The sequence below is a fragment of the Panicum virgatum genome, chromosome 8N (assembly GCF_016808335.1).
Source record: "Panicum virgatum strain AP13 chromosome 8N, P.virgatum_v5, whole genome shotgun sequence".
Classification (NCBI taxonomy): domain Eukaryota; kingdom Viridiplantae; phylum Streptophyta; class Magnoliopsida; order Poales; family Poaceae; genus Panicum; species Panicum virgatum.
In genome coordinates, this window is record NC_053152.1 from 1,994,185 (window position 1) to 2,064,614 (window position 70,430).

Genomic DNA, 70,430 nt, shown 5'->3' on the forward strand with positions numbered 1-70,430 from the left:
TGAGGATTGCTTTAAATATTACAAGGGATGTCAGGCATGTCAGAGATTCGGCAAGATTTAGATGGTGCCGGCATCAGTAATGAATCCCATTATTAAGCCATGGCCGTTCAGGGGTTGGGACATGGATATGATTGGCCAGATCAACCCGCCATCCAGCAAAGATCACCAATGGGTGTTGGCTGTCACAGATTATTTCACGAAATGGGTGGAGGCGGTACCCATGAGGTCGGTGGCGTCAAAAGATGTGATCAGTTTCGTTAAAGAGCACATCATTCATAGGTTCGGGATTCCCCGGACCATTATGACCGATGGAGGATCGGTCTTTATATCGGAGGAATTTAGGATGTTCGCCAATGACACGGGGTTCAAGCTAATCAGATCATCCCCATATTATGCCTAGGCTAATGGACAGGCTGAAGCGTCCAACCAGAGCCTTATCAAGCTGATTAAAAGGAAGATTGATGAATATCCTAGACGCTGGCATGAGGTGTTATCAGAGGCTTTGTGGGCATATCGTATTTCATGTCACGGATCCATCAAGACGTCATCATACCATCTGGTCTACGGTCAAGACGCTGTGTTGCCATGGGAAATCACGACCGGATCGAGGCGTGTTGAGTTCCAGAATGATCTGTCGGTTGAGGAGTATGCAGCCTTGATGAGCGACAATGTGGAGGATCTCACGGAGCTAAGACTTTGGTCACTTGAGAAGATCAAGGAAAACAAGGCTAGAGTCGCTCGTGCATACAACAAAAGGTCAAGCCAAAAGATTTCCAGGTCGGAGACCTGGTTTGGGAGGCAATGCTACCATTGGGAACTAAAGATAGGAAGTATGGTAAGTGGTCTCCAACTTGGCATGGGTCGTACAAGGTTGATCAAGTCTTGCCTGGAAATACATACATACTTGAAGAATTGGACGGTGTCAAGTTTCCTGTAGCCGTCAATGGCCAACACCTCAAGAAATATTTCCCGAGCATGTGAGAAGGCGAATAACAAGAGCCGATGAAATCCATCTGGCTGTATTATAAAAGGCCAACAATTTGAGTTGAAATCCATCACCTCCAGGAACAGTGTGGGGAGTTGATATGTTGCCATCGCCTCAAGGGATAGTGAGGAAAGCCGATGCGTTGCCATCACCTCCAGGAACAGTAACATTAAGGAAAGCCAATACGTTGCAATCACCTCCAGCATATAAAAAAAGAGCAGGATCTATTCTATCGACCAATTGTTGAGAGCATTGGGAAGCTACAAGATATCACCAATAAATTGCCGATGCCGCCAACACTGCTGATACCGGTATGATGAGCAAACTTTATTTCTTACTGCAAAATACTTGGGAATTTTGAATTTAAATAGCTTAGCTCCTTAGTGATATGCTAAATTCCTACCAGAGCCATATATACACATTTAAAACCTTTATACATATGCTGCTTGTGTTTGCATTGAGCATTGTCAAATTCTTTGTGATCCTTGTGAGATTCGCTTCATATTTTTAAGATCAAGATCACGTACACTCCATGTACTCAACCACTCATATGCTGACTTCTACACTGGAAGTTACGCAAGTATATGCCTTCCATCCATAAAAATGCTCCATTCCTTTTTTGACAGAACTATTTATATTCATCATGTAGAAAGATTTGGGCTATGTAAAAAAAAGAAGAAAAAAATATAAATGTCTGTGCCCTAAAAAGCATGAGAAGGAAAAAAAGAATAAAGAAAAATGAAAGACAGCTCATATCTCAGCAAAAGATAAAAGGGAGAGTTCTGCAAAAGGGGGATGCGAGTTCCAGCCACAAAAATTCCACACACATGCACATCTTGATCTGATTGTATGACTTGCTTTCTCTATTGGATCTGGTCTTTGACTTTGCAACATGTGCGGCCCGAGTATGCTACCTCTTCATTCCCTACCCTGAACTCCACAAAAAGACATACTAGAGATAGGGAGAAAGGAGGCAATATAATGCTTTGGTGAGGAATCATACACATTGAGCGATTTGAGAGAATCATTTGAGGAGTGAAGTTATTTTCTGTTCAAAAGATCCAAGTTATTTAGCAGGAGGAGTAAAGTCGATTCGTTTCTTTGCATCGGCTATCAGTAAAGCATCAGCTATCAGAAGAGCCGAGGCGTTGAGTCCATCATGCAGATTGAGGCGTCGACTATACAAAGTTTCAAAGCATTCATACTTTGAAACTTGGGGGCATGTGTTATCGCCATAAATTAACAAAGTTAATTAATGGGCCGAGAGCAAGTTGGGCTTAGTGCGGAAATTAAAGAAGGCTTGTGAATCGGCTGTGTTACCACCAGAATTTGGTCGAGAAGGATATGGGCCAAAGCTGCCGATGGGCCTATACAGATTGTCCAGGGAAGAGGCGATTGTGGTCCATGCCAAGAGCCGATGGGCTCTTCTTATCTGTGTGCGTCGGGAGCCGATGGGCTCTCTTTATCTATAATCATTAGAGATAGATTAGTTTTCGTATTGGACTAGGTTTTGTTTAACTTGGTCGTCAAGTCTACAAGACTATAAATATGTACCCTATGACATTCGTAAAGAAAGAACGTCATCACGTTTCGCAAACAACAACTCTCGGCGCACCGCCACCCCTAATTCTAGGGTTTCGTCTAAGTAAGCGCCATGCTGCCCTGATCGCTTCTTGCGATTAGGGCAGCGTTGTTCTTGCTTTTACCTTGGTATTACTCGTACTGAAGCATTTTTATGGCGAGTAGTGCTAGTTATCCAATTTTTGTAGCATAATTTTTAGTAGATTCATCGTGCTTTTGTTGCTTATCATCTACGAACATCATATCATCTCTGCGCGATCATGTTTTAATCTTATACTAATTCTCGTTGCATGGAATTAGTCGCGTAGAGATGACACTCTGCTCTTTTTTTATCTAGTAGATCTAATCTGTTATGGTGAGTTCTTATACTTAAGAATTGGCGTAATATCTGCTAGTTTAGGCCTTGCAAACGGGTTGGACAATCCGGCAACGTATTAGATGCTTTGCCTTGATCTTAATAGGGATTGATCCGGGAATCGGCTTTCGGTTGTTCTTAGGCCTCTTTTCTGGTCAAGGTTCGGTTATCTTTTACGCTCGCTAGGCCTAACTACGTGTAGGATGTTCCGATCTAGCAGTGAAGCTTTTACCGTCGTGGATTAGATTAGCTAGATTTAATTGAAGCAATTTTTGCAGTTATTTGCTTTATCCATTACCATCTGGATATGCAGATCAAATCTGATACCGGGACTCGATCAGCTCTTTAAAGCCGATGCAAGAGTCATCCCGGGGAGCCGACCACGACTCGGACTAATGTTTACACGTGTCTGTGCTTGTAGGCAGATCGTCAAAGGCACGTTCGCACCCTCCTGATCGGCTATAGATCAGGTGGCATGCCCTGCATCTCCGGTAGCGACGGTGTGTGCCAGGATTTGGGCCGTTGATCGAGGGACCGGTGCCAGCCAGCGCCCCGGCAACCTCCCGGCTCCTCGTGTTGCCTGTCACTACTCACCGGTGGGTTTTGACCGATAACTGGGCCCCACGGGTCAGGCTCTTACCTCACCGGGCCAACGGCCCCGGACCCGCTCCCCGCTCTGGGACGGGTCCGGTGACGCCACGTGTCCCTGAGGAGGGGAAGCTCCGCGCCAACAGCCGAGGGCTGGACCCCCCATAGGGGTCCGGGACCTCCCCGCGTCCGTCCAGACCTCCCACGCGTGTAGAACCAATATACCGCCGGGGCGGGGTCCGGAGGCGCCACGTGTCCCACAGGCTCGCCCACCCACCGCATTCAATGCGGGTCGTTGAGGGGTGCTCTGCCGCCGCGGCACGCGGGGCAGCCTTTGTCAGGCCTCACTGTAGACCGCATATTACCGAGGTACACAGTGCAGCCGCATGCGCCGCATCCGCGCAGAGCCCGTCTGCTACATTAAATGGATACGACGGCACGACACCTTTTCATCATACCACCTATGCCGCAAGCTACACGGCTCGTTCAGCTACGCTGCAGGCAACACCGTAAACTACACACTGGCGTCGTTTCGACAAGACAGGGCATTGCTATGCCGGACGGAAGATTCCCACGGGCAGAGCAAGGAAATTCAGGAATAAGATCTCTGTCGCCTGCAATGTCATGATGTCTGTACAGTATGTTATTTTATACTACATTGTTGGGCCCACCTGTCGGGGACTCAACGGCCATGTACGCGCCTCCCTTGAGATATAAAAGGGATTCGCTCGCTGCACACTACAGACCAAGCCAGACTAAGCTCGAGACACAACACAAGCTCGGTTTCATTCCGAACAACCCTGCTTTCAACCTCTTGAGAGCGGAAGCAATACAACACACAGTGGACGTAGGGTATTACTCTCCGGCGGCCCGAACCACTATAAACCCTCTGTGTTCATCGTTTCTTCCCTTGAGATTGGACTAATCCTAGCTAACCCTCGAGTACTCACCCTCTGGGTTTAGGCGGGTGCACTACACCACCCGGCTGTGGGTTTGCACGCCACGACAGCCGAGGTCCACAGTGCCATGGACGTAGCGGAGGAGACGCTTCATGGCAGCAAGGTGTGACTCCCGGGGATCATGCATATGGAGACAGACCTGCTGGACAGCGTAGGTGAGGTCCAGCCTGGTGAAGGTAAGGTACTGCAAGACACCGGCCAGACTTCGATAGGCAGTAGGATCAGCCACAGGAGCACCCAGATCAGCAGACAGCTTCGCCTGGGTGTCGACAGAAGTAGAGCAGGGCTTGCAATCAGTCATCCCAGCCCGCTCCAGAATATCGAGTGCATACTGCCGCTGGTGAAGGAGAAGGCCAGACGGGCGAGGCTCAACAGTGAAACCCAAGAAGTGGTGGAGCTGACCAAGATCCTTCATAGCAAACTCTTGCTGCAGAGAGTAGATGACACGCTCAAGCAATTGCTGACTGGAGGCTGTGAGTATAATATCATCAACATAGAGCAGCAGGTAGGCAGTCTCATCCCCATGGCGGTAGATGAAGAGAGAAGTGTCAGCTTTGGTCTCGGTGAATCCCAAAGTCAGCAAGAACGTGGCAAACCGAGAATACCAAGCCCGAGGAGCCGGCTTCAGACCATAGAGAGACTTGTTGAGCCGGCAGACCATGTCCGGACGACTGGAGTCCACAAATCCCGCTAGCTGAGAGCAGTAGACTGTCTCTGACAGAGTGCCATGAAGAAACACATTCTTCACATCGAGCTGGTGCACAGGCCAAGAGCGAGAGTGCAAGCGAGAGGACTGTGCGCACAGTAGTAGGCTTCACCACTAGACTGAAGGTCTCATCATAGTCCACACCAGGCCGCTGGGTGAAATCCCAAAGAACCCAGCGAGCCTTGTAGCGCTCCAGTGAGCTGTCAGCCCAATGCTTATGCGTCCAGATCCACTTGCCTATGACCACATTGCCACCAGACGGACGCGGCACGAGATCCCATGTCTGGTTAGCTAGAAGAGTTGTGTACTCCTCTTCCATCGCGCGACGCCAGTGAGGATCCGCCAAGGCTTCACGGACAGAGGAGGGTACCGGAGAGACCCGCGGCTCTCCCTCGATGGCGGAGAGAGTCGCATCCTGAGACGCCATCCGCTGAGTCACCATGGGATGTATATGTCGAGGATCCCGATGGACGACTGGCGGGTGGTACACCGCTAGCTTGACTCGAGAGCGAGGCGGCGGAGGCGGCGGCGGCGACGGCTCCAGTGTAGGCATCGCAGGAGCCTCCAGAGCCGGAGGCGGCGCCGGTGTCGGTGCCGAACGACGCTGGTACACCTGCACCGGCTGAGCGTACCGCGGCGGCGTCGGTGCCGGCGCCGAATGACGCTGGTACACCTGCACCGGCTGAGCGTACCGCGCAGGTGCAGGGGAAGCCACCGGGGTCGTGCGTGGCACAGTAGGAGGCACCAAGTCCGCGTGTGGCATGACCGGAGGTCTGGGGGCCGCGCGTGGCACGACCGCGGGCACCGGGGCCGCGCTCGGCACAGCAGGGATCACCGGAAGTGGTGCCGGTGCACCGGGAGAACCTGCAGGGAAAGGACAGACAGGTAACGGTGGCTGAACCACCGGGTCAGTCAGAAACAGTGACTCCAGCTCAGGGTCAGGAGAAGGTGTGGAGGAGGTGGAGTAGGGGAAATCCGACTCGTCAAACATGACGTGTCGTGAGATCAGGACGCGGCGAGAGGTGAGGTCAAACATCGGTACCCCTTGTGGTAAGGGGAGTACCCAAGGAACACACAATGAGTTGAGCGGGGCACCAGCTTGTGAGAAGCGGTGGTGGAGGTGTTAGGGTAACACGCGCACCCGAAGACCCGAAGGTGGTCGTAGCGAGGAGGGGTGCCGAAAAGAGCGTGGTGTGGAGTGGGAGCAGAAGAAGCAGTGGATGGAAGACGGTTAAGCAAATATGTGGCGGTGTGGAGGCTCTCAGCCCAGAAGCGCGGGGGCAGAGAGGCCTGGATCAGAAGGGTGCGCACAACGTCGTTCATCGTGCGAATCATCTGCTCAGCCTTGCTGTTTTTAGGAGAGATATATGGACAAGACATACTAAGCTGAACACCGCGAGAGAGGAAGAAGGAACGGGAGGTGGAGTTATCGAACTCACGCCCATTGTCGCACTGGACGGCCTTAATGGTGATGCCGAAGTGAGTGGACACCCAGGCAAAGAAGTGGAGGAGGGTGGGGAAGGTCTCAGACTTGGCGCGCAAAGGAAAAGTCCAAGAGTAATGAGAAAAATCATCAACCACCACCAGATAGTATTTATAGCCAGACATGCTGAGTACAGGAGATGTCCACAGGTCACAATGAACAAGGTCAAAGGCATGCATAGCATGCGAAGAAGAAGAAGAAAAAGGAAGCCAAACATGACGACCTAACTGGCACGCATGATAGAGGTGCTCAGCAGGAGCCCTAGTACATGGAACATCGGTACTACGACTCAGCTGAGCCAAAACGTCGCGCCCGGGGTGACCAAGCCGGTGGTGCCAGGTAGTGGAAGACAGCGTCACGGCAAAAGCAGTAGACGAAGAAGAAGTCGAAGGCGGAGTAGCGGAAGCAGGAAGACGAAGAGTGTAAAGGGGTCCCGAGCTGTCACATCAGAGGAGCGGATGCTGGGAAGCCGAATCCTTCACAGTAAGACCAGAAGAGTCAAATTCAATGGAACAAGAATTGTCAGCAGTAAACTGGCGAATGGAAAGAAAGTTGTGAACCATCTGAGGAGCAACAAAGACATTGGGAAGACGAAAAGAACCAGGAGCAAAACCCACGGCGATGACAGGAAGGCAAGACCCATCACCAACTATTATGGACGAAGGACAAGAGGGGTGTGGGGGTCGGACAGAAGAGAGGATACCAGCATCTGGGGTGGTATGGAAGGAGGCACCCGAGTCGGCGATCCACTCAGTGCTGACCGGCGGCGTCAGCCCCATGGTGCTGAAGGACTGCGCCAGAGCGGCCTGGTCCTACCCCCCAGGCCAGGTCGACGGCTGGCTGGGCTGAGCGGGCGGGGTCCTGGATGGCGCGAAGAGGGGAGCAGCACCGGTGAACATGACCGCCGGCTGGAGCTGAGGACGAGCCCCCCTGGACCCTGGAAGGCCCACATCGAGATGCGCCCTGACCATGGGTTGCTGAAGGATGGCCAGGACGTACCTCCAGGGGCAGGGGCCGGAGCCGGAGGCGTCGCGCCCCGATGGCCCCCACCGGTACCGGTACCCCCAGAAGCAGGGCCACCAGTACCACCACCACCCTATCCCCCGCCGATGACGTCCACGGCCCCCCACAGCTCCGGCATGCCCGGTGGGAGCAGCACCAAGGAGGGAGGTGTAAGGAGCGACGGAGGAAGCCGGTGGAGCAGCAACGAGCGTGGTGGGGGTGGACGAGGATGATCCGGGTGCAAGACCCCTAGTGATCTCCTCAAGGGCAAGGTCGTCCCGGACCTGCAGGAAGGAGGGGAAGGGCCGCTGGCGGGTGATCCCTGTCTTTAGGTGGTCATAGGTGCTGCTCAGGCCGCGCGCGACATTGAGCACCAAGACCCGATCTGACACCGGACACCCGAGGTCGTGAACAGCATCAGCCATGCCCTTCATTCGCCGGCAGAACTCACCGACAGAGAGGTCCCCCTACTCGAAGGTGTGGAAGCTGGCGTCGAGCTGGAGAGCACGAAACTCGGCGTTGCCGAGGAACTACCCCTCGAGCGCCACCCAGGCCTGTCGAGCGGTGCCGCCGTGGGTCCTGACGAGGTCCTGAAGATCTAGGGAGATGATCCCAAAGATCCAGGACATGGCAACACTGTCGAGGCACAGCCACACCACATCTCGCGGCTCGATCGGTGTGTCGAGGAGGATATGGTCATCGAGGGCGTAGCGGCGGAGGGCGAGGAGGACCTGGTCCCGCCAACGTCCGTAGGAGGAGGACGTGGGGTCGAGGAGGACGGTGACCAAGGCCCTGATGTTCTGGACGCCGGCGGCCTAAAGGTGGAGCTGGGCGACCATGAAGTCGGTTAGGTCGTGCCGGGGTCCAGATCCAGAGGGCGGGGCCTGGTGGGAAGAGGAGGCGGCGTGCTCGACGGAGGGGACGGCGGGCCGCGGGCCGGGGAGGAGGATGTAGTGCTCCGCCTCAGCGACCCGGCGAGCGAGAGCGTCGGTCGTGGCGCGCTCGCGCTCCCAAGTGAGGGTGGCCACGCGGACCCGCTCCTAGGCCGCCGCAGCCTCCGACTTGGCGGTGAGGAGGGCCGCGGCGAGAGCGGCATCGGCCTGCTGCCCACGGAGTGCGGCGGCGGCGAGCGGCACATCCTCGGGCGGCATCCCGGGCCCAGGCCATGTGGGAGAAGCCTCAGGAAGAGCGGCGTCGGCGGCGGGCTGCTTGCCGTCGTGGCGCGATGGGCTGCGGCGGCAGCGGCGGCAGCTGCTGCGGCAGCGGCGGCGTCCCCTGCGCTCCCGCCCGCGGCCCTCGTGCCGGTAGCGGCGGCAGAGGCGGCGGCGGCGGCGGGCGCTAGCGGCCCATGCGGCGGCTGGGGCGGCACGAGCAGCACAGGCAGCTGCGGCAGCGGCTCGGGTGGCGCCTGAGGCGGGGGCCCAGGCGGCGGTGCCCCCCTCCCCGCGCCCTCCGCGTCCGCGGCCCCTGCGCCCGCACCGCCAGCAGCGGCAGCGGCGGCGGCAGCAGGGCCGGGTAGGGGCGCGAGGACCGCCAGGGCAGCGGCAGCCATGGCAGAGGCCCCGGCGGCGGCGGATCCGGGCCACACGGCCGGAGCAAGGGTCCCAGCGGCGGCGGATCGAGGCCAAACGGCGGATCCGGGCTGCATGGCCGGAACAGAGGACCCGGCGGTAGGCCAAGTGGCGGCAGGCCACACGGCCGGAGCAGGGGAGGAGGAGGGGAGGGGAGGGAAGGAGGAGAGAGGAGGGGGGCCGGCGGCCGGCCATGGCTGCCGGCGGCGGCGGCTAGGTAGGAGAGGGAGAGAGGAGACCTAACCCTAGGCTAATGATACTATGATGGAAATAATAATTGTCTCTATTCCTCCAAATCCTAGAAGGGTGGGATATATATTTCCTATACATGAGCCTCTATACATGGGCTCACATATACACCAATAATGCAAATATGAAATAATTGACATACTCTTAGAGTAAACCAGTCACTATTCAGTGCATATGTCAATTGGGGAGTAAGAATACCTGCAAGAATCAGTTGATTTTAGGGCTTAGGTAGTTGTACTGTTTATCCCTGATGAACCAGTTGATTTGAGAAAAGCAGCTGTTGGTCCCAAGACTCTGATCTGACAAATTACTGATTTGATGGCTGTCCTTTTCGTAACCTTATTGTTCAGGTCTTGTCAGAGGACGAAAATAGTGTGAAAGCACTGTTCAGGTGAGAAAGGTTAAATCTGAACTTGGCCAGATAGAATCAGCCAGGACGGATTTGCTGAAAGCAAAGAAGTACTCTCCAAGAGACACGGAGATCCTTTGGGAGCTTTGGTTGTTCGCAGAACAAAGCAAAGCTCTGTACCAAAAGCAGGAGGAGCTATACAATGGTCACTTTAGGCCAAGGCCCGAAGTGAAACCAAAAAAGGGAAACTAACTCGCTATTTTCTGGCAGTGGCTGTTGTTCTTGATTCGTTATCTGGTTCGAATGTACAGTAAGAATGAGTAAGGTAGTTTACCTGAAAATTGTTCAGAATAGGTGCTTGAGATTCCATTACCAACCTTGTACTGTAAGACTGGAATATCTGTGGAACTGTCGATCATTTTTTTGAAAGCTATCTGTCGATCATTTGATCATGCATTTGAGCAGTTGGGATCAAATATACTTTTTATGAACTCTTTACAATGTTGTGGATTGACCAACCTTGGAACCAAAGTTTATACATATTTAATCTGAAGTTCAAAAAAACATTTTATACCAGTGAATAGTACAGTTTTTCACATTTTAGATTATTGTAGCAATAATACTGTCACAGTTGAGCTCAAGATTTCATTCTCACGTTGATGCTGTTGCCATTGAAACTGCAGTTGCTTGCAGAGGAGCACAATGTCTTGCTGTGGCATTACAACCATTCTAAGTGCAAGCAAAAGACATGCCTGATCCCGAACACACGCTAAAGATGCTATCATGAAACTCTTTGAGTTCAGATGACCAGGAGACTTAGAAAAATTGATACTGTAAACAGACATACTAGGAACTTCCACTGCTCATGTACGGAGATGGAACTGCAACCCATGCAAGGAGTCAGGGACATCCATAAAGCACATAATACATAATATCCCAGAACTACAGGAAGGCACGACCTATGGAGTTTTGTCGAATACAGAAGTAAATACAAACAATATGTGCAATATATGGAGAGTACTGCAGCAATTTTTCAAGGTAATTCACCATGGACACCTCACTAGCAACCGGTGCAGGCATAGCCGCAGAAAACGAAAACCAAACAAACAAGCAAGGAAGTCGAAGCATCAGAAACATTAGTCAATATGTTAAACATGAAAACTGAACAAAGAAAGCATGGTTCGAAAATGGAGTTATTAAGGAAGGAGTGTGCCAACCTTTAAAGGTGTTACAGTTTCTGCAAGCTCCCAGCCTTTAAAGTGGCATCAATTATTCAACTTCATCCAAGTATGGAACATCCCAAACACGATATTCAACTGAAGTCACAACAAATAGTGCCAACAAGTAAAACATAGATGATGCACCTGAAGAAAGGTAAAACAGGTCAACAGCAAAGCTAACCAGAATAATCTGGACAGTGGTGGCTTTGTGAACTGATTATGCAATATCCATCAACAGCGAAATCTAAAGAATAAGTAACGTAGAAGATAATCGTGACAAAGTTGGTAAATCAAACAATTTATACAAAACAAATATTTTTTCTCGTTAGAGCCTGTTCCCAATCTCTTAATCCATAGGATGATAATACTGAATTTACCAGATCCGTGGATTTGCAAGCAGTAAACACTTTGGATTGATTTCATCCTCGGGAGTGCATGATTCCTTAACAAATTATGCAACAAAAAGCATCCAAACTTTGTTGTACTAAATATTTCCAGTTAGTGGCAAATGGGAAGCGTAGGAAAACTAGAATTCTCAGATTGGAGCAGGAGGAAGAGGTGATTGAGGGAGAAGAGAACTTAAAAAGCTACATCACGAACTATTACAGGAAACTCTTTGGCAAGTCAAAGCAAAGCAGTTTTTTGTTAGAGGAAACATTAATTTCAGATATCCCTCAAGTCTCCGAAGAAGAAAATAACGTCATGTTGGAGGAATTCACTGAAAAGGAGATCAGAGAAGCTATTTTTCAGATGAAGCATAATAAAGCTCCTGGACCTAATGGGTTCCCAGCAGAATTCTATCAAGTTTTCTGGAGTTTAATAAAGGATGACTTAATGGCTATGTTTAAGGACTTTCACAAAGGAAAATTGTATTTATTTAGCCTCAATTTTGGAGTAGTAACTCTATTACCAAAATTGCAAGAGGGTAAAATGATTCAACAATATAGACCTAGTTGCATGTTAAATGTTAGTTTCAAAATTTTTACCAAAGTTTTGGCTAACAGATTCACCTCAGTGGCAAATAGAATAATCAAACCAACACAAACTGCTTTCTTACCTGGAAGGTTCATAATGGAAGGAATAGTAATTCTTCATGAGTCGTTACATGAATTGCAAAGGAAAAACAGAGTGGGATTATTTTAAAACTGGATTTTGAGAAGGCTTATGATAAGGTAAACTGGGATTTTTTACAACAAACTCTAAGGATGAAAGGGTTTTCAAACCTGTGGTGCAAGTGGATAGATAGCACTGTCAGGGGAGGAAGTGTGGGGATTAAGGTGAATGATGACATAGGAAGCTTTTTCCATACAAAAAAAGGTTTGAGACAAGGTGATCCCTTATCACCAGTTCTGTTTAACATAGTAGCTGATATGTTGGCAGTTCTAGTATCCAGAGCAAGGGATAATGATCAAATAAAAGGAGTAGTTCCTCACTTGATTGATGAAGGGTTGTCAATCCTGCAGTATGCAGATGACACTATCATTTTCTTAGAAAATGATTTAGAACAAGCTAAGAATCTGAAGTTGCTCCTTTGTGCTTTTGAGGAACTATCTGGCCTTAGGATAAATTTTCATAAAAGTGAACTCTTCTGTTTGGGACAGGCTAAGGCTAATGCGACAGAATATATACATTTGTTTGGGTGTAGAGAAGGATCTTTCCCCTTCAAATATCTCGGGATTCCAATGAGTCATCAAAAGCTAACTAGCAAAGGGTGGAGTCAGATTGAAGAGAAATTTCAGAAAAAATTAAGTAGCTGGAAAGGTAAGCTTTTGTCTGTTGGAGGGAGACTAGTGCTCATAAACTCCATTCTTTCTAGTCTACCAATGTACATGCTCTCTTTTTTTAGAATTCCTAAGGGAGTTCTAAAAAAAACTTGATTACTACAGATCTAGGTTCTTTTGGCAGAGTGATGAACACAAAAAAAGTACAGATTAGCCAAATGGAGTGTTTTATGCACACCAAAAAGCATAGGAGGAATGGGGATCACCAATCTTGATGCTCAGAACATCTGTCTTCTGAGTAAATGGCTGGTTCGACTAATCAATGAGGATGGAACATGGCAACAATTGCTTAAAAGAAAGTACCTCAAGAATAAAACAATATCCCAGGTGGTCAAGCAACCTGGTGATTCTCAATTCTGGGCTGGTTTAATGGAAGTGAAAGAGCATCTTTTGGACAGGGGAAAGTTTCTTGTACAGAATGGAGAACAAGTAAGATTTTGGGAGGATTGGTGGATAGGACATGAACCTCTGATGAAACAATTCCCTGATCTCTATAACATAGTCAGGAAAAAAATCAAACTGTTCGTCGCATGATACTGTTCACGCGGTACAGTATCACGTGGGCCCTGGACCGGCTCCACTTGCCACAACACTACTCCACCCTTCCAAGACAGCTCGTCCTCGAGCTGTGGTGGGTGGTGGTAGCTGCAGCAGAGAAGGCTGATACCAAATTGATATGGTAGATCTAGGGATAGCACGAAGAACCTGTTCGTCGCCCTCCCTTGGAGGCTCTGACTACTTTTAGGGTTCTTCTTACTTGCCTCTAATTGATACATGATAGTCTCTTTTATAGAGACGACTGACTTGACCCCTAAATAATATCCTAACCGAATCAATCTAACTTATCTCTTTCCTAACAAACCCATCTAATCCTTATTCCCGGCACTGTTCACGTGGTACTATTCACACAGTACAGTACCGTGTGGGCCCTATACCGGCTCCACTTGCCATAACACTACTCCACCCTTCCAAGACAGCTCATCCTCGAGGTGTGGTGGGTGGTGGTAGCTGCAACAGAGAAGCAGAGGGGATGCCATGGCGAAGATGATGTCGAGGTTGCTGTTCAGGCCACCTGTGGCCCATGTTCTCCTTCGGGACATTCACCAGCATGTGCTCGAGCGCTTCATCGGCGCTAGACATCACCAAGGTGTCCAGGAAGCAGAGGACACCTTCGCGAACGCTGATGGCAAAGTCGTCATCGGCCTTGCCGTATATGCGGTAGGAGGTCGCCGTCGATGCCGATGTGGGCGACGAAGGGAGCAGGTGAGGCGGCACAGCCAACAACGAGGAGGCGCACCCGCCGAAGCTGAAGACAGGGCCGTGCCTGCCGCAGTGGGCACGGCCGTAGGCACTGGTGCGGACTGGGTCGCCGGGGCCACGGTAGGCGATGGAGATGCCGGAGCCGAGGCCGCACGTGGCGCTGGAGGGCCGCCGATGGGTGGCAGTAGGTGGACGGACGGCCGTGGACGGTTGGAGGCGCGCGCGGAAGCATGGGCGGCCGCGGATGGGCGGGGGCGCACGCGGACGGCGTGGACGGGTGCCGCACAACGGGCGCGGATGGGCGCAGACGGCACCGTGACGGATAGGGAAGCCCGATCCGTGTGGAGTGGAGACGTCGCCGACGAGGATCCACGCCGACGAGGAAGGCTTCGATAGACGGCGATGGGCTGGCGGCGACGGATCCATGACGGGTAGGGGCTGTTGCTCCCCGAGTGGATTGACGACACCGGCTGAGGTAGCTGGTGGCGCCGGTGGCAGCGGTGTCAGAGACGTCGGCAGAGCTCCTGGCGCCACCGGTGGAGCATCGGGGGTGGCGGTAACGGTGTCCGTGGTGCAGGGGTCGACGAAGACGAACCCGTGCGTGGCGCGGCGTAACCCGGAGGCGAGGCCGCGCGTGGCACAGGAGTGGGCGCCATGACCCCGCGGGGCACGGCGTGCAGCGTGGATGGTGGAGGCACTGGTGGCTGCGGTGGAGGGGAAGGCGCCGGCGGAGTCGCTGGTGTCGCCTGCGGCGGAGTAGATGGCGCCGGCGGGTCCACAGGCGGTACTGGTGTGGGAGGCGCCGGCATGGAGGCGTCGATGTCGGGGGTGATGCAGGGGCAGGCACCCTTGTCGTTGTGGCCGCAGTGGGTGCCGGTGAGGATGCGCACATGGAGTCGAGCTTGGCGAAGATCTCGGCGATGATGGAAGATGCAGTCGCAGGCCGCGCTGATGTTGGTTCAGCGGCCGGTGTAAACTTGCGGCTGATGGCGGCAACAAATCCTGCCCACGAAGGAATGCCAATGTTCCTCTCCACCCAGCAGTACCACTGATATGCGCTGCCCTTCAATTTAAAAGAAGCAATACATACCTTCTCATCTTCTACTGTCTCCCATGCGTCGAAGCACAGGTTGCAACGGTGCAACCACTGCAAGGGATCAGAACTCCCATCAAAGGCAAGGATGCGGAGTTTGTGGGCGATCGTGGGGGCTGCCATGGACGAACCGCTGTAGATGCAATCTGGACGTGGTGCTGGATTGGGTTTAGGGGTGGGAGTTGGGTGGGATTTATGGTGGTGGTGGCTGAAATGGATGGTGTCGCAAGATCGAAGGCTCTGAATACCAAATGGTATGGTAGATCTAGGGATAGCACGAAGAACCTATTCGTCGCCCTCCCTTGGAGGCTCTGACTACTTTTAGGGTTCTTCTTACTTGCCTCTAATTGATACATGATAGTCTCTTTTATAGAGACGACTGACTTGACCCCTAAACAATATCCTAACTGAATCAATCTAACTTATCTCTTTCCTAACAAACCCATCTAATCCTTATTCCCGGCACTGTTCATGCGGTACTGTTCACACGGTACAGTACCGCGTGGGCCCTGGACCGGCTCCACTTGCCATAACACAGTTTCTTCAGCTTTGTCTACTACACCATTGAATATTTCTTACAGAAGAGCCTTAGCGGGAGACAAGCTGAGAGAATGGTATAGATTGGTTTCTCTGGTGATTCATGTGAATTTAGTGGAAGCCGGGGATCTTTTTATTTGGAAAGCCAATCAAAGATCTACTTTTTCAGTAAAGGCAATGTACAGATGTCTAATGCAAGAAAACAGTATACCTGACAAGTGTACAGCGTGGAAGCTAAGGGTGCCATTGAAAATTAAAGTTTTCTTATGGTACCTCAAAAAAGGGGTAATCCTTACAAAAGATAACCTGATTAAGAGAAAATGGAAAGGAGAAAGGAAATGTTGTTTCTGCAATGCTGATGAAAGCATTCAACATTTATTTTTTGACTGTCATCTAGCAAAGTTTGTTTGGCGGGCTGTATACTTTACTTTTGGCATTAACCCACCTGCAAGCATTGCTAATATGTTGGGGTCTTGGCTCAATGGATATACTGCAAAACTTAAAAAACAAATGCTAGTTGGTGCTTCGGCTTTGTGCTGGGCCATTTGGCTTTGTCGAAATGATGTTGTATTTCATCGATCGATACCTAACTCTTATTTGCAGGTGATCTTCAGGGGGACATACTGGGCAAGGTTCTGGTCGCTGCTGTCTGAAGAGGAAGCGAGAAACAACATGAAAAACAATTGCCAACAACTGGAAGGACTGGTGATGGAGCTGTATACCAGTGGTGGTTGGAATTTTAGGAGCAGGATAGCTATCTAAGAGTTTCTTGCCTGCTGTTTTGCTGTAATGTCCTGGCTCAGTCCAGTAAACTCTTGTGGGTTTTTCTTTAAGTTAAGCTATGCTTTGTCAGCCTGCGTGCTGCCTTGACTCTTGTTGGCTGTAGTCATTCGCATGTGAATGATCAAGGCCGGAACTTTCCATATTCTAAAAAAAACTTTGTTGTACCATTGACTTGTAAATTGAATCATGCTCTAAAGATAACTGCAACTGAAAGAAAGATAATTTTCACTTGGTGATAAACTTGATACTGAAAAGCACTATCATGATACCATTTCTCTAAACAAAAGAGACCACATAATATGGCAAGTACATTAGAGCATGAGACAAAAAAAGACACAGCATGGACAGATAATCACTCAAGAAATTTACGCACCACATAAAAGATGTCTCAACACAGTTGAAAATCCAATTCCTCTGAAAAAAAATCCTCATTTATTGACAGCCACAAGAAAATGATACTTTTCAGGCAGGGACTTTGCATGGTGCTGATATTCCTCCCTCGAAAAAACTGATATTAGCAAGGAAGTAGTGGCTGCCTCAAGCGAGAAGCTCATCTCATCAATTTTGGAGAGGTAAGCACCAGCCCTCATTATCTCACCTCTATGCAACCGCCTCCTAACAAGAGAATTTAGCATAGATGAGTTTGGAGTGCATCCACTCTTTTCCATTGCTAAAAACAGATTGTCAGACTCTTCTAGCAACCCTTCTTTTATGAGATTTTGTATCATTAAGCGATAGGTCACGACATCTGGAACTAAACCATAGGCAGAGATAGCATCGAACATATCCATACATAGCATCTTCCTTTCTGCCACTTTTGAGCAAAGCATCAATCATAATGTTGAAGGTAATGATGTCAAGTTGAAAATCCTGAGAACATAAACTCTGAAATATTTTAAAAGCCTCATCAACACATTTACTTTTGCAAAGATCATTCAGAATTATGTTGTACGTGTAGATGTTTAACTGCATTCAACATTTGATCATATTGAGATAGAGTTCTTTTGCTTCAGAAAACTTTCCAGACCGAAATAAACCATGAAGTACAATTCTATAAGTGACAATTCCAGGCTTAACTTCATTGTTTAGCATTTCTCTGAATAGTCTAACTGCATCATCTATCCTGCCAGCTCTACTATAGCATGAAGCAAAGTATTATAAGAAAATGCATTTGGTTTCAAGCCAACTCAGACCATATCATCAAGCAACTTCATAGCTCCCTTCATCCTACCAGCTAAGCAGTAGCCATCAATTAATACTGTATATGAGATAACATCAGGCCTCACGCCTACACGTACCATCAAGTCAAGGACACTCTGAGCTTCCTTTACTCGTCCTCCCCTGCAAAGGTTACACATTATAGTGGTGAAGAACGTGGCATTGGGATGGATCCCTTGATTCAGCATTTCAGAAAATAATTCCTCGGCCTTCTCCCATTTGCCAACAGTGCACAGTCCATAAACTAGTGAGCTAAAAAAACGATATTAGGAGTCACCGCTTCATGGATCATCTGATTGAATTTAAGCATAGCCACATCCACTCTTCCCAACTTGCAAAGTGCATCGATTATTGCTGCATAGGTGACTCCATTAGGATTCAACCCTTGCTGCCTCATTTGGTCAAATATATGCATTGCCTCATCAATCATACCACATTTACCATATGCACAGAGAACAATGTTAAAGGTATGATGGTCAGGTGAAATATCATTTCCTGCCATCAAATCCAAGAGACCATGCATATCAGAAAGAGCTCCTTTGGTAGCATACCCATTAAGCAGAGTGTTATATGTAGTTACATTAGGTTTTATGCCCTTTTCAATCATAGAATCAAAAATCTTTCTAGCCTCTGTGCTTCTTCCACTCTTGCAAAGGTAATCAAGCAGCAAACTATAAGTGACAACATTTGGCTGAAGACCATATGCGGACATTTCTCTGAGCATTCGAACCACCTCTTTCCCCTGTCCTGAAGAGCAATATCCATGGATTAGACAAGTATATGTTTGAATATCTGGCTTGACACCTTTATGAATCATCTGCTGAAGGACACCCTCGGCTCTGTCAACTGCTTGAGCTTTGCACAAGCCATCAATGACTGTGTTGTAGGTCACAACAGTCGGCAAAATTCCCTGGTCATTCATTTCACGAAATAGGCTGTAAGCTCTGTCCACATGGCCATCTCTAAACAAGCCATTGATGATGGTGGTGTACGACACAACATCTGGTGGGCAGGTACGATCTCCATCATCTGCAATATTGGAGACTCGAGTAGCTGAACAGGAGAGATGAATATGTTCAGTGGTATTTAACTATTTGCCATTCTTACGGTTTGCACCTGCTCGTTTGCCATCCTTCCAAACGAACCTAATTCTTTGCCATCGTTCTCTGCACGAAGCTAATCTTTTGCCAATTTGGGCGACGTGGCACGCCAAATCAGCTAGCCAACATGGAGGGAGCACGAGAAAAGACTCCATTACCCCTGCTTCAATTTCATATACAGTGTGCTCTCTCCTTCTATTTCTATGACAAGTGGGACTCACTTCTTCCACCCCATCTTCTTCCTCCAGCCGAGGACTGCGAGCGCCCTGCCGCACCTGCTGCTGATATGCCTATGGGTCAGCGTGGGAGCGAGGCTGGCTGCCGCCGCGGGGGTGTCGTCCGGCGGTGACGGCGTGCCCGTGGGCCAGGGCCATGTCCACGTCCGGTTCGAGTTCCAGGAGGCCAGGGTCACGTGACGAGCTGCCGATGATGGAGACGGTGTGTTAGGCGATTGACTTCCTTGGCCAACGGCCTAGCGCAACGGCCGCGCTCGGTGCGCACGGACGCGCTCTGCGCGCACTCGCACGTCTATTCTCCGCGGTCCCTGCGGAGCCGCGCCCACGCCGTCCGCTCGCCTTGCGCTCACTCCCGAGAGACTCGGTCCGCTGGGACCTTGACATGTATAAGTATGTAATCCATTGATCAATACAAGTGTGCAGTTCTGATCATCCTCTAGCATCCACTCTCTTCATGGTATCAGTGACCGACGGATCTACCCTATCCAATCCGTTCGCCACCACTTCCGCTTCCATGGCTCAGTCGCCGACTTGTTCCTCTGCTTCCTCCGATGAGACCTCCGACGTTTATCCTCCCATGCCGGCGTCGGCCGCCGTCGTTCAGACGGTGAACATCTGTTCCCATGTCCCCATTCTCCTCGACCTCCATGACTCCAATTACAGCCAATGGCGCTGCCTCTTCGATTCGGTGCTCGGCAAATTCGGCCTCGACGACCATGTCCGCTTCCCCACACCCATGATCTAGCGCACTGCCGAATGGCATCAAATCAACAGCGCCCTCGTCAACTGGATCTACACCACCATCTCCAAACCCGTCTTCGACCTCGTCCACAAGCCTCGCATCACGGCGTTCTCCCTCTGGTCCGACGTCGAGAGCCACTTCCGCAACAACGAACTCGAGCGCGCCGTCCTCCTGGAGCCCGAGTTCTGCGCCGTCCAGCAAGGCGATCTCTCCATCCAAGACTACTGCACCAAGCTCAAGCGCCTTGCTGATCAGCTGCGGGACGTCGGCCACCCCGTCTCCGAACCCAGCCAAGTTCTTAATCTCCTCTGTGGCCTCAGTCCCAGGTATCGCCATGTCAAGCCGGTGATCAAATCAAAGTCCCCACCCCACACTTTTCCGCAGTGCTATGTCGTACTTGCTCCTGGAGGAAGCCAGCGACGACCACGAAGCCAAGACATAGGCCGGCCACGCCCTCTACGCCGGCCGTGGTGTCTCCTCTGCGCCCACCACCAGCTCCGGCAGCTCCGGCGATTCCAGCCCCTGGTCCGGTTCCGTGGGCGGCTCCAACCGCTCCAAGCGCAGCGCCAGGCAGCGCTCCAAGGGCTCCTACTCCGGCTCCGGCGGCACGCCTCCGGCGGGGGGCCGGATCCAGCGCCACTGCACCATCGCAGCGCCCTCCCGCGGGGTGGCCGTCTGGGTACAACTCGTGGACTGGGCTTGTCCAGGCCTGGTCGATGCCCTTTTGCGCTCCTGGTGCTGGCATATTGGGCCCCCGTCCACTGTTCCATCCCAACTCCACCATGACGGCCCAGCACCACCCTGGCTCCAGCGTCTGGACCAGAGTGCCCTCTATGCCGCGCTCTCCGCTGCCGGTGTTCCTCCACGGCAAACATCGATGTCAAGCACCTCCGATTGGTTCTTCAACACCGGTGCTTCTTCTCACGTAGCCTCCAACCCTGGCAATCTCCACTCCATTCGCCCCCTTCATTTCCCTACCTCTATCATCGTTGGCAATGGTGCTCAGCTGCCAGTATCGCACTCTGCCGCTGCCACCATTCCCGCTGCTTCTTCCACCATTCACCTGAACAATGTTCTTGTCTCGCCTTCTATTGTGAAGAATCTCGTTTCCGTTCGTAAACTTACTCGTGACAATAAGATCTCTGTTGAATTTGACCCGCATGGCTTCTCCATTAAGGATCTTCCGACGGGAACGGTGATGCTCCGATGTGAGAGCTCCGGCGAGCTCTATCCTCTGTGCCCGCCACAGCACTCCGCATTCATCGCGTCCCCCATCACCGTCGACCTGTGGCATGCCCGTCTGGGACATCCAGGGAATAAAACTTTGAGTCAGGTCTTGCATTCTTTTGATTTCCACTGTAACAAGTCTGCAGTTCATGTCTGTTCTTCCTATCAATTGGGGAAACAAGCTCGGCTGCCTTTTAGTTCTTCTCAAACAGTCACATATTTTCCCTTCCAACTTGTGCATTCGGATGTTTGGACATCACCGGTTTATAGTAATTCAGGCTACAAGTATTACCTTGTTCTCTTGGATGATTTTACCCACTATGTCTGGACGTTTCCGATCCGTAATAAGTCTGACGTTCTTCCTCTCCTCCAATCCTTTCAAGCCTACGTTCATACACAATTTGGGCTTCGTTGGCTCGCTCTGCAAACCGACAATGGTCGGGAATTCGACAACATTGCTCTGCGATCCTTCTTCCTCCATCACGGCATCCAGCTGCGTCTCTCTTGCCCGTACATTTCCCAACATAATGGGAAGGCCAAGCGTATCCTTCACACGATTAACGACTGTATGCGCACTTTACTTGCTCATAGTGCAGCTCCTCCACAGTTTTGGGCAGAGGCCTTGTCCACAGCGACGTTCCTCGTCAACAGGCGCCCATGCCGTGCCACTGGCGAGCGCACTCCACACGAGTTGCTCCTCGGTGTCGCCCCGGACTACACCAAGCTCCGCGTGTTCGGCTCATTATGCTACCCCAACCTGACCGCCACGACGCCGAACAAGCTCAGTCCATGCTCTGTGCCCTGCGTCTTCCTCGACTACCCGACGGATCATCGCGGCTACCGCTGCTACGAGCCCACGACGCGACGCGTGTTCACCTCGCGTCATGTCGTGTTTGACGAGATGACGTTCCCTTTTCGCCAGGCCTCGCCACCCGGCATCACGACGGCAGGCGCGCCAGAACAACTCCCTCTCGACGACCAACCTTGCACGCCACCTGCGGTCGCAGTTCAGGCGCCTCCCCCAATGCCACCAGCTGCCTCCTCCGTGATGCCGCCCTCTGGATCGCAGACGACTACCTCGCGCACGGCTCCAGCTCGTGATGCGACCCCACCGGCTCCGGTCACGACGCTCGCGTCACCTGTGCACACGGACGCGCAACCTGCTTCCCCACTGTCGTCGTCCTCGCCTGCACCGACGATGCCATCACCACCAGCTACCACGCCGCCGGCATCGACCACCCGGGTACACACGTCTCCATCCACGTTCTCCGCACCGGCCGCACCATCACCATCATCTCCTGCGCCTGTTCACCCAATGGTCACGCGCGGACGTGCTGGCGTGTTCAAGCCCAACCCCCAAGTACGTCTTGACGAGCTCAACACCGATCTCCCCGGTGCTCACGTCTGTGCGCAACGTGCTCAAAGACCCCAACTGGCGCGCGGCGATGCAGCTCGAGTTTGACGCGCTCCAGGCCAACCGTACATGGCGTCTCGTCTCTCGCCCGCCGGGTGTTCGCGTCATCACAGGCAAGTGGGTGTTCAAGATCAAGACCCACTCTGACGGCAGCCTGGACCGGTACAAGGCTCGGTGGGTCGTTCGCGGGGACACTCAACGCCCTGGTGTTGACTTTGGCGAGACCTTCTCACCCGTCGTCAAGCCTGCAACGATCCGAACCATCCTAGCCATGATCGCCTCCAAGCAATGGCCTGCTCACCAGTTGGATGTGTCCAATGCTTTTCTGCATGGCCATCTCGATGAGCAGGTGTTTTGCCAGCAACCAACCGGCTTCGTCGACCCCGAGCACTCGGATGCGGTCTGCCTCCTGTCACGCTCCCTCTACGGGCTACGCCAAGCCCCACGAGCGTGGTTCCAGAGCTTTGTCGCCTTCGTCACTTCCATTGGCTTTAGGCACTCGCTCCGACTCCTCCCTCTTCGTGTACCACAACGGCCGGCAGATGGCGTACCTCTTGTTGTACGTGGACGACATGGTCTTAACAGCTTCCACGACAATGCTGCTCGAGCAACTCATCCAGCGTCTGCGCACCGCATTCGCCATGAAAGACATAGGCCCTGTCAAGTACTTTCTCGGCATCGACGTCAAGCGGAACTCAGGCGGCTTCTTCCTCTCGCAGTCCCAGTACGCCGCCGACCTCCTGGAATGTGCCGGGATGAGCAACTGCAAGCCAGTGGATACACCTGCAGACACGAAGCAGAAGGTGTCCACCGACGATGGCAACCTTCTTCCTGACGGTTCTTCCTATCACAGCTTGGCCGGTGCTCTGCAATATCTGACGATCACGCGCCCTGACATTGCCTACACGGTGCAGCAAGTTTGCTTGCATATGCATGCGCCGCGTGACTGTCATTTGGCGTTGCTCAAGAGGGTCCTGCGCTACGTCAAGGGCACGTCTGCGTTCGGGATGCAATTGCTTGCTTCTTCGACACCGACGATTACAGCGTACACCGACGCCGACTGGGCCGGATGCCCGGACACCCGTCGCTCGATGTCTGGTTACTGCGTCTTCTTCGGTGATGCACTCGTCTCTAGGTCCTCCAAGCGGCAGCCAATGGTGTCTCGATCAAGCACGGAGGCTGAGTACCGTGGCATCGCAAATGCCGTCGCAGAGTGCAGCTGGCTGCGGCATCTTTTGGGCGAGTTGTACATCGACGTTCCCAAGGCCACGATCGCGTACTGCTGACAATGTGTCCTCCGTCTACATGTCGAAGAATCCGGTCCATCATCGCCGGACAAAGCACATCGAGCTCGACGTTCACTTCGTGCGAGAAAAGGTGGCCCTCGGCGAACTGCGTGTTCTCCACATCCCGAGCTCGCGGCAACTGGCTGATGTCTTCACCAAGGGTCTTCCACGGTTTTTGTTCACCGAGTTCCGAGATAGTCTCGCCGTCGGCAAGCCGCCGTTGTGACTGGGGGCGGTGTTAGGCGATTGAGTTCCTTGGCCAACGGCCTAGCGCAACGGCCGCGCTCGGCGCGCGCCACGGACGCGCTCTGCGTGCACTCGCACGTCTACTCTCCGCGGTCCCTGCAGAGCCGCGCCCACGCCGTTCGCTCGCCTTGCGCTCACTCCCAAGAGACTTGGTCCGCTGGGACCTTGACATGTATAAGTATGTAATCCATTGATCAATACAAGTGTGCAGTTTAGCATCCACTCTTTTCACGGTGGACTTCGCGAGCGGCGACGCGGCGGCGTGGCGCGCGGCGCTGGCCGCGTACGACCGCCAGCTCGAAGCCCTGGACAAGCCCGACCTTGTGACCGTGTTCTTCTTCTACCGCAACGACCTCCCGGCCCTCCTGCGCGGCCGCGATCCGGACTCCTTCATCGCCAAGCCCGAGCTACCGCGCCTCCTACAGTGGAAGCTCTCCCGTCCGCCGGTCTCGAACTCTCATGCTTGTCCCTAGCTTCTTCCTTCCCGCTGCTTTGCGTTCCTGGAGGACGGCGACCCTGGGCTCCACCGAGTCGGCCTTCCTCGTCGGCTTCACCAAGTGGGCGTCGGGCACGCTCGACAACGCGCTCTACCCGGTGCTCTTCCTCGACTACCTCCGCTCCGGTGGCAGCCTCGCGCTCGCGCCACCGGCCCGCTCGCTCGCCGTCCTCGCACAGTCGCGCTCACCACCGCGCTCTCCTACCTCAGCTACCGCGTGCTCCACCTCGTCGGCCTCTCCGCGCTCGCGCTCACCGCCTTCTCGCTATCCCCGTTCGTCGCGTTCACCGTGCTCGCCGCGCCGAAGATCCGCCCGGCCCGCTGGCTTGCCATCGACGTCGGCGCCGTCAACCTCCGCGGGTACTTCAACTCCATGTTCTGGAACCTCAACTTCTGAGACAAGGCCAGCACGCTCGCCGGCGAGGTCGAGGAGCCCAGGAAGACGTTCCCCAAGGCGGTGTTCGGTGCCGTCGGACTCGTCGTCGGCGCGTACCTGTAACACCCCATGTTCTGACCGGTCGGACCGGTGTCGCCGGCCGGTCAGACCGGTTGCGCCGGTGGCCGCGCGTCGAGCATCGTCGCCGGCGTGCGACGCCACACGTCGGCCATCCCCGGCGTCGAACATCCTCGTCCCTATCCCGAGTCGGCCACCTGATATTTCCCCCTCTCTCTCACGCTCAGCTCCCCGGCCTCCTTCTTCTTCCTCAAGCAGAGCTCGAACGAGCTCGAGCAGCTCGCTCCCGCCGGCCAAATCTCCAACCTCCGCCCCACCATCTTCAAATCGCCGCCAACTGAAGCTCCCTCACCTCTCTAGCTTCCTCCTCAGCCCTTCTGACACGAGCCCCGACCGCCGCACGACCGGGAAACAAGGACTCCATCGTCCGGCCACCGTTTTCTTCGTCCAGCGGCTCAAATCGAAGCTAGGTGAGGCACTAATGCTTGTGCTCTCCTCGTTCTTGCGCGTTCCGCGAGTTTCCGCGCTCGATTCATGGTGTTGCCACCGTCACCATGCTGTTCCTCGTTGTGAGCTGCACGCACGCGTGCTTGCACCGCGTTGCTGTGCGTGCCAGCTTCGCCCTGCTGCCCCGGCCGTCGCGCCGCCCTACCCTGCTGCTGGCCAACCTCGCCGCCGACGAGAGCCCCTCGCTGAGCCGCCGGCCATGGCCCTGCGCCGTCTCTGACCGGTCTAACCGGTTGTATATAATGGTCTGACCGGTGTGTGCCCTTTTTATTCATTTGACGAAATTTGTAGGTTGCCTAACAAATTAAGAAAAAATTCTAAAAATACAAAATTAGTTTTGTTTGAATGCTTAGATCTAAATCTCCATGGGAAAAATATTAATTCTTGTGAAATGACCTTTAAAGTTTAGGTTGTGTTTTAGGCTTGTTTAATTAGTTTCGGCAAATATGTTAGTCTAAAAATTATGAAACTAGGGCAGTGGCTTGTTTTAGGAATGTGTAGTTCATTGCAAAAGTTACAAGTCTAGAAAACATCGTTTAGCATGGTAATCAACGTATCCGTGTACTAGTATGTTTATTAGATAATAGCAAGTTTATGTTTGAGAAAGATATTGGCGCGTACAATTAACACATTTTATCGGTGTAGTATTATGCTAGTTTTTGATTCATTATTAGAATGCACGGATACTCTAGAAATTTATGCCGGACAATTTGGGCTAAAACCCGGAGTCTCCGGGTGTGTGGGTTTGTAGCTTTTTAATTGTTAAGTTCATCATGAGTAGGCTTAAATAAATAGTCTTAGTAATAAGAACTAGCTTCTTATATGAAAAGTTAGTACTTAATTATGAATTGTTCCTAAACTAGCATATTTCCCAATCAATTAAGGTTATCATTTTAAATAATCTCTTAGAGTTGTCTAGCTATTTTAGCTTCCTATCTATTACTTCTCTGAATTCACCCCGAGGTTGATTGAGTAAAGAAAGAGTCTAGTAGCTGTAGCTTGCAATATATATATATATATATATATATATATATATATATATATATATATATACTTAGGACATCGCTCGGTTAGGACCGGTCTGACCGGTAGTGTGCTTGGGGTAATTTGGACCGGTCTAATGGACCGTTCTGACCGGTGTGGCGGCAGCTGAGCGGATAGGGTTAGGGTAGTTGGTCCGAATCATTAGCAATTCTCCTCAGATATGGGTTATTTTTGTAAATATGTAATTCATATATGCATTCTCTCATATCATATGCATATGCACACATGTAGATTCCGGTGCATGCGATCTCGTGACTGTGGAACGGGCGTAGCTGTGAAGCCCAAGAGCTAGCGAAGCAGGATTGAGAAGGAATTGTGAAGACCCGGCCCAATGGTCGTAAGGGCCCAAGCCTTACTAAAATTAACACTAACTTAGTGTTACCCTCAGGCAAGCCCCGGTGCACATTCTTTTATTTCAAACTATGACACCTATATATATGTTGCTATTACTTGTGCATTAGATTTATGAATTTGTTGGAACCCTAGTTGCATGATCCCTAGATTTCCTCGAGTTATACTATTATGTAGAGGACGATAGAAATGCTATGCTTAATAGAACTCGGTAGAAGACGAGTGATTTCGGGTCACTCGCAAGATATAGGGTATTTAGTTATTTTGAATATACGGAATGTTGAATTAGGTAAGAAAGGAAAAGAATTTGGAGACCGGGCGGGGAGAGGTTAGCCCCGTCTGTGTCGGTTAAGGACCGTTCGTTGTCTGGCCCTGTGATTGAGTTTGAACAGTACTAACCGCATACCGGGAGTAGGAGGTAGTCGAAACCGGTAAGCCGAGTACTGCTTTGTTTCGAAAGTACAGGAACCCGCACCCAACTCCTGGGGCGAGTCGAGTAGTCGCGGAGAATTGGGATGCATATATTTACTTTTGGTGGTCTCACGTTGAGCTCGGCTGACCATATGTCGTTGGGCTGGTTCCTGTAGTTCGAGGCGGGGAGGGGAAAGGTTGGTGCGTGGGGTCCGACGGGGCTTTTGCTTGCCGTGTTGGTTAGGTCCACCTTGTAAGGTTAAATCAAATCGATTCGCCGTCAGTCGCTCTCGGATATGAGCACCTTGATCGCAGCACTGCATCGTAGTGATACAAAATGGAATATGGTCATTATGCTTAATTAAGCCGTTTAACTCGGCGGGTCTGTCACAGTACCTCATCCCGCTGCTGGCCGGCACCGGCGCGCTGCTGGCCGGCACCGGCGCGCTGCCGTCGGAGTCGGCGGCCGAGTGGACCGACGGCTTCTTCTCCAAGGTCGGGTAGAGGATCGGCGGGCCCTGGCTGCGCGGGGGCATCGACGGGGCGACCATTCCTGTGGGTGCAACGCGGTGGTGCCATGGAGCCCACAGGAGCGCGTGCTTCGCACTGCATGTGGAACTCGGCCGGAGGAAGAAGAAGAGCACTGTATACGGAGTATAAGCAGGGGCACCAGAGTCTTTTTGCGTGCTCCCTCCATGTTGGTCAGGTGATTTGGCATGCCACGTCGGCCAAATTGGCAAAAGATTAGCTTCGTGCAGAGAACGGTGGCAAAAAATTAGATTCGTTTAGAAGAATGACAAACGAGCATGTGCAAACCGTAAAAATGGCAAATAGTTAAATACCCCACCTGTTCAACGTTTGATGTTTAAAAATGTTGAAATTGGAAACATCAAATGTTGAAATGTTGAATGGTGACCTGAACAGCTTCTCCGGCAAGCCGGACGGCGGCGCGGGCAGCTGTGTGGTAGGGCGTGGGAGCGGCGCGCGGCCCAGCGGCGGTGGACGAGGGCGGCGCCTGGCTGCCGCGGGTGCGAGCGGGGCCGCGCGGCCAGCGGCGGCGGAGAGGGCCGTGAGTAGGATATGGGCAGCTAGGTTTGGGGTGGGATCCAACGGATGTGGTCGTTTGCACGAATCTTAATATTGAACGTGAGGAAGATAAGAATATAAGATCCATATGCCATATCAGAGGCGGCGAGGAGAGCGGCTTTGCTGGACTGCTCAAATTCCAAAAGAGATCCTACCTGCCGTGCTTTTCCCTCGTTCTATGAACTTCAATCTTGCACTAGTATAGCAAGTTAACAGGGTCTGAAGTTTCAGACATTGTTGTGTTAGCATTTGTAAGTGCTCTCTATGCAGAAGCGAAACGAATCCGTAGATATCAGCTTTGAGAAGTTGGAATGCAAAGAGAGAGCTGTGTCGACTGTTTTGCTTTGCTAGGTTCTCAGCTTCACTGTAAACTTTGTTTTGCAGAATCAGCCTCAGCGTTGATCCACGATGACTTGCTGAAACAGTATCAGCAAATGGCTTGCTGAAATCTTGATGTTAAATCACAAAGGCAACCCAACACCCAGAACACACGCTGGCACTCATCTAAGGCTCTGTTTGGATGTAAACATTGAAAGGCTTGGTATTGAATTGGGCTAAATGCCAAATCTGACTAGCTTTGGCATTGGGTTTAATACCAATGTTTTTGTTTGGATGGAGATGAAATTGGTGGATGGAATTTGACGAGATGAAAAATACCAAATCGTGTTTGGATGCATACACCATCGAATTGAGAATTGGATGCACACACCAGCTAAAAGAGAGAAGCAGACTCGTGACTCCGCCTCCGCCCACCACCGCGCCGTCGCCTCACCTCTCCCGTTCTTCTCCACGCCAGAGCTGTTCGCCCCTTCCTGCTCCGCGCTACCCTCGTCTCCTGCTCCGCGCCGTCGAGGAGCCGTGCACACGGACCAGCACTCTTCTTCCCCATCCCCGACGAGGAGCCCTGGCGAGGAGGCGGACGCGTGGGCCTCCAGTTCTCCGTCGGTCCGCCTGGGGAGCCCTGACGAGGTGAATCTCCAGAGAGGAGGAAGGGGAGGGGCGGCGCGGCTCCCCTGAGAGGAGGAAGGCGAGGGGCGGCGCGGCTACCCAGAGAGAAGGAAGGGGAGGGGGCGGCGGAGGAGGGCCGCAGGAAGGGTAGCACGGCTCTCCGGAGGGGGGCGGGGCAACTCGCTGGAGAGGGACCCTCGGGAGGGGCGGCGGAGAGGAAGAGAACGCGACGAAGATGCGGGAGATGACGGAGAAGAACAATGCCAGCGAATACGAAGGGGTCCGGCTCGGTATTGGGGGCAAGTGAGTTCCCGTGCGATGAATACCGCTTGGTATTGGGTTGGAATTCCAATTCCGAATTCCAAACCACCCAAACAGCTGGTATTTAGGGCTGGCAATGCCAATGCCGATTCCAAGCCTGGAATACAGACATCCAAACGCTACCTAATGGAATTCCTGCGGACAATCCAGACCAGACTGCATTGTTCACCTAAGCGTTTAAACACCGATAGGACGGTAGATTTCATGTAAGTAAAGAAACAGGTCAAGACATCGATGACCTTTCTCCCAACTAAAGTACAGTATGATTTCATTATTCCATCTGCCATTTAGGTGGTATAATAATCTGACAACTTCCAAACTGCACCATAGGAGTTTTAAATTGCAAAGCAAATCCTATGATGACACCATAGGAAAAACTGCTCATTTTGCAAAGCTATAGGATTATACAAAAGCCAACAAGTTTAGGCCCACTCAAAAATCAGTAAAACATGCCCTTAGTAGACAAGCATAGGCACATAGGCTGCTTGTCTAATCTTCCAGCTCTATAATCTTCACAACCGACGAATCTCCCATCTTCTGGCAAACCACAACACGATCATGGGACTTGATTACACCAGAAGCTTTGCCATGGTCAAGAGCAACCTTTAGAACTGACTCATTTGTAGCACTGGTAGATTCAGCCTGGAAGTCACAGTAAAGTAGGATCAGCAGTAAGACACAAGTCAGCAACCAATCATAGTAAAACTGATTTAGTAGGTGAAATGCAATCAAGCACAGTCTGTAAGAATCAGGATAGTGCTCCAAATCCACAATAAAGAATTCAAGTCATTCATCGGTTTACTCTAGCCCCTCTGTTGTAAGATGGATAGTCTACTAGACTTGATAAATTTTAGAACCATGCCCCCATGTATTTAGAGGTGAACAAATTGCCAAATATAGTGCAATGGGTGTTCACAATTCCTGTAGCCAATAAAGAAACTTACTGGATGGCGTGGATCGGCAAGCATTGGAAAGAGACCTCTAACTATGAGTGATTGTCTTGCCTGCAGAAAAGAACGCAAAAATATGAGCTTACAGCTCCCAAAATGAGCATGTGCCTTTCTACAAAGTACAAAAACGTGGGTATTCCCTACTGTTCCCACAGAATGTCAACAAAGGCAGCTTGTGATAGAACCAGAAGATTCCACAGAATCAGGGAACTAACATGAGTTGAACAGAACTAAGTACAAGGGGAAACAAAGAACCAATGTCCATCAGGTACAGCTTTCAACAAGTTAATTGCTGCAATTATGTGAACTGTTATTCTATTGTATGCCATATATTGATATGTTACTCCTCCACATTAACTTCTACAATGATATTAAATGTAGGCCCAAAAGTATATTTTTACAAAATTAATTATCTGCATGCCAATATTGGATAGCCCCAGATTCCACAGATAGAGAGACATGTACTAAGTTGGATAAAAACACAAAAGGAAAAGGCTGTTCACGTACTTCAAATGCACCAGTGAAACTCCACCTCAGTTGGTTTGTCTTCAGACGGGGAATGACCACAGATAGAACAGGCATGGAGGGCCTGTACTTGGAGATTAACCTGCAGACACAGATTATATGAGATTCATTTCTGTCAAACCACAAAACTATTAAAGGAATATTCATTTCTTTCTACCTTGCAGCACGTCCAGAAGAGGTGAAGCAAATGATGACAGATGCTTTAACTTTGATAGCAGCCCGTACCTAGAAAATAGTTTTCATACTAAGAAATCCATGTTTTATAAAGACTTTGTGGTACAACATCAATAAATGACTGAAAATGTTTCCCATGTTAACAGTAAACAAAAATTGGGGTCTGAGAAGAAACAAAGATCTTACCGCAGAAGAAGCAATGGACTCCAAGTGGGTCATAGGCTCCCCAACATATTTCACAGTTCGCTTGTAGTATAAATCTTGATTAAAGACCTTCTCAGCCTGTAAAACAATTCATGAAAACAAATCAGGTGCAGAGCGAAAAAGCAGGCATGAGATTTGAACTCAAGTACACTTATTGCACATACAATCTATTAAACATAGAACCCAAAAGAAATTTCACCTCAGCACAAATTCTTCCCACTGTTGAAATAGTCTCAACTGGATATAAACCACGGAGAGTCTCAGCACCAAGGAGAATGGCATCACTCCCTAAAATAAAAACAATTGGCTTTCATGATTAAATTTGTTGTAACAGACTGGTGCCCAAACGAGCAGATGTACCAAACAACCAAAGCCGAAGCCTACCCAATTTTTTCAGAAATAAATTAAAACCGAAAAATTACCATCAAGAACAGCATTTGCAACGTCAGTTGCCTCTGCACGAGTAGGCCTGAGGTTGTCGGTCATACTGTCCACAACACGAGTGACAACAGCAGGCTTTCCAGCCATGTTGCACTTGTGCAGAGCAGACTTTTGAAACAAAAAGACCTGTGATACAAAGAGGTAAGGATCAATTACCAAATAAAGTAGTTGTAATGCAGGGACAATTATTGCATATTAAAATGTTCTCGAACGGGCATGAGAGCTGTGCATCATTATATTACAGGTTGAAGAAAAAATAGTCCTCCCAGTGCCCCTAGGGGTAAAGACAATTATTGCATCTTAAAACGAAATAAATAAATGATGAGCTTCACATTGGAGACCGACACTAAAAGCTTATGCATATTGTCCATCTTCCCACAATAGCTTAGGATTATGGTCAGCTGATACATGCATAAAACTCTAAATCTAGGAACAAAGTCAAAGTCCTAGACTTCTAGTGGTCAAGACCTCACTAGTGCAATTTCTAGAAAAATAATTGTGACCGACTTAAAGTCCATGTAGGAGCCCAAACACGAGGAGAATACTGATGTAGCCCAAACATGAGGAGAGTACTGAAGTAGCCCAAACATCAGAGTACTGAAGTAGCCCAAACATGGGGAGAGTACTGAAGTTACAAGATGTGTATATGGCCACCATGCCTCAAAGGTTTGCTTTTCGTGAATTGGTTGGTGAATCAATCTCAACACTAAGCTCCCCAAAAACTAACATATCTAAAATAAGTGAGGTGCACTACAAAAAAGTTTGATGAGATAGACAACCTTCTCTGGTGGAAGATCAATTCCAAGGTTTCCTCTTGATAGAATGATACCATCCGCCTCAGCCAGTATTTCGTCAAAATGATTCAGGCCCTGCAGAGCAATAAGAGTGGATCGATGGTAAAACATATAAAAGCTGGTTATAATAAGGTAAAAGGGTTATCGTAAAAATACCTCAACATTCTCAATTTTGGCAAAGATCTGAGTCTGGCTAAGATCACCCAATTTCGAGAGGAACTCCCGTGCCTGTGTTGTAAAGAACAAATATTGGCACGTTTGACAACCTTCTTCTCAAGTATAGAATGCAAACAAACAGAAGATACTGTATTCAAATATAGCAATACTGGCTTTTTCATTGAAGAAACATGGATATTGCTTATAACTTAGAAGCACAACAATTAAAGAGGAAAGACAGAATAACTCAAAATGCCTCCATGGTGTCATTAGTGATCTACCTGCCGCACATCTTCTGCATGTCTTGTGTAAGACAAAGAGAGGAAGTCAATCTTATTTGGAGCACCCCATTTTCTGATAACCTGAAAGCAGTTCATGCCTGTAAGTCTTAAGCTGGACTGAAGGACACAGCTGCAACTTTACAATAATAATCTAGTTTCAATTAAAAAAACACTTTATGCTGATAAAAAGTGACAGTATACACGAAATGAAAAGACACCAGCACAACAGATACACAAGGATATATATATCACAATTTTAAGAGTAGTTCCATACATCCTTATCCTCATCAGACAGCGTGGGTAAGTCAATATGAATCTGGGAGCAATGTAGTGTGAACAGTGACCCAGCCAAGGTAGCTGTGTTCTTGATTATACAAACCACATCATCTCCTTTAACTTCAGAAACCTACATCAAGTAGATGAAAGTTTTTGGTATCAGAAAACGCAGAAAGCAAACCAAATCCTCCTGAATGGCACGTGAAAAAAACAAAACGCACTCCTCATAGGTACAGCATTAACAAAGGCTTTTTTTTTTTACCTCTAACCAAACTGAAGTAGTCTCACTGCCGGTGAACAAGTATTGCCCCACAAATATTGTTGCACCTGGTGTCACAGCCTGCAAGTGGCAAAGATGATTTTGTTTTAATTGGACCTCTATGTGGAAATGACACGCTAAATTAAGGACATCATAGTGGCATAGCGCGCAGAGAGAAAAAAAAATCTATACTAGATAGCCAGGGAATGATCTATGCTTAGCGTAGAAGTGAACAGAATATTAGACATTAGATGCAAAAAAGAAAAAGAAAAAGCATCAGCACGCGCTAACCTTGGCGAGCCCAGAGAAGTTGATGGGCAGCAAGCTGGAGGAGGCTTCTTGGCCGTGATGAGGCGTGAGAACAACAGTCCCGTTCTCCTCAAGGGAAAGCGTGGTCTCGCTCTTGTTCACCACCTGCAGCTCCGGGCCAACGGTATCGAGCATGACCTGCAAGCAAAGGACTGAGCTGTCAGGTCCTCCAACAAGAGAGATTTGCAGAAATCGATTTGACACGATGGGAATAGGGTCACTTACGGCGCATAGCTTCTTGGTGGACTTGATGGCGAGCTTGAGGTTCTCGAGCGTCTCCTGGTGGTATGCGGCGTCCCCCCACGAGAAATCGAACCGCGCAACTGGGCAGATCAGGGGGATGGGAGGGAAAATCAGCTCGAATAAAGCACAAGAGCCCGTGACGCACGCGTCCCCGTCGAGACGGGCAGGGCGTGGTGGCTAGTACCAGACATGCCGGCCTTGAGGCAGGCGGAGATGGTGTCGACGGAGCGCGACTTGGGCCCCAGCGTCCCGACGATCTTCGTCATCGCGGGGAAGAAGCTCTGCTCGTTTTCCACGATCATGAAAAAAAAACAAAAAAGAGTCAGGGACGGAGGGATCCGCCAGGGCTAGGGTTCGCGACCCCCCGCCGGAGGGATCCAGAGCGGCGAAGGGGATCCGCTGCGTTACCGTCTTGGATGGCTCCAGGATGGAGGCCATCCGGATGGGCTCCTCGAGCAGCAGGTTCGTCGAATGCATCCTCGCTCGCCGGCGCTCCGGGTCAGATCCGGGGGGAGGCGACGCGTGCGGGTGCTCGGAGACGGCGGGTCCCCTCTTCCCCCTTCCTCCTCTTCTCTCCTCGGTGGATCGGCGGATGGCGAGTGCCCCCTCCTCCGCTGCTCGCTCCTAATTATCGTGGCAAATGAATCTAGAGGGTCTAGGGCGCCAGCGGCATATGCTTCTGGAATGCGAGGGTTTCCAAACCAGTGGTCCGCCGACGGGGAGAGGGAGAGGGCGACGGCGACACGCGGGTTGGTTTGGACGCCGGTTTTCCGTTTCCCCTTGGGCCGCCACATGTTTCTGTCCACCGTGGGCCCGGGACCGTGGGCCTGGCTGGCGGTGGGCATCGGAGTTGACGAATTTTTTTTCTTCTCGTGTTCCAAGCGCGGTCAACTCGAGTCCCTCCCCACAAGGCCGCAACCAACCTTTGGCGCTCCATCCTTGACCCCCTTTTTCTTCCCTTTCTTTCTCCAAGATTCAACCATGGTGGATTGCTCTGTTCCGTCTTCTAGAAGCAAACACATGGTCAGGAGAAGGATCGAATTGCAGGAACGCCTGGTCGCCTGCCTCCTCCACGGTTGAGTTGACCGCTTCCATTTGTGTTTTACCTTCGGTGGCCAAATTGGGTTTGGGATACGTGCAGCAAGAGAAGAAAGGCGGATGTTAATCGTCAGCTAAAATAAAATAAATGATGATACAGTATAAGCTATGCGTCACCGTCAGGAATGATGACACGATTCTTTCCAGGATTCCGATTCCGATTCCTCCATCCTACTTTTTTTTTAAAATTCCTCCATCCTACGGTCAAATCAGATTGTCTGTCCAAACAAGGCATTTCTTTGGGCAGCTGATTCCAAACAGGCAGGCATTTCATAATCGTCTACTAGGCTGTAGATAGGCCCGTTCCGTTCCGTTCCCCGTGCAAAATTGCCCCCAGATTTGACCGACCCCGAGCACGGACATGGCTCATTGGCTTGGTTGGCGTCCATGGCAATGGCATGCTACAATTCACTCGACTGTGGTTGGTGCTGAATTGTTATTAGAGATAATTATGGCTGACTGGCTCCTTCGGCCAAGGCTATGTTCTTTGCCAGAAACTTGACACGGCTAACTTACACCCGAATTGGGGGAGGGGGGGGGGGGGGGGTAGCAGCACGGACCGACGGATGGAGGCATGGAGCCTCAACACCTCAACAATCAACGCAGAACATTAAATCAAATACACATTGAACGGAATGATTAACATAACGATGATGACTCTTCACCAAACAAAAAGGAAAAAAATGCTGCACAAGGAAAAGGCATATATCAGGACTGCAATGTCTGTATCATCTAGATCTTGCCAATAATTTATGCAAATTAGAAATCCATAGCAAGAAAAGAAGGTCAGCATCTTTGGACAGAGGAAGTTCACAAGTGCACGCTAAACCATTTCTTCTTAATCATGAATTAGGTAGAGCCATCATCTCCTTAACGTGCAATCAATTCCAAAAAACCCAAAGCACATTGGTGTAAACCCAATCTAAGTCTATCTAATAAACACATGTCATTACATCTGAAAGCCGAAGTTCAATCTTATTACTCATTATGCTGGCTGCTGCCTTTGATCAAGTTCTCAGGGGGATGACAGAAGCGTCTCTGTGATGTTCATCATCCTAGTTCATGCAACCCCATTGGCTTCCTGGATAAAGGAAAACATTCATACCAATCAGTATCCCGCACAACATGGTCATAGCTGAGTTCAACGCGAATACATCAAAATCGTCTTGAGCATCAAAGGAAACAAAAGGAAAATATGGTCATGAGCAGAAACCATATTGTAACATACTACCTGAAAAGTGAAGAAACTGGCACTTTGCATTTTGCACAACATTTATCCAAAGCTTCGATGTGAAAGAAAAATAGGTTCACTATAGAAAGTTTACCTAACAAAAAGTTTGTTAACATGGTGACAACCACAACAGGGTACCATGCCCACGGAATGCAAATGTGCAAATTAAAAATCCACAGGTCAACAGTGGCATATAGTCCAAATTACAAACCAATGTATTAAACAGAGTTCAGCTACGCAATTTGCTGTCTTAATTAAACAATACTACTCCAGATTTGAAACCAAAGTCCACTGTGCATTCTATAGGTACAAACTACAAAAGAATGCAACTGCATTAATCTGAAAAGGCAATCATTTGATGTGCTCAAAAGTTAAAATGCTTGGGAGTAACGATTTATAGCACCTATGCTCAGAAAGCTCCATTAGTTCATTGTAATGTATTAGTTGTAGCATAGACTGCATTTTGCATACCGAAGGTTATGATCTTTTGAACACTTTTGCAGGGCTCAGTTAAAGGATATAGAGCTTCTTGTTTTATACTATAATTTGCTAGACTGTTCACTTGATTGCTTTGGACATCACAATCACTTGAATGTTTTTATGTGCTTCTCATTGTTCATAATACTTCTCCCTTAAATATGAGAAGTCTGTAGCATGTAATACATCTTATAAAGTCTCTCTAGCTAGATGAGGAATGTTTTAGCCGTGATTTTTGAGTATTGGTGTCGTGGTGTGGCAAACCACAACAGGGTGGCGGAACGCACCCGCCTAAGCCCAGAGGGTGAGTACTCGGGGGTTAGCTAGGATTAGTTCGATCTCGCTCAAGAACACGATGAACACAGTAGGTTTAGAGTGGTTCGGGCCGCCGGAGCGTAATACCCTACGTCCATTGTGTGTTGTATTGCCTCAAGAGAGTCTGCGAGAGCTTGTGCTCTCGTTCAGCGTGTGTCTGTGTGTGCTCTCGTTTTTCTTCCTTCTGTACAGCGAGCGCCTCCCTTTTATATCTCAAAGGAGGCATGTACATGGCCGTTGGGTCCCCGACAGGTGGGCCCAATAATGCAGTACAAGATAACGTATTGTCCGTACATTATGGCTTTGCAGGCGGAGAAGATCTCACTCCTGTATTTCCTTGCCTGCTCCTAGAGTCCCCCGTTCAGCATGCCCAAGCGCTGTCTTGTCGAAACGGCGCCAAGCGTAGCTTGCGGCGTCGCCTGCAGTGTAGCTGAACGGCCATGTAGCTTGCGGCGTAGACGGCATGATGGAAAAGTGCCGTGCCGTCGTATCCAATTAATGCGGCAGACGGGTTCTGCGCGGCTGCTGCGCAGACGGCTGCACTGTGTACCTTTGTAAAACGCAGTCTACAGTGCGACCTGACAAAGGCTGTCCCGCGTGCCGCGGCGGCAGAGCATGCCTCAACCACCCGCATTGAATGCGGTGGGTGGGCGAGTCTTCCAGCGGAAGACTCGCGCCCGCGCCTGCGGGACACGTGGAGTTTCCGGACCCCCTCCCGGCGGTATGCTGGCTCTACGCGCGTGGGAGGTCCGGACAGATGCGGGGAGGTCCCGGACCCCTATGGGGGGGGGTCCGGGCCCTCGGCCGTTGGCTCGGAGCTTCCCCTCCTCAGGAACACGTGGCGTCACCGGACCCATCCCAGAGCTGGGAGCGGGTCCGGGGCCATTGGCCCGGTGAGGTAGGAGCCTGACCCGTGGGGCCCGGCAGCTCCGCCCCTTATGGCGTAGTCATGGATGACTATGCGAATAGTCGTGGACAACTATGCGAGTCCTGCCTTGCTGCAGTAGAAGTGGGCATCCCTGCTACAGGGTACCGATAGTGGCCCCCCCCGGGACCACCTCGGGAGAGGTGACGAACCCGCAGGTGGGGCCACTACTGTGATTTGGCTCTGCATAGTTTGAAGCCTCTTACTGCAGGAGTCTTGTCCGGCTTTGACCATCCATCGGGTTTTTTCGCTGACTCATCACATCGCAACGGCTTACTAACTCGTGGCCCCCACGCACAGTGGTTCCCCTAGTCACGCGCGCGACGCTTGGCATTATTGCGGCCGAAGTAAACGGGATATTTATTACCAGCACAGTTCCCGAAAAGTCTGGTCACGCCAGCGCTTGATGCGCGCACGTCAGCTCAGCTTCCGCCTCGCTTCGCGCGCGGACGACGGTTCAGATCCCGCCTTTCCACACCTTTGTTTGTTACCCACCCTCCCTGACAGGCGGGCCTGGGCCCTTTTGTCATGGACTGTGCGGTTAACACCAGACGTGATCGTCGCTTGGGTTCCAGCGACGGTTCCGGGGCGCGCCGGTTGGGTTAGGCTTCATAAAGGGACGAACCGCATACTGCGGTTACTTTCCCGCATTCGCCTTCTTCCTTTCAACCTTTGCGCCCTTTTGCCTTCGAGCCTCCTCGCACCTTGCTTTCCTGCGTAGATTGCTCCGCACCTCCGTAGTGAGATGGCATCCCTTGCTCATCCCCGCCGTTTCCAGACCGAGGAGCTGAGCACGGTGCGCCGCCTGCTTGGGTGGAGTGCACAGGAGACTGCCTGCGGAATTCGAGCAGGCTCGGTTCCCCTCAGCAACCTGCGCGCCAGGGAGTTTGTGATGTTCATCTCGCACATCTCCACCGGCTTGGGGCTGCCGATCTCCTCATTCTTCCTGCTGCTGGAAGATTTCGGCCTTCAGCTTCAACACCTTACGCCGCACTCCATCCTCTTGACGGCCATCTTCGTGCACCTGTGCGAGATGTTCGTGGGGGTGCGGCCCTGCGTCCTCCTCTTCCGCCACTTCTTCCAGTTGGTAAAGTCCAGGAAGAGCAAAGACGAAGTGGGGGCGTACTATTTCCAAACGAGGAGCGACCTGCGGTCGCCGTACATCCCCGGGCTCACTGGCGGAAGTGGGAGGAGTGGCGCAAGGAGTGGGTCATCGCCACCACCGAAGCCAACGAGCGCCTGGTCATGCCGACCGAGGGGCCCGCCTCCGACCGTCTATCCTGGAGGGCCAAGCCGTCCCTGCCGCCGGATTTCGACTCCGTGCTGAGCAAGATCAGGTCGCTGGCGGAGAGCTGCCTCACCTCGCTGCACGTGCTCGGGGACTTCTTGAAGTGCCGGATCGCCCTCCTAAAGCAGCGGCCGCGGCCTGCTTGGAGCTTCACCGGCCTCAACGACTGCAGCAGGACCCACCGCGGAGAGGGGAGCGACCTGACCCAGGAAGCCCTGGAGGTCCTGGTGCGGGCGGTGATGGGGGATGTCTTCATCCCGGAGCACCTGATCCTCCCTCAGGGTGTCGTCCCCCTCTGCGAGGACTCAAGCCTAAGGACCGCGGTGCTGGCCACCCTGCCGACCCTCGACGACGGTGGGCTGGCAGCGCGCCAGACTGGAGGTGACCCGGACCGTGGGCTCCGGATCCCTGGTGCGTCCGGGGAACAAGCCGCGCCGAGCGCCGCGGGGTCCGGCCCCACTGCCAGGGGCAAGCAGGCCGTGGCCAGTAGCGCCGCCTCGAGCGGTCCCAGCCAGGCCCGGAGCAGCTCCGGCGCATCGTCGGTGAAGCAGGCCGGCGCAGGTTGCACCGGGGCGACGGGACCCCAGTCACGGAGTCCGCCGCGAAGCGTCAGAGGACCGCTGAGGACGCGGGCCAGGGTAGCTCCCGGGCCTCCGGCTCTCGCGGGACCTCCGGAGTAGCCGCACCGCCACCATCACCGTCGAGAGATAATTCCCCCCAGCAGCAACAGCAGCAGCGGCAGCCACGGGAACATCAGCAGAGGCAGTCGTCGAGCCTCCGTGGACGCTGGAGACCCGACGTTTCAGGGTTAGTGTTATTCTGTCCACTTCCCTTATTCTCAGTGCTCGCTTTTTGCTGAAAGCTTCTTCTCTTTGTCTGCCAGGACTTCTCGCCCAAGCAGTTCTTCCACCGCTGCTGGCTCGTCAGCGGGGGTCCAGGCGACAGGGGCCTCGGTGGCGACGGCGGGTGCGGGGAGCCCAGGTGCAGCGGTTTCCGCTAACCCGGTGACGCCCAACACGGCGGTGGTGGGTGCGCCAACAGCTGGCGCTGCAACGCCTGACGCAACGGCGGGAGCTTCGGCAGGTGCGGGGAGCCCGGGTGCAGCGGCTTTCGCCAACCCGGTGGCGCCCAACACGACGGCGGCGGGTGCGCCAACGTCAGGCGCTGCTACGCCCGACGCAGCGGCGGCGGATGCGCCAGTGCCCGGCGCAGCCGCACCAGACGTGGTGGCAGCGGATGCTCCAGTTCCAGGCACAGCCACACCAGACGCGGTGGCCCCCGAGGCCTCGACTACGGCGACAGTCGCGCCGTCGCCGGACTTGGCGTCGGCGAGCGCAGCGGCGACGGGCGCAGCAATGGTGAGCTCCTTGGCTCCTGAGGTCCTGACGCCTGTACCGGACGTCCCCTCCCCCACTGCTCACCCTGCGGCAGAGGAAGAGCTAGAGGAGGTCTGCGGCAGGCGGCCCTTGCAGGGTCCCCCGGAGGAGGAAGTGGCTCCCCTCCCCCAGGTGCTGGTCCGGATCCGGCAGTCGATAGAGGAGGCGACCTCTACCGCCGAGGCGGCCTTCCGGCGGGAGTGGGCTGCTCTGGAGAGCGAGCGCCAACGCCTCGGCGACTGGCACACCAACCTGGAGGCGCGCACGAAGGCCGAAGCCTCCCATGCTACGGATGTTCGGTCCAAACTCAAGGCCGACCAAGAGGCCTACCAAGCTAATCTTCGGAAGGTCTTTGACCGGGAGGTTGCGGTAGCGAGCCGGGAAAAGGCCTTGGCGCAGCGGGAGGAGGCTTTTGGCAAGGATGTGGTCAGCTTCGCGGCTCAGCGGTCCAAGCTTGAGGCTCGCAGCCAGGGTCTCGAGTCTCGTAAGCAGGAGCTGGACAAGCTCTCTGGGACCCTGGATGGATGGCGTTAGCAGCTGGAGGAGAGGGCCAGCAAGCTGGCTGTTGCCGAGTCGGAGCTGGAGGAGGATAGGAAGTCCCTCGCCGAGCGAGAATCCCACGCCACCAATATAGAGATACAGCTTGAGCGCCAGCGCGAGGCCGTCAAGTCTATGAAGGAGACGGCGGCGAAGAAGGCGGCCCAGCTCGAGGAGAGGTCCCGCGAGGTGGAGGCGGCTAAGGCGGCTTTGGACACCCGGGTGCAGGAGGCGGTCCAGGAAGCGGTCCGGAAGCTGCAGGAGGACCAGCGCGCGGGGGCCCAGCGAATCGTCGACTGGAGCGAAGCGAGCTTAGCGCTGGTGCCACTTGGAATGAGCCCAATTCAAGTGGCGGAGCCGCCAGCTTCGATTGCTGACGCTCTCCCAGTGTTGAACTCCGCTTCGGATAGGCTCCGGCGTCTGGAGCCGGTCGTTGCTGGCCAGCTTGAAGCCGAGGGCCGCGAGCTGATCCGGATGGTGGCGGAGCACATCCTGACCTGCCTCCGGAGCCACGACCCGGCCATCTCGCTAGCTCCCGTGGTCGACGGTCCTGTGGCGGAGACGGAGGCCTCTGCTCGAGAAGGCGTGCAGGACGTCGTCGACTTCGTCGCCGCCTACTTCAAGCGGGAACCTGCAAACTCCTGAGCTGGACATTGTACTTTTGTTTTTGCGTTATGTAACAAACATTGTATCGCCCATGTTGAAATTTTAAATAGAGGAAAATTTCAACTTAGCTGTTTGTCAATTGCTGGTTTGCTGTATGCAGCACCCCGGCGCCCTGGCCCCCTGACAGATAGGCTCAGTTGTGTGGACCTATCTGCCATCGGAGCCGCAGAAGACACTCCGGACCCCCGTACGAGGTTGAGCAAGCGTTCTTGGACGTAGGGGTAGCATAGATTGCAAGCCGAGCGAGCGTCTTATTCCCTGTGTAGCAGAAAGAACTACAGAGAGGAGAATAAACTCACTTGTATGGCAGTAATGATACTGTAACTTAGTTGTTTGACGCATGCAGGATCGATCCTTGGTGTCTGGCTCAAAGCAAACGCCCCGGGCCCCCTGGGAGATAGACTCAGTTGTTTTGAGTATGTCTACCACCGAGACTGGACCTCGATCTGCATGAATCCTTTAAAGCGGATGCCAGGACCCCCGGTAGGTAGGCTCAATGATTTGAGACTGGCTACCACCAGTGAAGGCTTGACCTGCGTACTACTCAAAGTTACAGCTTAGTAGCAGGCCCGCGGGATCTATTCTGGACCGGCCCCCAGGCTAGTACGAGGTCCGGATCTCCGGATGCACAGGTCCAGGCAGTTCAATGCTTGTTACAGAGTGGTGGAGTGTGTAGGCTTAGGGTGCGGAACCAGGCTAAGGCGCTACACAGGGCTCCGGACCATTCCAGGAAACAAACACGACTTTACCGGACCTGGCTCTGACGCTCCAGACCCCTCCTAGCAGTGGGTTAGGTCGTTTTGTCGTACTTGATACTTTGAGATATGAAGCTGGACCTGCCGTGTAGGACTTAGGAAACCAACCCTTGAGCTTAGAACGAGGTCCGGGCCCCTAATTACCCAGCTCCGGGTACTAGAGTACTCGTTACAGGGTGGTGGAGTGTGTAGGCTTTAGGTACGGAACCGGCTAAGCGAATACACAGGACCCCGGACCACCCCAGGAAACAAGCACCCCCTCTCCAGAGCAGGTCCCTAGGAAACAAACCTTGAAGGGTCCCTCCCAGCTGGGGGAGAGTTTGTGGAGCCCTGCTCGGTTCAGGATCAGCCTCAGGACGAGGTCGCCAGCCCGGAGCTCCCTACTGTGCACGAACCGTTGATGATAGCGTCTGAGCGCCTGGTTGTAGCGTGCATTTCGGATTGCTGCTCGCCACCTTCGTTCGTCAACGAAGTCCACATCGTCGCGCCGCAGTTGTTCCTGCATGGACTCGTCAAAAGTCTGGACCCGTGGTGAGCCCAGGTGAATTTCTGGGGGAAGGCATGCTTCAGCCCCGTAGACCAGGAAGAATGGAGTCTCCACGGTGGCTCGTCTGGGTGTGGTCCGGTTCCCCCATAGTACGCACAGAAGCTCATCAACCCATTTGGCACCATGTTTATTTAAGCAGTTGTAGGTGCGGGTCTTGAGTCCCCTAAGGATCTCTGCATTCGCTCTCTCAACATGTCCATTGCTGCGGGGTGTGCCACGGACGCAAAGCATAGCTGGATGCCGATGTCCTCGCAGTACTCTTGGAAGAGTCTGCTCTTGAACTGGGTCCCGTTGTCCGCGATGATGCGGTTTGGGACGCCAAATCTGCACACTATGGACTTGAGTAATGCGACTGCTGATTTCTTAGTGATGTTCACCACAGGAGTAACCTCCGGCCACTTTGTGAACTTGTCGATGGCGACGTAGAGGAACCGGTACCCGCCGACGGCCCGGGGGAATGGCTCCAGGATATCCACACCCCACACGGCGAATGGCCATGAGGGCGGAATCATTTGTAGAGCTTGAGCCGGTGCGTGTATTTGCTTTGCATGGAACTGGCATGCTTTGCAAGACTTTACCAGCTCAGCCGCATCTTGGAGTGCTGTTGGCCAGTAAAAGCCATGCCGAAAGGCCTTACCAACAAACGTGCGAGATGAGGAATGACTTCCACACTCGCCTCCTCGATCTCCGCGAGCAACTCGCGGCCCTCTTCCTGGGAAATGCACCGCATGAGGATACCATTGGCGCCACGGCGGTAGAGATCCCCTTCTACCACCGCGTAGCGTTTAGCCAATTGTACTATGCGCTCGGCGGACACATCGTCATCAGGAAGGATATTGTCTTTCAGGTAGCCCCGGATCTCTGAGATCCATGCATCGGGACTTCCCTGAGCAGGTGGGAGTGGCTCTATGAGGTCTCCAGGATCCTCGACAGAGATCACAACCCAGGGCGGGCACCACATGTGGAATGCCGCCGGGACCGCTAGCTTCGAGGTGCTAGCTTGATCCCCTTCACCCAGCTCGGCAGGCTGGGCGGTAGGTCTCAACAACCGTCTTTCAAAGACGCCCTCGGGCACGGATGCCCAGGTAGATGTTCTCGCGGAGAGATCATCTGCTGCTGAGTTGAGTTCGCGGGGAACATGTTGTAGTTCCAAGGCGTCGAAGTCCTTCTCGAGCTTCCTCACGTGAATGAGGTATGCCGCGAGCTGGGGATTGTTGCAGCTGCAATCCCCTCGGACCTGTTTGATGATTAGCTGAGAGTCCCCCTTCACAAGAAGCTGCCAGACTCCCAGAGACAGGGCTTGTGTCAGGCCAAAGATAAGAGCTTCGTACTCCGCCATGTTGTTGGTGGTCTTGAATTCAAGGTGCACCATATACTTCAGCTAATCTCCATTTGGGTCGATGAGGACCACACCAGCTCCAGCCCACTTCTTGCGGACGGACCCGTCGAAGAAGAGTGTCCAGTGGGGCTCGGTGAAGACCGGTGTCCTGACTTCCGGCTCCGTAGGTCCGGCATTGAAGTCCGGACCCCCAGAATTGCTTGGGGAAGGAGTACATTCCGCTATGAAATCGGCCAGGATCTGACTCTTGACTGCATGGCGAGGCTGGAAGTGCAGTTGGAACTCAGCCAACTCTGCTGCCCACTTGGCGATGTTGCCCGTGGCGTTGGAGTTGTGCAGGATCGCTCTTAGCGGGTAAAGAGGTCACTACGACAACTCGGTGTGCCTGAAAGTAGTGGCGCAGTTTCCTGGACGCAATAAGTATGGCATAGATAAGCTTATGCGTCTCAAGATACCTGGCCTTCGCCTCGTGGAGGACTTCACTGACGTAGTAGACCGGCTTCTGGACGGTCCGGATCCTGGCGACCGGGTCCGGTTCGCCCTTATCCAACACGTCAGGTCCTTGGGCCCCCAACGGTTCTGGGTTCCCACTGGGACGAGACTCCTCCGGACCCCCTTGTCTGGGGTCCGGACCTTCAGGCAGAGGTGGGGCTGACGGGCCCCCGAGTCCGGGGTCCGGCTCACCATCCTTGGCCAGGAAGACCCTGGTGTCCCCCTGGCGAGCTTGCTCCGTCCGCTCGGCGACCAGCACCATGCTGACCACTTCTGCAGGCTCAGCAAAATACGGAAACAACGTCTCACCGGGCTCTGAAGCCACCAATACTAGCAGTGAGGTGAGATGCTGCTTCAGCTCCTGGAAGGCTTGCTCAGCCTCTTCGGTCCAAGAGAATGGACCGGACCTCCTCAATAGCTTGAAGAAGGGGAGGGCCCTCTCAGCTAGCCTCGATATGAAGCGGTTAAGAGCGGCGAGAGATCCAGTAAGCTTCTGGACGTCCTTGATGCGGCCAAGTAGCCTCATCACTTCGATCGGCTTGATCTTGGCTGGGTTTGCCTCGATGCCTCGATGTGAGACCAGGAAACCCAGCAGCTTCCCTGCCGAGACGCCGAAGATGCACTTCTCGGGATTCAGCTTCGTGAGCGTGGCGCGTAGCCGGTTGAAGACGAGGGACAAGTCCTCAACTAGCGTTGACCCTATCTTAGTCTTGACCACAATGTCATCAACATATACCTCAACAATATCTCTAATTAGATTACAGAAGGTTTTGTTCATAGCTCGTACAAACGTGGGTAAGACATTCCTCAAACCATATGGCATGACAATATAGCAATAAAGCTCATCCACTGTTACAAAAGCAGTATGCTTCCTATCATCTCTAGACATCTGAATCTGGTGGAAACCAGAGTATGCATCTAGAAAAGACAAAAGGTCGCACCCGGAGATGGAGTCAACGATCTGATCGATACGTGGAAGAGGATAGGGGTCTCTAGGACATGCCTTGTTGAGGCTGGTGTAGTCGATGCACATCCGAAGCTTACCGTTGGGCTTTGGGACGACGACCGGATTGGCCAACCACTCGGGGTGGTGGACCTCCTCGATGAAGCCAGCGTGCAGGAGCTTGCGGACTTCTTCACGGATGAAGTTCTGCCGCTCCACAGACTGCTTCCGAGGCTTCTGGCGCACCGGCGTGGCGTCAGGGTAGATCCTCAGATTGTGCTCGATCACTTCCCTGGAAATCCCGGGCATCTGTGACGGTTCCCAGGCGAACACGTCCACATTTGCCCGGAGGAAAGCAATGAGCGCGTCTTCCTATTTCTCCTCCAGGTTTCCCGCGATGCGTGTGGTTCTGGAGTACGCTCCGATCTGCACCGTCTTCACTGGAAGATCGTCCGGATCAGACGGCCGAACCATAGGTGCCTTTGCAGGCGCCCTGGGTTGCGAGGTGGATGGGTCCTCCTCGGAACGTGCAGCCTCTGCCGCCAGAGCATGCAGTCTCTCAACTGCAGCGACAGCTGCGGTGCGATCACCCCGCACGATGAGGACACCGGCAGGGGAAGGCATCTTCAAGACCAAATACCCATAATAGGCAATGGCCATGAAGCGGTAGAGAGCCGGCCGGTCAATGATGGCGTTGAACGGGAGGTTCACCTCCGCAACATCGAACTGAACGCTCTCTGTGCGGAAGTTCTCCTCGGTCCCGAACGTGACCGGCAGTGTGATGCTCCCCAGAGGGAACACCGGATGTGGGCCCACTCCGGAGAATGGGTGAGAGGGAGTCAGCTTGGATTCCGGGATCTGCAGCTGCTTGAATGCTGCATAGCTGATGACGTTGAGGACGGCCCTACCGTCGATCAGCACGTGATAGAGCTTGACGTTAGATATAACAGGGGCGGTGACTAGAGGTAGCACACCGGCCCAGCCATTTTCTCCGGGCAGTCGGATTGCCCGAAAGAGATGGTGGTGTTCATCCACCTTTGGTGCGGCGCCGCCTTCGGGACCCCCGGCTTCACCGAAAGAATCTCTCGGCGAAGGGTCTTCACGTTCCGCCAGGAGACAAGCTCCCAGCTTCCGCCGTACAGCTTCTTGCGGCGGTCGTCGTTGTCGGAGTCGGAGTTGTCGTCGTGGTACACGCCCTTCAGCTCCCGAGCGGGGGATTGGTACCCCAGCTCCTTCTCCCCGGCTGCGGCCCCGCTGTTGGAGGCCTTCTCCTTACCAGGCCGCTAGCGAGGAGGCAGTGAGCCGTCCTTGGAGGACTGCTCACGCCGCCCACTGACCCGCTTCGCGAGCTTCTGGATCTCGCGGCAGTCAGCGGCGCTGTGGTGAGCGGTGGGATGCACTGGGCATGAACCTCCGCTGCCACCTTGCGGGCGAGGGCGCTTGCCATGAGCATTCTGGCCCCCTGCCGATGCCGCAGCAGCTGGTGCTGCTGCTGCAACGGCTGGACCGCCAGGTTGCGGCTCCCCGCGACTCCGGTTCTTGTTTTCTTCTTACCACCGCCCTGGGCGGTAGCACCGGAGCCACCAGCTTTGGTGTCTCCGTTTTGGGGGGCTGAGTGCCATGCACGGCCCTCAGCGGCCCTGGCACACTTGTCTGCCAGGGAGAAAAGCGTGGTAACACTTTTCACCTCGTGATTCGCCAGCTTCTCGAGCATCTTCTCATCACGTACCTCCTGACGGAAAGCAGTGATAATAGACGTGTCAGAGATACGAGGAATGGTACCCCGTACCTTGGTGAAACGCGAGATGAATGCCCGGAGCGTCTCCCCCGGTTTCTGCCTCACGGCGTGGAGGTGAGCCTCCACACCATGCTGCTGGTATGCACTGGCGAAGTTCGCAGTGAACCTTGCACAGAGTTCTTCTCAGGACTGAATCGTCCCAGGAGTGAGGTTCATGAGCCAAGTCCGGGCTGGCCCGGTCAAGGCTACATGAAAGTAGCTCGCCATGACGGCGTTGTTACCACCAGCTGCTGTGATGGCGGTAACGTACACCTGCAGGAATTCTGACGGGTTAGTGGTACCGTCGTATTTCTCCGGCAGGTGCGGGCGGAACTTGGACGGCCATGCCACCGCGCGGAGGTGATCTGCCAGCGCAGCGCAGCCCACCCGAGCCACCGGGGTGCCTGCCTGTATCCGGGAGTTCACCAGAGGCTTGGGTGCTGCCACGTCCAAGTCAACATTGAGGTTGCGGCCCTCAATGTTGAGACGCCGCTCTCGCGCCCTCTCCACGGAGATGCAGGCGTCCTCACCCGCACGCCTGCGACTGAGCTCCGCCCGCAGGTCTTCTGTTCGTGCACCCCTCACTGTAGGGGAGTGCACAGATGCCGACGCACCCCCCTGGCGCCGGTGGTAGGGTACCACCGCATTGCCAGGCGGAGGTCATTGCCCAGTCCTTGCAGAACTGGGGGAGGCCTGAGCCAGATGGAGGAGACGGTCAACGTCGTCCCGCCACTGCCTCAGGGCGTCTGGCGAGGCTGCAGCAGCCGGAGGGTTGCGAAGCAACTCCCTGGCTGCCGAAAGCGCTCCACCGCTCGCAGCTTGTGAGGGGGACCCCTGACGGGCGCCCTAACTCTTGCCGGCGAGCAGCGCGCGCTACCGCCGACGGTGGCTGCTCCACGGGCACGGTTGCCCCTGGAGCAGGAACGCGAGAGGCATGCGGCGTGGAGGACGCCACACCTTTTGTCATCTCCACGTCGTCCACTCGAACCATGGAGATGAGCAAGAGATGAACTACAACCAGCTACTCTCCCCCTACCTGGCGCGCCAAATGTCGTGGTGTGGCAAACCACAGCCGGGTGGCGGAACGCACCCGTCTAAGCCCAGAGGGTGAGTACTCGGGGGTTAGCTAGGATTAGTTCGATCTCGCTTAAGAACACGATGAACACAGTAGATTTAGAGTGGTTCGGGCCGCCGGAGCGTAATACCCTACGCCTCAAGAGAGTCTGCGAGAGCTTGTGCTCTCGTTCAGCGTGTGTCTGTGTGTGCTCTCGTTTTTCTTCCTTCTGTACAGCGAGCGCCTCCCTTTTATATCTCAAGGGAGGCGCGTACATGGCCGTTGGGTCCCCGACAGGTGGGCCCAACAATGTAGTACAAGATAACGTACTGTCCGTACATTATGGCTTTGCAGGCGGAGAAGATCTCACTCCTGTATTTCCTTGCCTGCTCCTGGAGTCCCCCGTTCAGCATGCCCAAGCGTTGTCTTGTCAAAACGGCGCCAGGCGTAGCTTGCGGCGTCGCCTGCAGTGTAGCTAAACGGCCATGTAGCTTGCGGCGTAGACGGCATGATGGAAAAGTGTCGTGCCGTCGTATCCAATTAATGCGGCAGACGGGCTCTGCGCGGCTGCTGCGCAGGCGGCTGCACTATGTACCTTGGTCAAAATGCGGTCTACAGAGCGGCCTGACAAAGGCTGTCCCGTGTGTCGCGGCGGCAGAGCATGCCTCAACCACCCGCATTGAATGTGGTGGGTGGGTGAGTCTTCCAGCGGAAGACTCGCGCCCGCGCCCGCGCCCGCGCCTGCGGGACACGTGGAGTTTCTGGACCCCCTCCCGGCGGTATGCTGGCTCTACGCGCGTGGGAGGTCCGGACAGATGCGGGGAGGTCCCGGACCCCTGTGGGGGGGTCCGGGCCCTCGGTCGTTGGCTCGGAGCTTCCCCTCCTCAGGAACACGTGGTGTCACCGGACCCATACCAGAGCTGGGAGCGGGTCCGGGGCCATTGGCCCGGTGAGGTAGGAGCCTGACCCGTGGGGCCCGGCAGCTCCGCCCCTTATGGCGTAGTCGTGGATGACTATGCGAATAGTCGTGGACAACTATGCGAGTCCTGCCTTGCTGCAGTAGAAGTGGGTATCCCTGCTACAGAGTACCGACAATTGGCTTTTCCATAAGATCTAGGCTTAGGCACAACTTCACATACAAGCTAGAGAGACAATGTTCATAATACATGATATTAGTATAAATCCATAAATGGACTAAACAAAGACTTCATATAAGTATAAGCATATTATCCATTTAAGCTGTGGATCCAATAGATTTATGGAACAGGGTCCAAGGGTACAAATCTCATACAATCTAAAAGACAACTTATAATCCATATAGGCAATTTAGCTATAAACGACTTAATTTGAGTTTAGCATTTAAATATGATGTATTTTCTTTTGCACACACGTTATATAAGAGTTTAAATGCTGCTGCTCTTCCCGTTTCAAAGTTAAGAGAGTCGAGAAAAGATTGCAATAAAACCTTATAGAGGAGTGGTGTTCCTGATAGCATCGAGTATTTGATCTTCAAGTTTATTTTCAGAAAGCCACACACTGCTCTTCTTGCGCAGGAGCTCCTTCTGCTCCGCCTTCTTCTGCTCCCGAAGCTTCTCCTTTTTCCGCCAGCTCTCCAGCTTCTCGGCTCTTTCTTTCATCTGCACGTTATCTCATCTCAGTTACAAAACATATTTTGCGGCACAAGTCTCAATTAGCTGTACCATTGAGTTCAAAACATCCTGCTGTTATGCATGCTTCTGAACTGAAGTCAACATGGCTGAAACAGACAGGTCTACGATTAAATGTCCTCTTAATCCCAAACTAATTCAGCACCTTACTAACCTAGTGCTAAGCCTCGCAGTTCAAGAAGTCCAAATGACCGGGACAATGCATCGAGCAAGTTGTGTGCAGTCCCGAGCAGGGAGGGAAGGAGAAGGGGAAAGGAAACGTACAAGGGCCTGGCGGAAGTCCTCCTCGAACGCGCGCCGCTCGGCCGCGCGAGTCTGCGCGGCGGCGGCCTTGGCTGCCTTGCGCTCCTCGTTGGCGACGCGGGCGGCCTCGGCGCGCGCCTCGGCCTTCCGCTGCCGCTCGGCCTCCATCAGCTGCACCTCGTACGCGTACTCCCGCCGCAGCTGCCGCACGTCGCGCGCGTACCCCTTGCGCAGCCGGTCCAGCTGCGCCCACGCCTCACGGGGCTCCCCCGCGGGCTCCCAGCTGCCCAGGTAGCCGCTAGGCTTGGAGAACTCGTGCGGCTCCGCGCGCGCCAGGGCCTGCGCGGAGGCGTGGAAGCCGCGGAGGAGCGGGCGCAGGAGGTGGTGCGGCCGGGAGGAGGAGAGCGCCATCGCCGCCGCCGCCGCCGCAAATGGAGGACGGACAGATCGCGGTGGCGGAGACTGGAGAACTGCCGGAGCGGAGCAAAGGCAAGACCCTGGAGACTCCCTAGTCCCTGCGGCGGGCCCGCCTTTTCCGAAATACAGCATTAGATGCAGAAGCCTTAATGGACCTAGAAATGAAGTGGCGCTGGGCCACTGGTGACCTGTCTGTAGCTGTGCAAATGGGAGATTGGGCCGTACCGGCCCAAAGTATTGGCTATTAGTTTCCTTGTATTGAAGGCCTAAGCTGCACTAAACGCTTGCACGCCATTATAATTTATATTGCAGCGAATTTCTTGAAAATATCCATGGTTAGTTTTGTTAACCATCTAGATGCCGTGGGACGGTAACACACCACTCCTCCCGCATCATATTATATGTTATTCTACACTCACCTAGTTTTTGCAATTTAGAGCTAGGCTAATAATTTAGTCGGCTACAACTGCCCATCTGATTGTAATATACCAGCTCATCCTATCGACGTATAATAATAAGCTCTTAGTTAGCTATTAAGCTTTTTAGTAAATTTGGATCCACTTGGGCCTTTTTTTCCTCTACTCTTAATGATTGGGGGAAAGCTTTGCATGCACATCGATTCCTTCCATCAGCCGCTCAAGGAATATTTCCTTATCTCTCTCAGCGTATGGGATGACGGCCGAGCATTTAGCCCACCATTGTGCTTGCTCTTTTTTTTTTAGATAATGGAAACAGAGTTTCTGACCTCTGCAAAGCACACAGCCGTTTTTTTGTTCTTTATTACAATCACACTTGAGTCATCCGACTGAAGGCAAGAGAGCAAATAAATCAACGAAAACAAAGCCTATTGTGAAATCTCCATCTGAAGCTAGAAAACAACTCCAAAGCTGTTGTCTCCAATGAAACGCTCACAGATCGGAGGTGATCCTTTGTCTTCTCTGGCCGCAATAGCGTCTAAAATCGCAGCCAGTATGCTCGACCGAACCCTGAAGCGAACATGTAGAGCATTTACACCCTCCTTTTTGTACTCGGTCGCGGCCATGCACCCCAAGCAGGCGCCTTCATGCACAATGATCCAAGCTGCCACACGGAACAAGGCTTCATTCGTTCGTCCCCCCCCCCCCCCCCCCCCCCCCGCACGCACCTACCCCGCCCTCTTCCCCACGTCCCGCGCCCACGTCTCCTCGACGACTCAAGCCCCTCTGCCCATCCGCTGACGGATCCGCGACTCCCGACGGCCCCCACGCCGCATCCCCACTATCCGGTCCGCACTCGTCCCCAAAATCCCCCCTCCACCGCGCCGCAAAATACCTCCATCGTCGAGCTCGGAGCGGCGGCGATCTCGTGTCCTCCTCGTGCTACAGTGCCGCTCGGTCGCTCTGGCCGGCAGGGCCAACGTGAAGGTGCGGCGGAGCAGCAATGTAGCGGGGGAGACCTTGCTGCGTCGATGGTCAGAAGGATGACCTCAGGCGTTAGTCGCTCGACGGGCGGCCGGATGGGACGGCGCTCAGCAGCTCCCTCTCTCCTCCGTGTTTCCATGGATACACCTGCATTGCTTGTGAGTTTGCTTGGTTATAGTAATAATCCTTTTCCGTTGGTTCTGTTTGAAATCGATTAACTCTGATTTGCGTTTGTGCTAAGTGGACTCAATTTAGTCTACCTATGGATTTGTGCGTGTGTTGCATGATGCTACCTAATCCAATCCAGTCCATTCCCGCTGATACCCAGCCTATATAATTGATTGATCCCAGATGAAACTGTGTTGTAAAAGTTAGTTATTGGTGCTTGTTCGTGCGGTTTGTTTTTTATTGAAATTCTTGGTGCTTGTCCCATGGTAACCCTGCATTGGGGTGTGATATTTTGGGATCCAAATCGTATCCTAATACAAGTGTACTTGGTCAAATTCTGTTGCAATTTCTAGGATTCACGGTTTCTGCAGAACTTTAGGTTGTAGCAAATCATTATGTCGATGAGTTGTGCATAATCTTGATGCAATAAAGTTTGAGCTCACGTATTCAAGGACTTGTCCAGGCAGCACTAAAATCTGTGCTATTGAATCAGTGAGCTAATGATATATTTTTTTCCATACCGGGCAAACCCGAAATTTTATTACCCAAAAGCAACGAAATTACAGCTATCGAGTTCAGACAGGGAAACCCCCTGTTACAGCGTTTTGTCTGAGAGTTTAAAGGGAAACGATGAGCGAAAACCGCGAAAGGTACCCATCAGCAGCTAATGACATTTTCTGAATTAAGGATGCTAAATGACTTTACACGTCTGCAATTGTTTGGTCATTGAGCATGAATGAAGTATTTAGCACGGAGCATCTGTGTGGACTCTAAGAATCTGACCAAATAGTATACAGTGTGATGACAGTCAAATTTGGCACCTGCTGAGGTCGGCCGACCGGTCAGATCGGTCTGGTTTGTACAGTCCGAGTAGAATTAGGGTTTTTGTAAAGAGTTTTCATGTAATCCTACTCGTGAAGGGGTACGTCTTCCCCGGCCTGCTAAGGCCGATTGAGGTTATTCCCAATCGAATCAATACAAAAAATCGCATTACTTTTATCTCTCAAACACTAGCCTTTTCTAACCCTAGATTGCTTTCTTTCTTCGTCCCGGCGGCGTTTGAAGACGTTCTGAGTGGCCTGCCGACCTCAGAGTAACCCTACGATCACGAGCTCCGACGGGGTCCCTCCCGAGCTCGCTGTTCTAGGTCTTCGCGAGTTCCCTGCCTGCACCGGTCAGACCAGTCGGCGAAACCAGTCAGACCGGTCCACCCAGGGTTTTCGCTGTGTTGATCGTTTTGACGATCGTCGCGCGTTCTAGCGCATTCGAATGCGTTGGCGCAATTCTGTGTCAACACACTTTTTGGCGACTCCGCTGGGGAGAGATTAATCTGGTTTTAAAACCGATCTAATCTACTCCTTGAAGAAGATGGGCTCTTCAGAGATCGATAAGGAAAACATCATCACGGCTACAATGGAGGAGCTCACCGAAGAAGAGCGCAAGGCCTACCTTCTTGTGGAGGAGTACGTCAAGGCACAATTCTTGAAGGGCTTCAAGAAGGATCGTGGTGGCCTCGTCAAGAGAGTGGAAGAGTTCGTACTGCCGTCTCTCAAGCTTAGCAAGGATAAAATTGAAGAGATCTCCAATGTAAGCCTCTCTCCCTCTGATATGATTCATAGAATGTCATCCATGATGGATCAAAAGATTGTTGCTGCACAAACCGCTGCGGGTGATATTCTAATTAAATTGAGTAGTGATGTTGATGCGCTTAAAGGTAAACAACCCATGTCAGATCCTAACTCATCAGATCCGAGTTCGGCTACCCCTGAGTTCACATCTGAACCACTCTATGGTATGCCGCCGAACTCGTTCTCAGGGCAAACCCCGCCACCGTCGACCGTGCACACAGCACCGGTTGGACCGGTACGACCGGTCAGACCGGTTACCAGAACCGGTTACTCAGTGCCGTCGCCGACGCCTCTCGAGACAATTTCTGGTTCGGCTGCCCCTAGCCGAACTAATGAGTTGTCGCTGTATACGCCTCCTCGCACTACTACTGTAGCGGGAGGGCCACGAGGATCTGGACCTAACCAAGGACCGATCCCAACTTCTTCACAGACGATGGTGCATGGAAACCCTAATGCACATCATTTTTCTGAGTTTTATACCAGCCAACACTATCAGGCCGATCTTATTAAGTTCAAAGAAGATCTGGCCAATGCGATTCAGAGTAAGCTTGGGGTGGATATGGGTACTACACGTTTATATCAAAAACCTTATCCCGCTGAGTTTGATTTTACTCCTTTTTCTGCTAGTTGGCGTATTCCTGAGTTTACTAAATTTAATGGTGATGATTCTCGTACAACTTGGGAACACGTTAGTCAATATGTCTTGCAATTAGGAGAAGCCGGTTTCAATGATGCTTTGCATGTGCGTTTATTTTCTTTATCTTTGACTGGAAAGGCTTTCTCTTGGTTTTCCTCGCTTGCTCCTAATTCTATTCGCAATTGGGCTCAGTTGGAGTATAAGTTTCATGATCACTTTTTTAGTGGGGAAACCGAAGCAAAATTGTTAGACTTAACATCGATTAAGCAAGGACATGATGAATCTTCTTCGGATTATTTCAAAAGATTTAAAGAAATTAAAAATCGGTGTTTTAGTTTGACGATTTCCGAAAAAGATTTGGCGTTTAATGGTTTACGTTCTTATTTGAAAGATAAACTTGAGGGCTTTGAATATCATACTGTGAATTTTTTGCAAGTCAAAGTCATGTTTTTAGAGTTTAAGCTTAAAAACGCCAAAGATACTTTCAAGCCTCATCGGTCCAACACGCACATTATCGATCGTGATTCGGATAGTTCGGACGATGAGAATAAAGAAGTATATGCTGCTGAATTTGTTTGGCCATCGAAGGCCAAACCCGGTTCAGTTCCGTCTCTCAAACCAATTCAAAAGAATCGGCAAGAGGAGCTGAAATTTACTTTTGATGTTTCTAAATGCGATCGGATTTTTGATGAATTACTTAAAAATGGTAACATCCGATTGTCACATGCTATTCCATCTCCCGACGAGCTCAAGCGACATGCATATTGTAAGTGGCATAACTCTACATCTCATGCTACTACTGATTGTAATGTTTTTCGTCGACAGGTACAATCGGCCATTAATGAAGGACGATTGGTACTTTCTAAGATGCAAATTGATAAAGCTCCTTTCCCTGTTCATACACTGGAATTAAACAATCCGAAGGTGCTCATTCAGCCGGAACAAGCCGAAGGAGCAAAGGGGAAGCAGGTTGTCATCGGTGATCCAAGACCGATGAATACAAGTGACAAAATTCTTGCCCGGGAAGTTATCAAGGAGAAGACTGATGATGGCAAGGATACTCTGAAGATCATTATCAGAAATCCCAGACTTGGGGGGGCAAGGAAGCTCTCCACCAGAAAATCGGTCTGCTGATCAGGCACGACCGGTCAGACCGGTGTCTCCGACCGGTCAGACCGGTCCGACCGGTCAGACCGGTTCCTCCAACCGGTTAGACCGCCCTGGTGACCATCCCCAAACTTTCAAGCCAAAACGTCCGGAAGTGGGTACTTGGAAGACCAATGAGGTGAAGGTGCAGGGAAGAGCTACTAATCAGAAGCCCACCTTCAACCAGTTGTTGAACAAGTACACAAAGGCCGTTCAAAACGATCGGCCGCTAAAAAAAGAGACCGCGATCACCACCGCGCCAAGATCGTCCAGCGTCCCCGAGGGGGGAGTTCTGCAGGCGCAGAGGTGATGTTGTCACATTGTATCCTCCTCAGAAGATGTATGCTACCATGCCATGGATGCCACCGGCGTCAAATGCAACAAATCCGGTGTGGGAGCATGAAGGGATATGGATGCAGTGTTTTCCGATGCCTTATCCTCCACATTATCAGGGGGAAAGCTCCAGAGTACCAGTACATGACCGATTGGGACCACGCCAATCTGGTCCAGTGCAGCAGGTTGTACCGGTCAGACCGGTCACCTCCGACCAGTCAGACTGATCTCATCAGAGGTCGGGCCAACCTCCTGTTCCGAGGTTCGAGTATCGCGTCAAGGAGAAGAAAGGGGAGTAGAAGCCTGTGGCCGGCCCAGAGAAGCTTAAAGCCGATGTTGTGGTTCAAATCGGTGAAATCAAGGTGCCCATAAAGGATACGGGCAAGAAATCGATGGATATAGATACATCGGTTGACGTTCCTTCGCAAAAGCCGGTCATGGCCAATGATCATGAAGCCGGTAGCAGAAAGAGCGCGGCGGACAAGTACCATCAGACTAGGTGGTGCCCTTCGGCGGACAAGTACCATCAGACTAGGTGGTGCCCTTCGGGTTTAACTCATACACAAAAGAGGAAATTGCAGCGCCTTCGCAACAAAGAAAAGAAGGAGCAGGAGAAAGAGAAGAAGAGGGATGAGGACTTCAACAGATATAGGCCCATGTTCCCTCAGAGCAAGGTGTGGAAGGCTAAGACAGCTGATCAGCCAGTTAGACCGGTCGAGCCGCCGCAGCCGACCGGTCAGACCGGTCTGACAGACCGGTCAGACCGCTCTGACCAATCGGTCAGACTGGTCGAGCCCAGTACAGAGGCAACAGCCGAATCGGCGCCGCCCGTTTCGGTTTCTTCTGTTGAGGAAGCCCCAGCAGTTCCTCCGACATCAGAAGACGAAGAGTTGGTAGACTACGAAGCGTCTCCAGAGCGCACCAATATGGAGATCAATGTGATGCACTTATCTTCGGATTACTTCGTGGTTCCGGAGGAGGATTTGGCTCATCTTCGGTTCGGGCCCCGTGAAGTTGTGTTCCAGAAGCCAAGGGAGAAAGACAATCATCTGAAGGCTCTTTATATGAGGGGACATATCAACGGGAAGCCGGTGACTCACATGCTAATAGATGGTGGGGCCATTGTAAATCTTATGCCCTACTCACTGTACATGAAGCTCGGTGGGCAGGACGAGGACTTGATCAAGACAAACATGACGGTCAGTGGTGTTGGAGGGAGCGAGCCCCTTAGCGCCAAAGGAGTTGCTTCCATGGAGCTCACCATTGGAAGTAAGACGCTTGCTACAGCTTTCTTCGTCGCGGAAGTGCAAGGTAACAACAATTTGATTCTTGGGAGGGATTGGATTCATGCAAATCAGTGTGTTCCTTCTACCTTGCATCAGTTTCTTGTTCAGTGGATCGGCGATGAGGTTGAGATTGTCCATGGGGACACTTCATCCTTTGTTGCTTTAGCCGATTCAGATTCTATTAGTGCACACGACAACGTCAAGTGTTTATCAGGCATGGATCTGTCCGATTATGATTTGATCAGTTGCACTAAAGATGGCTTTGTTTTTGCTGTGCTAAAGCCGATGAATAATCGGCTAAATCATTTAATGTAAATCAGATGAGTACAACAGAAATTCCAGAGGCGACCAGTCAGACCGCCAGTGCCGATCGGTCAGACTGGTCCTGTCCCGTTCGGCGCACAGGGCCGACCGGTCAGACCGGACACCCCGACCGGTCAGACCGGTCTAACGCAGAATGGCTACAGCAGTGGCTAGATCAATATCGGGCGCGTACGAATGATATGTGTGAAGCCATTGAAGATTCTGGTGATCTAGATAAGCTGGGACATGGGTTTACATCGGCCGATCCTTTAGAAAAGTGTCGTGGTGCTGCAAACCACGGCCGGGTGGCGGAAGGCACCCGCCCTAGCCCAGAGGGTGTGTACTCAGGGGGTAGCTAGTCTTAGATCGATCTCCCTTCAGAACACAAGAAACACAGCAGGATTTAGAGTGGTTCGGGCCGCCGGAGCGTAATACCCTACATCCACTGTGTGTTGTATTGCCTTCCCACAAGCGTGAGGAGGTGCGAGAGCTTGAGTCTGTATTGTGGAGATCCTGAGGATCTGTCTCGAGATTGTCTGTTCTAGCGGGCGTGCTCTCCCTTTTATATGTCCAAGTGGAGCACGTACACTGAGCGGGGCCCCGACATGTGGACCCGGCGATGTATTATAAACTACACTTTGGCCTTCAATGCCTCAGATCCGGAGATTTTATCGTCGGCTTCCGTGCGTAGCTTCTGACCAGGGATGGTCTTGAGCTGTCCTGTCAGAGTAGAGTCTAGCCTCTGCAGCCGCGCGTCGAGGTCATGATGAAGCGCCGAACCACTGACTCAGTCCACTGTAGCAGTGTGTACTGTTGCTCCAGTCAGTAGCTGGTCATCATGACTCGTCGTCCATGCTCGCGGCGCTGAGTCTTTAATGCTTGCCTTGGTAAATGACGAGCCGCGTCGGTAATTGGCGATCCATAGTGTGGACTGACAAAAGCTGCCCCGTCCCCAGAGGCAGCAGAGCCCACCTCAACCACTCGCACTTAATGCGGGTGGGTGAGGGAGCTTCCAGCAGAAGGCTTGCGCCCGCGCCCGCGTGACACGTGGCGACTCCGGACCCCTCCCGAGCAGCTAGCTGAGCCGAGAGCTCACGGGGGTCCGGATAGGCACGTGGAGGTCCAGGACCCATCTGCGGGAGTCCGGATGGCACGTGGAGGTCCCGGACCCACCTACAGGGGTCCGGATGGCACATGGAGGCCCCGGACCCTCCTGCGGGGGTCCGGGTCCGCGGCCACAGGTACTGAGTATTTCCACCTCTAGGACACATGGTGACACCGGACCCGTCCCCGAGCGGGAAGCGGGTCCGGGACCGTTGGTCCGGTGAGATGGAGTCGGACCCCAGGGGTCCGGCTGCTCAGCTCCTTAGGGCGTAGTTACGGATAACTACGCGAGTCTTGGCACAGTAGGAGTGGGTACCCCAGTTGCAGGGTACCGACAGAGGCCCCCGGGCCCGCCTCGGGAGAGGCAACGAACCCGCAGGTGGGGCCACTACTGTGAGCAACTTGGCTGCTTCTGGCGCCCAGCGGTGCGCGCCGCAAGGGTCTTGCCCCGCGTCGTCCATACTTTGGGTCACCTGCTGCATCATCACGTTTGGACCTGCACATGACTCAAGGTAGATGCTTAGTAGCGTGCCCACGGGTCCCAAATCCTGTTGGCTGTAATCCTTTGAGATAGACAGCTAGGTTCAGTGAACGGAGCTCAAGGGGCCGGCCTTTAGGTTAAGAGTAAGTCCGGACCTCCAGGTTCCCAGTCCTAGGTACTACGGCACTCATTCACAGGAGGTGGTGCGTGCAGGCTTAGGGTACGGAACCAGGCTAAGCGGCTACACGGCTCCGGACCTCCCCGGAGAATGAGTGCGCTTCCCTGAACCTGCAGGTTCCCAGGAGTCCGAACCCCTCTCTTCCATGAGGGGTCTCGAGCTAAGTCACTAACTAGCCAACTCAATTCGGACCACAATCACCGCACAAGAGTAAGAAGCCACGTGGGGGTTAGCGCAAACAGAATGCGTAGATCGAAATTGGAATGTAACATCCTTAGAGGCGAACTGAGAATAAACTTTTCCTTTATAACTAGATGTACATGAGATGTGCGATGTAAGCCAGAACACGGGTTTATGAGGCCGGAGCTGTCCGGACCTACGGGCCCCCAGTCTTAGGTACTACGGTACTCACCCTAGGGAGGTAGAGCATGCAGGCTTAGGGTACGGAACCAGGCTAAGCGGCTACACGGCTCCGGACCTCCCCGGAGGGTGAATACGCTTCCCTGAACCTGGTTCGCAGAGGTTCGGACCCCTCCACGGGGGAGGCTCACCGGACTGGACCACACGGAAGTACTACATAGTTACAAAGGAAAAGATTTTATTCCCTGCTGGGCCTCTAAGAGTAGGACTTACAGAGATGTAGAGTCGGGGGTACGACCGGAGTCGGCTTTCCGCTGGAGAGAGCCACTAGAGCCGGCTTTCCGCCGGAGCGGGCTTGGTGCGACCGGAGTCGGCTTTCCGCCGGAGCGGCTTGGTGCGACCGGAGTCGGCTTTCCGCCGGAGCGGGCTTCCTCACATGAGTGAGGTATGCTGCGAGCTGGGATTTGTCGCTCCGCCGCTCGCAGCTTGTGCGGGGGCCCTTGACGGGCGCCCTGACTCTTGCCGATGTGCAGCGCGCGCCGCTGCCGACGGTGGCTGCTCCACGGGCACGGCTGCCCCTGGCGCAGGAAGGCGAGAGGCGTGTGGTGCGGATGACGCCACACCCTCCGTCATCTCCAAATGTCGTCGTGGTGGGAGTGCTCAACCATCCGAGCCATGGAGATGAGCAAGAGATGAACTAAAACTAGCTAAAGCGCCCCTACCTGGCGCGCCAAATGTCGTGGTGCTGCAAACCACGGCCGGGTGGCGGAAGGCACCCGCCCTAGCCCAGAGGGTGTGTACTCAGGGGGTAGCTAGTCTTAGATCGATCTCCCTTCAGAACACAAGAAACACAGCAGGATTTAGAGTGGTTCGGGCCGCCGGAGCGTAATACCCTACATCCACTGTGTGTTGTATTGCCTTCCCACAAGCGTGAGGAGGTGCGAGAGCTTGAGTCTGTATTGTGGAGATCCTGAGGATCTGTCTCGAGATTGTCTGTTCTAGCGGGCGTGCTCTCCCTTTTATATGTCCAAGTGGAGCACGTACACTGAGCGGGGCCCCGACATGTGGACCCGGCGATGTATTATAAACTACACTTTGGCCTTCAATGCCTCAGATCCGGAGATTTTATCGTCGGCTTCCGTGCGTAGCTTCTGACCAGGGATGGTCTTGAGCTGTCCTGTCAGAGTAGAGTCTAGCCTCTGCAGCCGCGCGTCGAGGTCATGATGAAGCGCCGAACCACTGACTCAGTCCACTGTAGCAGTGTGTACTGTTGCTCCAGTCAGTAGCTGGTCATCATGACTCGTCGTCCATGCTCGCGGCGCTGAGTCTTTAATGCTTGCCTTGGTAAATGACGAGCCGCGTCGGTAATTGGCGATCCATAGTGTGGACTGACAAAAGCTGCCCCGTCCCCAGAGGCAGCAGAGCCCACCTCAACCACTCGCACTTAATGCGGGTGGGTGAGGGAGCTTCCAGCAGAAGGCTTGCGCCCGCGCCCGCGTGACACGTGGCGACTCCGGACCCCTCCCGAGCAGCTAGCTGAGCCGAGAGCTCACGGGGGTCCGGATAGGCACGTGGAGGTCCAGGACCCATCTGCGGGAGTCCGGATGGCACGTGGAGGTCCCGGACCCACCTACAGGGGTCCGGATGGCACATGGAGGCCCCGGACCCTCCTGCGGGGGTCCGGGTCCGCGGCCACAGGTACTGAGTATTTCCACCTCTAGGACACATGGTGACACCGGACCCGTCCCCGAGCGGGAAGCGGGTCCGGGACCGTTGGTCCGGTGAGATGGAGTCGGACCCCAGGGGTCCGGCTGCTCAGCTCCTTAGGGCGTAGTTACGGATAACTACGCGAGTCTTGGCACAGTAGGAGTGGGTACCCCAGTTGCAGGGTACCGACAAAAAGGTAGACATTGGTGATGGAACTATTTCTAGGCTGACCTTTGTAAACAAAAATTTATCGGCTGAATATAAAGCTGATTTGGTTAATTTATTAAAAGAATACATCGATTGCTTTGCTTGGGAGTATCATGAGATGCCTGGTTTGAGTCGTGATCTTGTTGAGCATCGTTTACCTATTAAAGCCGGTTTTAGACCATATAAACAACCGGTTAGGCGTTTCAATCCCATTATTTATGACCGAATTAAAACTGAAATTAATCGTTTACTTGATGCTGGATTTATTCGGTCTTATCGTTATGCTGATTGGATCTCTAATATTGTGCCTGTTGAGAAAAAGGATTCGGGGAAAATTAGAGTGTGCATTGATTTTAGAGATCTTAATAAAGCTACTCCCAAGGATGAATATCCAATGCCTATAGCCGATATGTTGATTAATGAGGCTCCAGACATCGTGTCATTAGTTTTCTTGATGGTAACACCGGTTACAATCAAATATTCATGGCCGAAGAAGATATATCTAAAACGGCCTTTAGATGTCCGGGATTTGTCGGCTTATTTGAGTGGGTGGTTATGACTTTTGGTTTGAAAAATGCTGGTGCTACTTATCAAAGAGCTATGAATTTAATCTTTAATGATTTGATTGGTGTCATCTTGGAAGTGTACATTGATGATATTGTCATTAAATCGGCCGGTTTAGATCATTTAGCCGATTTGAGACTTGCTCTTGAGAGGATGCGCCGGTATGGTTTAAAGATGAATCCGTTCAAATGTGCTTTTGGTGTATCGGCTGGAAAGTTTCTTGGGTTCATTATTCATGAGAAAGGAATAGAGATTGATTCTAAAAGAGTTGAAGCCATGAAGAAGGTTGAAGCCCCTACATGCAAGAAAGATTTACAGAAGTTTTTGGGTAAGGTAAATTTCTTGAGAAGATTTATATCTAATTTGTCCAGGAAGATCGATGCTTTTACTCCTATTCTTCGGTTGAGAGATGAAATCGAATTCACTTGGGGGGCAAAACAGCAAGAAGCATTTGATAGAATCAAGGTTTATTTGTCTTCACCACCTGTGCTCAAGGCACCTAGAAGAGGAGTACCTTTTAGACTTTATGTGGCTGCTGAAGACAAGGTCATTGGGGATGTTTTGACTCAAGAAACCGAAGGGAAGGAGTACATCATTACATATTTAAGCCGACGACTTATTGATGCGGAGACAAGGTACACATTCATTGAGAAATTATGTTTCTCTTTATTATGCTTGTACCAAATTGAGGCATTATTTACTATCTAGTACTTGCATAGTAGTATGTCAAACCGATGTGATCAAACATATGTTACAGAAACCGATTTTGAGTGGTAGAATCGGTAAGTGGGGTTATGCTTTGGTTGAGTATGATTTGGCTTGTGAACCTTTAAAATCTATGAGAGGCCAAATTATAGCGGATTTTATTGTTGAGCATCAGATTAATGACAAGCATGATTTAGAAGTCGGCTATATTACTTGCACACCATGGAAGTTGTACTTTGATGGATTGGTTTGTGATGATGGTCAAGGGATTGGTGCTGTTCTTATTTCTCCGAATGGTGCTGTTTTTGAATTTTCAAACCGATTGGAAGAAGAGTGCACAAATAACCAAGTTGAATATGAGGCTCTTCTATTTGGCTTGGAATTCTTGCAATCCATGGGCGTGAAGCATGTTGAAGCCTTTGGAGATTCTCTTTTGGTGGTTCAGCAAGTATCTAAGGTATGCCACTGTTGTAATGGTTCTCTAAATGCATATCTTGATAAATGCCTCGATATTATTTCCTCTTTCGATGAATTTATTATCAAACATATTCCGAGGGAGGAGAATGGAAAGGCAAATACTCTGGCGCAACAAGCATCTGGCTATAATGTTACGAAAAAATATTTCAACATTCGCAAGCCGATGCAAACGAAAGCAGAGTGTCTGGTTCTGGACGCACCGGTCCGATCGGTCAGCGAAACCGGTCTGACCGCCCAGACCGGTCAATGGACCGGTCTGACCGGTGATGCAGCTGTTAGTTCTGATTCGGCCAAAAAAGATGATTCAATCGTCTCGGCCGAAGCCTAGGATTGGAGGGTTCCTCTTATGTCGTATTTGAGAGATCCTGGTCGTGGCACAGAGAGAAATATTCGGCGTTTGGCTTTCAAGTATGTTTTAATTGACGATGAACTTTATCGTCGAACTGCCGAAGATTTGCTCCTCAAATGTTTAGACTCGGATCAGGCTCGGGTTGCTATGGGTGAGGTTCATGAAGGTATTTGTGGTACTCATCAATCGGCTCCCAAGATGAAGTGGTTACTCAGAAGAGCTGGTTTCTATTGGCCCACCATGTTGTCCGATTGTTTTAGATACTATAAAGGGTGTGAAGAATGTCAGCGATTTGGTGATTTGCAATTGGTGCCTGCTGCGTTGATGCATCCTATTATTAAACCATGGCCGTTCCGAGGTTGGGGGTTGGATTTTATTGGACAAATTAATCCTCCATCTTCAAAGGGGCATCGCTTCGTGTTAGTTGCTACAGATTATTTTACTAAGTGGACCGAAGTAGTTCCTTTGAAGAATATGACACATAGGGAGGTAATTGAGTTTATTACTGAGCATATTATTCATAGATTCGGCATTACGCAAACTTTGACAACGGATCAAGGTCCTTCATTTATATCAAAAGAGGTACGTGCCTTTGCCGAATCTTATAAGATTAAGTTGCTCGATTCATCTCCATACTATGCTCAGGCCAATGGGCAGGCCGAGTCTAGTAATAAGATTTTGATCAAACTTGTCAAGAAGAAGATAGAAAAAAAATCCTAAGAGGTGGCATGAGGTGTTATCCGAAGCATTGTGGGCTCATCGTATATCTAAACATGGTTCTACTAAGGTTACTCCTTTTGAGCTTGTGTATGGTCAAAAGGCCGTTTTACCCGTTGAGGTAAATCTGGACGCGTATAGGTTGGCAAAGCAAAATGACCTCTCCGCTGCTGATTACCATAATTTGATGATGGATAATATTGATGAGGTGACCGACAAGCGTTTGAAGGCTTTGAAGGAGATTGAGAAAGACAAGCTTCGGGTGGCCAGAGGTTACAACAAAAAGGTAAAACTTAAATCTTTTCAGGTTGGGGATCTGGTGTGGAAGACAATTTTACCTCTTGGGATGAAAAGCAACGAGTTTGGCAAATGGTCGCCAAGTTGGGAGGGTCCATACAAGATTATCAAAGTTATCTCCGAAAATTCGTATATGGTGGAGACGGTGCAAGGTGAACGTCTACCCAGGGCTATCAATGGGAGATACTTTAAGAAATTCTATCCTAGCGTATGGCAAAGTGCGTGAAGACGAAGACGGCCGGTATTGGATATCGCCCTTAGTTTTATTTTTAGACTTGTATGCTCTGTGTAAAAACATGTACATCAGGATAGTTCTTGCTTTTTGGCTTGTGAAACTCACCAAAAAGCAGGGGGGCATATGTTGACAGCCAAATTTGGCACCTGCTGAGATCGACCGGTCTGACTGGTCGGGCCGACCGGTCAGACCGGTCTGGTTTGTACAGTCCGAGTAGAATTAGGGTTTTTGTAAAGAGTCCTCATGTAATCCTACTCGTGAAGGGGTACGTCTTCCCCGGCCTATAAATATAAAGGCTAAGGTCGATTGAGGTTATTCCCAATCGAATCAACACAAAAAATCGCATTACTTTTATCTCTCAAACCCTAGCCTTTTCCAACCCTAGATTGCTTTCTTCCTTCGTCCCGGCGGCGTTTGAAGACGTTCTGAGTTGCCTGCCGACCTCAGAGCAACCCTACGATCACGAGCTCCGACGGGGTCCCTCCCGAGCTCGTTGTTCTAGGTCTTCGCGAGTTCCCTGCCTGCACCGGTCAGACCGGTCGGCGAAACCGGTCAGACCGGTCCGCCCAGGGTTTTCGCTGTGTTGATCGTTTTGACGATCGTCGCGCGTTCTAGCGCATTCGAGTGCGTTGGCGCAATTCTGTGTCAACACAGTGGGCTCATGAAGTTTGGGAGGATAGATCACTGGATGGCTGGTTCACAAGGTTCGGGAGAAGAGACTATCATCACATATTTAAATATTATTTCTGAATGCTAATTGAATAATATGATATCTTAACTTAACTATGTGGATGTCTGATTCATGAATACATAAGCACGGTGGCAATTACCAACTTATTATGTAGATAGCTGATTGGTTTTTGGGTGTCCTGTTCCAATACGTGTGATGACTTAATTTATGTCTTGTTTAGTGATTTGCCCTTCTGTTTGCTTAAAAAAAAATGCAGGGCATTCGCCGTGAAGTTTGCCATGTGTGATGTGGCTAGAGCCAGTTGTCCTAGGAGGTTAGGATGATCCCGCCATTGGCAGTGCTGATGCCAACAGGGTGAGGTCCTGCACTCAAGATCTACCTATTCTTTTTTTTATCTATTAGGAATTGTGAAAATCTATTGGAAGAGTCATTGCTGTACATTTGACCGCACTCATTGAGCTTGATGTCTGGTTTAACAAATTTCAGTATATAATGCCAATCAGCTTTGAGATTCTGGGTATTTGAGTAGTTTGGCTAATTTAAAAATCTCATGTGATATAAAAGGGGCCCTAGACGGTAGCACCAATTGGCGTGAGGCGTGACTGATCTGAGTTTTATTGACATATAAATGTTAAACTAATTCCTATGCAAATTATTCTCAAATTTGGATCTCTTAAGGTGTGAATGGTAACTACTTCATCGAATGTTGCTTTCCGTGGAGGATGTAGGATTCCAATACAGATGATGAATGGAGTCCTCGGTAGAATGTTATGAAATAACTGTAGAACTTTCATGATTGGCCTGAATCCTGATGCTCTCACATCTATGTGCCCGAATACGCGGATACGGATACCGGTACGCGATATGGGGATACTCCGATACACCATTTTTCCAAAAACAAGGATATGGAGATACGCCAATATATATAAAAAATAAAAATAAAAATAAATAAAAGTTTCAGGAACTAGAATGTGAGAAAATAGAAGTTCCAATGACTATAATGCGTCATAAACTCATATATTCATATGTTCTATAATTATTAGAAAAGGGAAGGGGCAAAGGAAAAAAGAACCAGCCTTATCTTACATGTTCGTCTGTTCCACGAATGGATGTCGGTCGTCTTCTTCCCCAACCTCCGGCACTCTCTCTCTCTCTCTTTCTCTGTGTAGCGGACAACTCCGGCGGCCGCGGCTCCTCCTCTCCCTCTCCGGAGGCCGCAGCTCATCCTCTCCCTCTCTAGCGGCCGTGCGGGCCGTCCAGAGGCGCGCTCCGGCGGCCGTGGCGGCCCGCCAGCGGCGAGCTCCAGCAGCGCAGCACCACCGTAAATAGTGCTTTAACAGATGTGCGGGCCTCTGTCTGGACAGGCCGCGCAGCCGCTGGAGCAGTAGGAGGCACGGACGGGTGGGCGGGCGGAGGTGACTGCAAGGGAGCGACGAGCGATAGGGAAGGAGCAGGAGGAGGCACGGGCAGGTGGCCTGGCGGCGGTGACGGCAAGGGAGCGATGAGCAACGGGGAAGGAGCAGGAGGAGGCGTGGGCGGGTGGCCGAGCGGCGGTGACAGCAAGGGAGCCGTGCGAGGTTTCTGCGGGCCTGCGGCTGCGCGAGTGGGGATGAGAGGGTGGCACAGCTGAATGGATGACCTTTATACGAAGCGATTGAGTGGTGGTGTTAGGGTTTGAAGGTATCGGACAGGTATCCCACGAGTATCCGATTTATTTTTATTATTTGAAAATACCTAAATAGTCCGATACTTACGGGTTATGTATCCGGGAGTATCCGTGGAGTACGGGTATCCGATACGGTATCCGATACCGGTACGTGAGTTTTGCGAAGTATCCGCGTATCATAGTCTCACATGTCTTTCAGGTTTCAGCCCAAAGGTACCCAGAGGAGGCTAAGACTTGCTGAGTTCCTACAGATCAGATCATCTTTACATGCCTTCAACATAAATGTTTAATGTAAAATACTTGCACAACATTTTAGAAAATTGAACTATAAGCTGCTATAGATGCTAGGCATACTAGACTGATTTGGCTCGTGGATATGTGATGCATTTTGCAGCAATGCAACCATGGTAGCAGTGAAAAAGAATTACAGAAGGTATGCTAAAAAAATTTCTCTCTTAAGTTGGAAATGAATATGGTTTTCATGCTTTGTCTTAGAGAATGAATATGGTTTTCATGCTTTGTCTTAGAGAATGCGACCCTAGCTATAGCCGGTCATCTATAGCTAATATATTATTTGTCAATTATGAATCCTCTGTAAATGAGTATGATTCAAATTTATTTTGGTGTGAAACATTAAATATTAATCACTGGAACTACGAAAATGGACTCTGTACATGTTGCATCAGCTCCTTATGTCCCTATCTACAAACAATAGTGGAGCTCCAAGGCATGCTGTAGAATGCATCTGAGTAGTGCTACTACTTTATTTTGTTCTGTGTTGTAGAATGTAGACTTGTCGGGTGTGGTCCCTATATACGATCTGCATTGATATGTTATTTATTTCTTGCCCATTCCAACGATGTGATTGTGGGGCTCTTAGAATGGAAAGGTTTGTGTAGTAGTCGAGTAGAGCTTGCTTACGAGTTGGATGGTAAGAAAGTTATAATGGGAGGAATTGAACTTTGATTTGGCTATGCTAAACTGAAATTAGGAGTGCTGGTGTGAGAAATGAAGAGTACCTCCTAGGATTAAAAGCTACTAATACTGCTACTTGTTTTAAAGGGATAATGGCATCAACGCTTGCAGCTGGGGAAGAAGTTAAAAGATTATTGTAATGAGTCATGGCTACAGTAAGTAAGCCTGAATGCCGTATTGTCTTTGGCCTTAATGATGCCTGATGTATGCCATCAAGGAAGCACTGAAGCGAAGCTTTTATCTTTTTTCTGTCCTTCTCAGTTCATTTTCCAGTATCTAATGATAGTTCTTTTCTTTTCTGCTTGTTATCTGAAATTAATGATATGGATGATTTCCCAGTATATATATAGACACAAACACACACACACACACTTGAAGGTTGATGCTTATTATGGTACAATTTTTTTGTTGTTATATTTTGTTCTATGATGAAGATTGATGCTTATTTCAAGAATTTGTTTCATCCGTAACAAGGCACGGGCATTATGCTAGTGACATTGAAAGTTGTAAACTGCCTCCATTTTTAAGGTAGCCGGCGGCGATGGTGGTTTGTGGGCGGGGCAGCGAGGCGGCGGGTATTGGTGGGAGACATCTGGTTGGCAGTGGAGGAGTCAGGGCTGTGTTAGAGTTTTTCTAAGGCCAATTTGGGTGATGATGGGGTGGTGGGGGTGAATTCGGCGACTCTTACCGAATTAGTGCAACGACGGGCGATGGAAGCAAATCCAATGACAAGAGTCGTCGGAGACGGTGGAGTGGGCGGCGCAAGGGAGAATATTGAGAACGGGTGGGGGAGCGGCGTCATCGCGTCAGTCGCGAGAAAGACGATGGTCCATTGGGTTGTCTTGTTCGTGGGATGCATGGGATGCATCCCAGCGTAATTGTTCTTGGGACTGTTCTCCCGACGTTGGGATTGTTGCCTTCGGTATTAAAATTATTATTGTATGGGATTATATTTTTTGGTTATTGAATATGCCAATGCACCTTCATTTTAAAAATATAATTTTTGTGTTTATTATGATTTTTTCAAGACACATGCGTGCCGCACGTGCATTTTACTAGTCTAAGTATAATTAGAACTCAAATGGAATAAAAAGAAGACGACATCGAGTGGAACAAGGGCATGTGTTTTTAATATAAGTCAATCGCCACTTAATAAAGGTAATTAAAGATCTCGGTTCATCGACGGGAAGGAAATCAATTTGCACGACATTAAGAAAAAACAAGCTAGAATAGATGAGGACAAATCACCACACAGAAAAAAAAAACGCCGAAGGCGCATAGCTCCTCGGGGCTTCACCGGTCGCGTGAGGCTCTCCGGCTGGGCAAACTTTTCAGCCCAGGAGAGCTTCTCTTGCGTGCGAACACCTCCAATCTAGGGATGCAAGTTTCTTCAACCAGCACGCTGCGACTCGGGCATTACTCAATTTGCTGCAAGGCAGACGGGAAAAGGTGGCGATGCGAGCTCGAA

At 51.6% G+C, this 70,430-nt stretch overlaps 3 protein-coding genes and 1 pseudogene across 3 annotated transcripts; 1 reads left to right on the forward strand and 3 right to left on the reverse strand.

The window, feature by feature from the left end:
* Positions 1 to 16,659: 16,659 nt before the first annotated feature.
* Positions 16,660 to 20,134, reverse strand: LOC120686565 (annotated as a pseudogene).
* Positions 20,135 to 21,459: 1,325 nt separating this feature from the next.
* On the forward strand, positions 21,460 to 23,725 carry LOC120686567. The gene is made up of 4 exons (XM_039968782.1): positions 21,460 to 21,535; positions 21,622 to 22,268; positions 22,387 to 22,613; positions 22,789 to 23,725. Exons 1-4 carry the CDS (start codon positions 21,460 to 21,462, stop codon positions 23,723 to 23,725), a joined length of 1,887 nt encoding a protein of 628 aa, XP_039824716.1.
* Positions 23,726 to 29,801: 6,076 nt separating this feature from the next.
* On the reverse strand, positions 29,802 to 34,952 carry LOC120685294 (pyruvate kinase 1, cytosolic-like). Its single transcript, XM_039967123.1, has 16 exons — positions 34,610 to 34,952; positions 34,386 to 34,482; positions 34,184 to 34,281; positions 33,941 to 34,096; positions 33,653 to 33,730; positions 33,389 to 33,520; positions 33,115 to 33,195; positions 32,834 to 32,905; positions 32,663 to 32,752; positions 31,865 to 32,009; positions 31,642 to 31,730; positions 31,425 to 31,520; positions 31,222 to 31,289; positions 31,047 to 31,146; positions 30,534 to 30,593; positions 29,802 to 30,231 (listed from the first exon to the last, which is right to left on the reverse strand). The coding sequence occupies exons 1-16, from the start codon at positions 34,676 to 34,678 to the stop codon at positions 30,079 to 30,081; spliced, it is 1,584 nt and encodes a 527-aa protein (XP_039823057.1). The 5' UTR covers positions 34,679 to 34,952; the 3' UTR covers positions 29,802 to 30,078.
* Positions 34,953 to 36,005: 1,053 nt separating this feature from the next.
* Positions 36,006 to 51,431, reverse strand: LOC120686333 (caldesmon-like). The gene is made up of 3 exons (XM_039968531.1): positions 50,953 to 51,431; positions 50,487 to 50,658; positions 36,006 to 36,380 (listed from the first exon to the last, which is right to left on the reverse strand). Exons 1-2 carry the CDS (start codon positions 51,340 to 51,342, stop codon positions 50,488 to 50,490), a joined length of 561 nt encoding a protein of 186 aa, XP_039824465.1. The 5' UTR covers positions 51,343 to 51,431; the 3' UTR covers positions 36,006 to 36,380; position 50,487.
* Positions 51,432 to 70,430: the final 18,999 nt, after the last annotated feature.

Excerpts from the sequence above, each read along its gene's own strand:
- LOC120686567 (XM_039968782.1), top strand. The coding sequence starts at position 21,460 with ATGGTCGGGAATTCGACAACATTGCTCTGCGATCCTTCTTCCTCCATC. Across the intron at positions 21,536-21,621 it reads CAGCTGCGTCTCTCTTGCCC|CTCCTCCACAGTTTTGGGCA; the intron begins GTACATTTCCCA and ends CTCATAGTGCAG. Across the intron at positions 22,269-22,386 it reads CGCCGGCATCGACCACCCGG|TACGTCTTGACGAGCTCAAC; the intron begins GTACACACGTCT and ends CCAACCCCCAAG.
- LOC120685294 (XM_039967123.1), bottom strand. The coding sequence starts at position 34,678 with ATGCATTCGACGAACCTGCTGCTCGAGGAGCCCATCCGGATGGCCTCC. Across the intron at positions 30,594-31,046 it reads GTTTCACTGGTGCATTTGAA|GCAAGACAATCACTCATAGT; the intron begins GTACGTGAACAG and ends TCTTTTCTGCAG. Across the intron at positions 30,232-30,533 it reads TTGCCGATCCACGCCATCCA|GCTGAATCTACCAGTGCTAC; the intron begins GTAAGTTTCTTT and ends TGTGACTTCCAG.
- LOC120686333 (XM_039968531.1), bottom strand. The coding sequence starts at position 51,342 with ATGGCGCTCTCCTCCTCCCGGCCGCACCACCTCCTGCGCCCGCTCCTC. Across the intron at positions 50,659-50,952 it reads AGGACTTCCGCCAGGCCCTT|ATGAAAGAAAGAGCCGAGAA; the intron begins GTACGTTTCCTT and ends GATAACGTGCAG.